Below are 72,089 nucleotides of genomic sequence, written 5' to 3'. Positions count from 1 at the left end.
TGCAATGTGGGAGGCCTGGGTTTGATCCCTGGGTTGGGAAGATCCCCTTGGAGAAGGGAATGGCTACCCACTTCAGTATTCTGGCCTGGGGAATTCCATGGGGTCACAAAGCATCCGACAAGACTGCACAACTTTCACTTTCACTTCCCTTTTCACCATCCCAAGTGAGCTCCTTATACCTAGTGAAGCTTATCACAAAATTAGACAATGTTTCCAAGCCCAAGATATCTTAAAAGTCCTAGGCCCCAGGTTTCTCCTCAACCTGTGCACAATGATACCTGAAATTCCCATCAGCATCATCACTTTCACAGAGCCCCTGGAAACAGGAGCATTTAGACCGAGTATATGCATCATGTTACCTCATTAGCTAATGCCTTACTTTATTTACACCAGTGGCTCCCAACCTTTCCCCCCAGGAACCCTAAATTACACACCAGGGAGATTCTGTGACTCTAAGGTTCCAAAGCAGATCATATGTTTTTGTTTTTTGTTTTTGTTTTCCTAGTGATGAGTCTTGTGTGGCAGGATAATCAGCAGAACTCCTAAAGCTCTTAAATCTTGGACTGCACCTCTTCCGCCCAGTTCTCTTATTCCCAGTGCTTTCCTCTATCCTCTCACCCACTCAGGCAGAAACAAAGATTGACATGAACCACAGTTGCTGCTTTGGACCTCGGCATCATGTTGCCTGCAATCATGAAACTCAACTTGCCCTCTGGTTGTGTCATGCCGATCCCATCCCCAATCCACACCCCTTATTCTACTTTGTTTTTTGGCTATGAGACTAATAACTCCCTCAAATGGTTCTTTATGGTCTCCTGTTTAAATCCTTAGAAATGCCGCTTTCCATGCTGACCTGGGTTGCAAACAGTAAGGTGGCTGACATTGCAGAGTGATTGTTGGATGTGATTTACCCATGTGGCTCCACAGCCCTTTTGCTGAGAGTTTGACCTGTGGGAATAATATATAGGACTCGTACATGAGAATGAAATCAGGAGCTGGAAGGGGTGCCAGGCCCTAGTGGGGGTGCCATACATGGGAGCACAGAGGGGGATGCCATATAGGGACATTTCCTGTATCCCAGGGCTGCAGAGTGTCTCCCCGTGCTCTCTCTCAGCAGCTCTGAAATGTGGCACACAGGTCTGGACAGAATATCCTTTCAGGAGCCTAGAATCCACAAGGTCTTGTTTCCATACAGAGGGAAAAATTCAGTTTTAAGTTAAACTTTTAACTGAAGGATCCACTAATCTGTGCATCTTGAAGAGGACAGCTGGAGCCTTACCTTTGCTGTTGATATTGGTACCCTCCATAGTCACACACGCAAGCCTCACTTGTGAAGATGTCTATTCACTGAAGATAATTATAGAGGTCTAACACTTCTGCTCTTCAGTTAATGCTATAAAATTAATGGTCCTTCATTTTTACATCCTATGCAAATGATGGTGTCATCTCCAACCGTAAGCCTCTCTACTCACACTCTGAATATGATTAGTGTCCCTTCAAGCTGAATTAGAGCATGTGACCTTCTGGGGCATGGCAGGAGCAAATCCTTCCTATGCTGTTTCCGAGGTTTCATTAGGATATGTTCTTAAAACGCAGAATTTCAGAGTTGACACCAAAACACGCGTCAGTGACTGATCTTTTGGGGTTGTGGCCTTAGGAGAGGGCCTCCAGGAACTGAAGGACAGCTCATAAATCTCTGCTTTCAGCCCGAGATTCACCAGGCTCCACAATAAGCACATTTCCAAACAAAGGACAGATAGATTTCTGTAAGATAATGAGGCAGGTGTAATGGAAATGCAGTGGTATACAAATATTGTACCCATTAGAATATTCTTCAGCAAATAGACCCAGGGGAATGCTTGGTGGTGGAGAAATAGAAATGTATTTTCTTGACAAGAGGATCTGAAAACTAACAAAAATGGCTGACGCGATAGCTCAGACAAGGAAAAACTAAGAGGTTATGATTCTTTATTGCAAGGCCTGGAGTATATCAGGAACTCATGACTCCGTGGCTTCTGAGGACAGTGACATCTTGCAGGAATCACCGCGTGCATGCTTCCATTCCACGAGGTGCATTTCTGCACTACAGGCAGCTCGGGTGGGTTGAAAATATTGCAGAGCTCAAGTGCCCTCACATTCAGAGTCCTTATCTTCACTCTTGCATGGAGAGTTTTCATCAAATAATGGGATACCGTCTGGTATTTGAGTCCTAGGGAGAGTGTGCAAATTGGAGAGGAGTGGGGAATAAGGAAAGGGACAGAAGGGACATGAAGGAAAGAATGTGAAGAACCTTGACCATCCCTTCTTAACAGGGAAAAGGGGAATTGGGGATTCAAGAAGACACTGGGGAGGAACTGGGCTCGGGGTTGGTGAAGTCTGCAGTCTCTGGCAGCCAGAATCACTTGGATTGATGGACATACCCCTGAAGTCAAGTTCAAAGAGAGTGTGCCTATTTATCCTTTGTGGTCTGAGTTGGGTAAGACACAAATATTCAGAGAATTTTTTCCCGTGGCAAGTGAAAATTCCTTGGCTGCAGGAATACTGACTATGAGCTGAGAAAACTCAGAAGTCTAGAAGAGGCAGGCTTAAACAGGCTGCCTGCAGCCATAGGATTGCCTGAGATGAAAACTGCAAAGTTATTGCACCGAGGAATATTGCATTTCAGTGAAATAAATGAAGACTTTTAAGTGTGGGTGGCATCACTTTGCACAGCCATGGTCATTGGAAGAAAAGTTATGACCAACCTAGATGCCTTTACCAAAAAGCAAAGGCATTACTTTGCCAACAAAGGTCCGTCTAGTCAAAGCTATGGTTTTTCCACTAGTCATGTATGGGTGTGAGAGTTGGACTGTGAAGAAGGCTGAGCACCGAAGAATTGATGCTTTTGAACTGTGGTGTTGGAGAAGACTCTTGAGAGTCCCTTGGACTGCAAGGAGATCCAACCAGCCCATTCTGAAGGAGATCAGCCCTGAGTGTTCTTTGGAAGGAATGATGCTAAAGCTGAAACTCCAGTACCTTGGCCCCCTGATGCGAAGAACTGCCTCATTAGAAGAGACCCTGATGCTAGGAAAGATTGAAGGTGGGAGGAGAAGAGGACAACAGAGGATGAGATGGTTGGATGGCATCAGTGACTCAATGCACATGAGTTTGAGCAAGCTCCAGGAGTTGGTGATGGACAGGGAGGCCTGGCATGCTGCACTCCATGGGGTCACAAATAATCAGACACAACTGACCGAATGAACTGAACTGAACTGAACTGGTACTGTTTTCTGAAGAGCTGTGTCTGCACCAGGCGAGCAGTATTCTCAGTTTCCTTCTCTCTTAGAGGCAAGAGTTGAAGGAGATGCCCCCAGCATACTGCTGTGGATGTACAGCATGAACATGGGGGTTGGACCAAAAATAAGAGCTGACTTATGTGCTTATAACAAGGTAGAGAAAATTATACTCACCAGAATTCTTCTTAAAGAGAGCCCTGAATATATTTGGATGAAGAAGTATATACTTTTAGCAAGCCACTTGGGTGGAGGGTGAGACCCAAGAGGATATTCAAGCTAGAAAAGTTATTATTAAATACCTGCGTGAGGTAAGGAGAGGAATTTGTCATAATCATAAGTGAGAGAGGAAGAGAAAAGAAAAGAAAGAGATGGGAAGTGGGTGAGTGGGAATGAGAGAGACTGGCAAGAGGTAAGATTGTGCTCTGTGTGAGGAGAGCCCCTCTCCATGACCCTGGCTGCAGCTCCAAATTCTTTTTCTTAACGCATATGTATGTATACACGTATGTACATATTTTGGGGTGTGTCAGGTCTCAGTTGTGGCACGTGGGATCTTTCATTGTAGGGTGTGAGCTTAGTTGCCCCATGGCATGTAAGATCTTAGTTCCCTGACTGGGGATCGAACCTGATCCTGTGCAATCCCCTGCATTGCATGGTGGATTCTTCACTACTGGACCACCAGGGGAAGTTCCAGCCCCTAATTCTTAAATACAATAATGAAGCTCACAAAATTCTGGGTGTGAGTGGAGGTTTGAGAAAACTCCTGAGGGAGATGAGTGTTAGGTTTTGTTGTGATGGGTAAAATAGAGGCAGCACCCATGATTGTTAATTCAGTGGGAGGGGCCCAGAAAACTTAGGGCCTGGATGGTCCCAGGAATCATAGCACACACTTTGAACTTTAATGGATGGTGAAAGTGGTTTTGAATCAAGTTTATCTTATTCTCTCCAAAGGTGGGGGATGTAGGTAGCAAAAATCCAGGTTATATATGGATAACCCATAAAACAATTGGAATATCTAAAGATACTTATTAGTGTATTTTGTATGAAACTTATTATCCAAAATAAAAGGAAATATTGTAGGAGCTTGTGTATCTGGAGATAGGGCCTTTAAAGAGGTGATTAAGATAAAATGAACTTGTACGGTGGTTGTGATTTAGTCACTACATTGTGTCTGACCCTTGCAGCCCCATGGACTATAGCCCACCAGGTTCCTCTGTCCGTGGAATTTTCCAGGCAAAAATACTGGAGTGGAAGCCACTTCCTTTTCCAGGGGTTTGCCCAAGCCCGGGATTGAACCCAGGTCTCCTGCATTGCAGACGATTCTCTACCGACTGAGCTACGAGGGAAACCCCAGTAACCCCTAACACATATGAGTAACTTGGACGTAAGCCTTTCAAAGGGATGATTGAGCTCCCTTATATCTGAGTAGGACCTTCCTTATATGAAGACTAATACATCAGGGGTGGGCGTGGATAGAAGAGAAACCTGTAAAGAGATAACGAGAGGGTGGCTGTCTGCTAGGCAAGGAGAGAGACCTCAGTGGAAACCAACCAACCAAGTGCTGATGCCTTAATTGTGGACATCTAGCCTCCAAAACTGTAAGAAAATGAAGTTCGGTTGCTTAAGCCACCCTGTGTGTGACATGTATTTTGTTATGGCAGCCCTATTGAACTAATACAAATAACAAAGAAGGAAAGGAATTAATACTAGATTGGCCTGCTGGAAATGAATTCCAGACTGTTCCCCCTTCTCCTCAAAAGTATCTCACCCCACTTTTAAGATCCCAGCTTTTTGTCCCCTTCCTTTCACTGCTCCCACTACAGTCTCCTTCACATTGCTAAAATTCTGGTCCTAGTGGTCAGACATTTGCCAAAATATGGAAAGAGATATCCCTAATTCATGGAGTTTGGGAATCCTCTGAGGTCACTCTGGTTTTTCCATTTGTCCATTTCCCAGCCTGTCTTTGTCCTTGTGGACACAGTTGATGAACCCCCAAGGAGGGCAGGAAATTGAAAAAATAACAATGGTAACTAAACTACATGAGGAAATACAATGCAGAAATAGCCTGTAATTCTACTTTTCATCTCTCCCTGAAGAGGAACATTGTCCTGACACTTAAAGCATTTATTATGTCTTAAAGGAAGGCTCTTATTTCTGGTTCAGAGACTCAATGTGGCACTTATAATTATATTCTGGAGACAACATTGCTAAAAATTTGGGTTTTCATGCTAAAAGTGAGTTTAAAAATATAATTACTGAATAATTCTCCTGAAATGGTGTGATTTATCTTTTCCCCCCATAACTCACCTGCAACAACCCATTTTTTTTTTTTAAAGAGAAACTGAAATAATACTCAGGTGCTTTGACCATGGCATAGCTAAACTCTGCAGCATGTGGTGATTTCTGCAGGAACATTAAACTGAAGTCATAACAATGGGTAATATTTTAATATAACAGAAAATGATCATTAACTTCTCTCGACAGGAAGGAAATGAATTTTCCTCACTGTACACATTCTGAGAAAAGTAGGTATAAGACAATTTCAAAGGATGTTCTAGCCAACCAGAATAGGCTTCAAGTACCATCATGACAGTAGCCTTAGAGAGCCTGGTGTCAGTAAACTGAACAAGCAGAGCTTCGGAGGAAATGAATGTGGTTCAGTGTCTCTTAGAAATGTATGTAAATGAATTTGAGATTTTAGAGGGCGATTAATCCCACACAAAGTCAAGTGCCTTTCCCAGGGGTCTTTCTCAGATCTCAGGTAATTCACAATCACGTCTGTCTATCCCACCCATTCAAAGCGAATATCCTATTGAAACTCCATAAACCCATTTCAACTTAAAATGGTATCTTGTGACAATAAAAGTGTACATTTATTAAATATTCTGTGTAAGTCACAAGAACTTCAAAATATTTTCTGTACGATATCTGGGACTGTGGCATAAATAGTTTTTCAGAAGTCATTCATCTCAAAATTTCTCTTTGCTACAGTCTCAGTTTGTCCTGGTCCCTTATGCCACCAGCCCTCAACAATCCTTACCTTGACCCACTTCTTATTACCTCTGTTTTCTTTTCATTTTTCTGTCCCCATAGTCCTCAGCTACCCCAATACAAACAGTTGTCTAGAACAGATACACAACCTAGGATTCTCGTCCCCACATTTAGATCCAAGTCAAACCAACAGGGAATGGAGACCAGACTCATTAATTCAGTGATCCAACATCAGTGAAGAACATAGAAAGAAAGCAGACCGATTTTTTAACCCATCAAGACATAGTAACCCATTGATTTGATTCGTTTTCACTTTAGTGTTTTGGGGGATCGTGACCACGCAGCCACCACACTCTGAGGGTCTCTCCTTGCATCTTACACCGCTCATTTTGTTGGCCTGGGGTCAGTTCATACTTTCATGGCCTTGGCAGTATTATGGAGATGAAAGGGAGGCACTTGTACCCTTTCCCTACCATCTTAAAACAGCCTGATGTTCCTGTGGATTTAGATCAGCTCACCACCCACCTCCATAATAGCTGTAGCACAGGAGCCTTCTGTGACTGAGCCACGTGGGTGCTCTTCCTCACCAGGCCAGCCACAGAGCAGCATTCCCACACATGATGACCCCAGTTTGTAGCTGGCAGGAGTGTCTGCAACCTGTGTCATTAATAAAAACCTTTCCACGCTTCTTCAGGTTGTCATCACAGATCAACATTTTGTTCACCACCTTACCTACTCGCCACCCCATCACCCCATCACCCTGCTGCCCAGTGTACCCCTGGGGAGGGAATTTCTGTTGGATATGTTCCTACTCTAAGTGCTTGTGATACTTTGGCAAATGCCCCAGAGGCCTTGCCCTCCTCTCTGCAGCCCCTCTCCTCCCTAGGGCAGGAGCAGAGAATGCTGAATTCCTGCGCGCTTGATGCAGGAGGCTAGAGCAATGCTGGGCTTTCCTCAGGCTGGGCTGGGGTACCAGCCTGGCCACAGAGCTCTTCTCTGAGCAGGTTGGGTGGGACACATGGCTTTTGTGATCAACAGAAGAAATCAATAACATTCCAAAAAATTACAATCTTGCAAATGATTAATGGAAAAAATAACCACACCCAAGCAAATGACAAAGCAAAACAAAAACCTGGATTTGTTTTTAAAAATGGAAGTCTGACTTTTGATGATCAGTATTTTGATGGATTCTGTGCCAAATTACAGCTCAGGAAATATCCTTAATTTACTCTGTTCTTTCCTCACCCTCTCCATATCCCCACACTCTCCCTCTACCCTGCCCCCACAAACCCCCTTCTCCATCAGGGTCCTGAGCCTTTATGATAAAAGGTAAAATTAGGATGGAGTTGGGGGGACTGAGAAAGAACAGAGAAATTGATTAATGTCAAAATCAAATATCTTGCCATCCTTTCTTCCTCATGTCACTTGACACTTCTGCACATCGGAAATAGGTCTTCACTCAACCCTCCGTTCATGAGCCAACATGAAACATCTTATATTTTTTAATTTAAAGTCTAGTTTTTTAAAAAAATATTTAATTAATATGCCAAACATGAGAGATATTGAAAAATAGAAAATGCCAAAAAGGAGACTAGGGCACAACAGAGTTGCTAATGGGACCATAAAGGAGAGAATTTGAAATAATTAACTCTACCAAGACAGAGACCACATCCTTGAAATAACTGGTAAAAAGGACCATCTCCCATACCCACTGTAGATGCTCAGTAGTAAGGACAACAAGGACCAACTCGACATGTTGACTGCTGATGTTCATTCACTCCTCACTTCCATTCACAGTGCTCCTGGCATGCATCATGGCGCCATATGCTTTGGGGAAGTGGGAATGCAGAATGTGTGGTTATGGGGAATGGAGTTTTTTGCTTCATAAGATTCTGAGTGGCAGAATTGTCCTGAAAAGGAACAGATCCCAGTAGGTATGTGATGGGAGTCTTAGAACAGGGTGGGGCTTCAGAGAGCCCCTTCTCTAAGCTCTTGCTTATACAGGTAAGGAAATGGAGGTCCAGAGGTGGTTAGTGAGACTTAATGCACTTAGCTAGGACTTTGGAGTTAGAGTCTGGAATTCCTGATTCTAACATTCTTTATGCCAGTTCACCATTCATGAGCCTCGGGCTACAGGCTTCATCCTGTGGCTTTAAGGGTAACCTGAAGGGTGCTGATAATAATGTTTTCCATGTTTTTCTCCATTAAGATATCAAGAATCTTTTTGTTCTCTCAGATCAAGCAGTTAATATCAAAATACAAAGGAGAAGTGAATATAAAGAAACAATTGGAACTTTAGAGACAAAATAAATTGCAGCTCTGCATAAACAATGGCCTGTGTGGATCACAATAAACTGTGGAAAATTCTGGAAGAGATGAGAATACCAGACCACCTGACCTGCCTCTTGAGAAACCTATATGCAGATCAGGAAGCAACAGTTAGAACTGGACATGGAACAACAGACTGGTTCCAAATAGGAAAAGGAGTACATTAAGGCTATATATTGTCACCCTGCTTATTTAACTTATATGCAGAGTACATCATGAGAAACACTGGACTGGAAGAAACACAAGCTGGAATCAAGACTGCCAGGAGAAATATCAATGACCTCAGATATGCAGATGACACCACCCTTCTGGCAGAAAGTGAAGACAAACTTTAAAAGCCTCTTGATGAAAGTGAAAGAGGAGAGTGAAAAAGTTGGCTTAAAGCTCAACATTCAGAAAACTAAAATCATGGCATCTGGTCTCATCACTTCATGGGAAATAGATGGAGAAACAGTGGAAACAGTCTCAGAGTTTATTTTGGGGGTCTCCAAAATCACTGCAGATGGTGACTGCAGCCATGAAATTAAAAGACGCTTACTTCTTGGAAGGAAAGTTATGACCAACCTAGATAGCATATTCAAGAGCAGAGACATTACTTCGCCAACAAAGGTCCGTCTAGTCAAGGCTATGGTTTTTCCAGTGGTCATGTATGGATATGAAAGTTGGACTGTGAAGAAAGCTGAATGCTGAAGAATTGATGCTTTTGAACTGTGGTGTTGGAGAAGACTCTTGAGGGTCCTTTGGACTGCAAGGAGATCCAACCAGTCCATTCTGAAGGAGATCAGCCCTGAGTGTTCTGTGGAAGGAATGATGCTAAAGCTGAAACTCCAGTACTTTGGCCACCTCATGTGAAGAGTTGACTCATTAGAAAAGACTGATGCTGGGAGGGATTGGGGGCAGGAGGAGAAGGGGACGACAGAGGATGAGATGGCTGGATGGCATCACTGACCTGATGGACATGAGTTTGGGTGAACTCCGGGAGTTGGTGATGGACAGGGAGGCCTGGCGTGCTGCAATTCATGGGGTCACAAAGAATCGGACACGACTGAGCAACTGAACTGAACTGAAACTCCTTAAGCTTCCCTGTGGCTCAGCTGGTAAAGAATCTGCCTGCAATGTGGGAGACCTGGCTTCCACCCCTGAGTTGAGGAACATCCCTTGGAGAAAGGAAACGCTACCAACTCGAGTATCTTCGCCTGGAGAATTCCATGAACCGTATAGTCCATGGGGTTGCAAAGAGTCGAACACAACTGAGCGACTTTCACACTCCTTGAACCTCCGTTTCCTAACCTGTGAACTCGGGGTGATCATCATTATTACCATCCGTATCTTACAGGGATCTTTGAAGATAAAAGATAATCTGCGCAGAGCATCAAGCAGAGAGACAAGTGCTTAGTAATGCCTAGTGATAACTGTAAATGTCCTCTAACTTCCCAGAGGAGTCGCTGAGCCCGAGAAGCTGGGTCAGTGGGACAGAAGCCTGGGGCATTCACAGCACAGAACAGAGGCGTGTCTTGGTGAGGTCCCTTCAGCTGCTGTTACAGCCCCCGCAACTCCAGTACTTGGACCAAGGACGCTTGTGTATGGACATGTGTACTGCAGCCAGTTTGTAATGAGTTGATTTCCCTAAAACCATCCAAGAAAATCCGTCTGTTGAGTGGTATCTAAAGGAGGAAAAGGTGGTTTTATAATGTTAGAGTAATATATTGATTAATATTAATATTAATTATAATTATTAATATTAATATTAATAATATTAATATTAGTAAAGTAATATATTGATTCCTGATGAAATAAAGAGAAATAGGCTAGGGAGAACAAAGGAATTACGAGGAAAAATGTGTTGGAAAGAACTGATCTTGAAGTCAGATGAGGGAGATTCCCGTTCTGGCTTTGCCCTAACTGCTGTGCGTCTTCAGAGTAGGCACTTCACTCCTCTGAGTCTCAGTTTCCTCAGCTATTAAGTGAAAATAAAACTATATGCCTTATAACATGACAGACAAAATGTATAAAAAATCATTAAAAAAATTAAACTATGTATGTTTGTTCATTTTAATTATGTAACAAAGATATAAAGAATTTGTTTAGAATTAGCTTTTTAAAAAAATTTCTCACCAAATGAAGTAGGAATTATAAAGAAAGGGGTCTGGTTCTGAGGGCTGATATAAGCTTCATCTGCTCTTATCTGATGCTGCCTTTAGTGGGCAGCAAGGGGAGGGAAAGTCAGTTCAAGCAGCAACACTTGGAGCTTCGATGGGGGTCACAGCCTGGATTCCCCACACTGGTTCCTACCCTAAGTCGTAGTAAAGATGCAGCATCCTGGCAGCACGCAGGGAACAGACAAGGAAGGTTAGAGGACAGAGAAGGACATTGTCTGACACAGCAGCTCCTTTTGAACACAGACAGCAGATGATCGTTGTGGTCGGTGTTTTAATTTTATTTTGTGGTGGTCTTTTTTGAGGCACTCAAGCTATCTCCAGTTGCTGCACCAAAGGCCTCTCTTGTTGCAGAGAATGGGCACTAGAGCACATGGACTCAGTAACTGCAGTGCTCAGCTCTCTAGTTGTGGCGCGTGTGCTTAGTTGCCCCATGGCATGTGGGATCTTAGTTCCCAGACCAGGGATAGAACCCGTGTCCTCTGCTTTGGAAGGTGGATTCTTAACCACTGGGCAACCAGGGAAAGTTCCATCTGATCTGTGTTTTGAATTATGTTTCCCATCCTGGAGTGTGTTCTATTGTCCAAGTAGCTCTGTGGTTTGTGTCTTTCGGAAAGGTGTGCCTCTATTGTGCACACAGGCAGGTGCATGCATGCGTGCACACACACAGCTCCACACACCACAGCCCATAGGTTTGCAGCCTTCCTTCCTTTGCTTGATGCATGTGTCCCAGAGCAATTCCCACTCAGTTCTGAAGCCCAGCAAAGTGAAGAACTCTGCCTCCACAAGCAGCATCTTTTCAGATGCATTTTCACTTTGGAGCTGCTCTATATAAAAAATAATTAAGAGGGTCAACATCATAGCAGATGTATTTCTTTATTAGAATAATTTGAAGTTACACCCTTGGTGATCCAATCACCCAGAGACTCAAAGACAGAGAAAAAAAAAAGTAATTAAAATACATAAAGCAGAAGACGCAATTACTGGCATATATCATGATCAATAAAATGACAATGTAAGAAGGCAAGCTTCCCAACGCACCCTGAGGCTAGCACGCCAAGTCTCTATCACGCTGGGGAGAGGCAAGAAAAACTCGTTAGGCAAGTGACGTGTAGACCTGTTCAGGGTTCCACCTCCTCACAGAGGGGATGTGGACGCTGAGTCAGGCACTGTGGTCGTTCTCTGTGGTGGTGGGGGTACCTTGAGAATAAGGTCATCTTCAAGCATAGTTCCCAATTTTTTCCTTCCCAAATGCATATAAACCCAATGCTCACAGCTCAGGTTCCCAAGAAAATATGTAGACATGTTTTTAAAAAATAAAGAATTTGGGGAAAGTTAATCTGTACGATGATTCATCACACTGATGGCCCCTCTCCTGTTGGCTCAGCCCTCACGGGACAGGCTGAAGGCTGCCCACCACACTCAGAACTGCTGACACTACACGATTCAAGGAGTATTCCAGTGCAAGCAAGAAAGAGGGCTGTTACCCACGGACAATCTTGAATCTCTCCAACTTGTTCAAAATAAAACTTAACCTTTAAGAAAGCAGACTTAAGCTACTAGAAACAAATTCTGACCACGGGCTTAAAATTGGCAGAACCCTCCCCATGTGACATGTCATGGGAGTTAAGGACACTCTTGGGCTTCCCAGGTGGCGCTAGTGGTAAAGAATCTCATGCCAATGCAGGAGACGTAAGAGACAAGGTTTCCATCCCTGGGTCGGGGAGATCTCCTGGAGGAGGGCACGGCAACTCACTCCAGTATTCTTGCCTGGAGAATCCCATGGACAGAGGAGCCTGGTCTGTCACGACTAAAGCGACAGCACAGCACGCAGCCAGGATGCTCTTTGCAGATAGCTCCTTAGGCACTTCCTAGCCCAGCCCAGCACTTGGGGGTCCTCTCAGAGGTAGAGGGAGTCTCTGGCCTCAGGGTGCAGCCTGGGACCGTCAGCCTTTGGGTCGGTAACACTGAGTGTCCGCTGTGATCAGAGCCTTGTGCTGGCTGGGGTGGAGAGAGAGAGACAGATAGAAAGAGGAAGTCTGGCTTTTGCTGGTTAATCTGCGGGGATGGGCAAAACGAACCCACAGAAAAGGCTGTGCCCAATTTGGGTACAGACTGTCCCCAGCGCTGCCTCTTCTTGCATGGTGGTGTTCACTTTGGATCCCAGACTCTTCAGCAGATTCCTAACCTAGGCTTGTTGCAAGAAAGGCAAAATTGGAAGACAACCAGCCATCAGCAATATAGAGGACCTGGGATCTAACTGTGAGCCATGATGAAGGTTAGGGGCTGCCTGTAGCTGGAGCAAGGTTAAGGTGCCTGTGGACTGGGGAGTAAGGGTGATGAGGGTAGCCTTCTTTAGCAAAAAAAAAAAAAAAAAAGGCAAAAGGGCAGAAATGGATGCATTTGGGAGGGAGGAAAGCATGAAGAAGGCCTGAACAAATGGTACCTTGGCTAAGAGCACAGGTATCTCCAATTTTAGGTATGCCACATTTCTAGAAAGCGTGGGGGAAGGCTGATCGGCCTCCAGCCAGTTCCTGTGTGCTCACTGCTCCTCCCTTGGCCTGAGCAGACGCTGGCCAAAGGGAGGGAAGCAAAGAAGGTAGAGATCTTCATGGGCCGGAACCGAATGTCCGGGATGTTGTGACCTTTAATAGGCAAGGAAAGATGTCTCCTGAAATGAGAACTGGTAGTCATTAGGAGAAGGCTCGGGGATAGGAGGTAGACCCACAGAGCTTCAGGGGAGTTTGCCCTGGGAGAGGGACTGCTGTCTGCAGGAGCATTCCTGAATGGCTGAACATCTGGCCTAACCCTAACATAAGCCATTTGAACCATTAAGGAGAAATAAGCAGGAAAATGTTAAGAAATCTGTGTATTCAGAAAACACAAAAGCAGGGACTTTATGCAGGAAAGTGTCTAAAATCTGTGCAATGTCAGTATTTCTGCTGCTACCCCAGAAGTTTACATGATCTGAAACCCTTACCTTTATTTTGAGTTTACCCTCTTTCCTGGGGAAGATTCTGGATTTGGAGTGGCGTGCCAGAGATGCTGTTACACTGCAAGCTCCCAGAAGCTGACCAGAGGATCTGGTGGAAATCCCCCAGGGCTGGGAAGGAGTGCCTGCTAGCAGTGTAAAGATGCATTTTCTACAATTTAAATAGGACCTGTTTCTCAGCCATTCTTCACACTCAGGAATCCTACATGTTTATTCTTTCTGATTAACCTGTGACTAAAAGAAAATGGGTCATACCCCATCCTACCCAATGTCAGGGGATGTTCTCATTCTTTGGGAGTCCTTCACATTGTTTACTTTGGGTATTTGCCTAAAGGAAGTAGGGCTTGGAAAACATCTGGCTCTACAGATTTGGGGAGGCAATTCAGGGTAATTTGTTGGTAATAGGATTTGATCTGTGCTAAATCTGAATGTCTGTGTTATTTCAATGGATTTAATGAAGTTTTGTTTGTTGTTGAGATATGTGCAATGTTGTCCCTCATCCTGTCTTCTGGGGACCCCAGGTGGGAGTGATCAGGCAGGCTGATAATAATAATATGCTTTATAAGGAGGCATTACTTTGTCAGGGAGTTCAAATATGATCTCATTAATATCTTACCTTGGGGAAAGCTGAAGGGAGAGGAGATGAGTTATTCTAAAAGGAAAAAATCCACATGTGAAAAGAGTTATGAAGTAAGGACCAACCTCTCCAATGCTACCTGTGGTGGTAAGTTTCCAAAGATGGCTCCCTCAATGATTCATGCCTTGCATTATTCATGCTTTGTGTACTCCTGATTTCTTGCATCTGGCAGGTTCTGTGACTTGCATTTGACTGATGAAATATGGCAGAAGAGACACTGTGTGACTTCTAAAGCTGATGAGTAAGACATTTCGCATCTTCTTCCTGGGGCTCTTGAAATGCTCACTCTTTGGACACTTAGAACCCAGCTGCCACATGGTGAGAGGCCCCAGCCACAGGGAGAGGACACACACAGGTGCTTCAGTGAACAGCCCCAGCTGAGCTCCCAGCCAGGATCAACTGCCAGCCTTGCGAATGGGTCATCCTGGACTTTCAGCCCAGTGGAACCTGTGGACAACTCTGAGTCCAGCTACCCTCTGACTGCAGAAGGATGAGACAGTGTAAGTGATTACTACCCACTGAGCTTTGTTAACCTACAGAACTGCTGGACAAATTAATAGATTATTTTAAGCCACTAAGCTTTGCGGTATCTGATTACATAGCCATAGCTGATCAGAGCACCACGCTCAATGTTTGAGTAGCTGCTGCTCAGTGGAAACTAAACCTAGTCCTGTTGGAGTGGCTGTTCAAGACTGAGGATCCCTGAACAAGCTTTTGCTGGCACTTTACGAAGACATCCTCCACACTCTTCCTCTCAGCAATAGATTTCCCTCCTTGCTTCAGAAAAGGCAAGTCTCCTCTGGATGGGAAGGAAGCATGGTGGTTGTAGGGGCAGGGAAAATAAAGTGGGAAATAAGAGGCAACTTTCTCCAATAAACCCATAGTAGGACAGAGGCTGTAAGTTCAGATGCCCATAAGTGCTAGTTAGGCAAGGGGATGGAACAGCAAGGGTGTAAGACACTAGGGGTGGTGGAGACTGTGTTGAAACAGTGAGCACACGACTGTGTGAAGGGGCAGACGCTATAGCCCAAGATGGCCACTGTGGCCATCGTTACCTGGTTGTCTCACTTTTAAAGTGAAGTTAGAAATCCATTCCTATTTTTAAAAACTTATTTTTGATGACTTTTATTGATTTGATTTTTCTCTCTTTGTTTCTTGATGAGTCTGGCTAATGGTTTGTCAATTTTATTTATCCTTTCAAAGAACCAGCTTTTGGCTTTGTTGATTTTTGCTATGGTCTCTTTTGTTTCTTTTACATTTATTTCTGCCCTAATTTTTAAGATTTCTTTCCTTCTACTAACTCTGGGGTTCTCCATTTCTTCCTTTTCTAGTTGCTTTAGGTGTAGAGTTAGGTTATTTATTTGACTTTTTTATTGTTTCTTGAGGTATGCCTGTATTGCTATGAACTTTCCTCTTAGCACTGCTTTTATAGTGTCCCACAGATTTTGGGTTGTTGTGTTTTCATTTTCATTTGTTTCTATGCATATTTTGATTTCTTTTTTGATTTCTTCTGTGATTTGTTGGTTATTCAGAAGTGTGTTGTTCAGCCTCCATATGTTGGAATTTTTAATAGTTTTTCTCCTGTAATTGAGATCTAATCTTAATGCATTATGGTCAGAAAAGATGCTTGGAATGATTTCAATTTTTTTGAATTTATCAAGGTTAGATTATGGCCCAGAATGTGATCTATCCTGGAGAAGGTTCCGTGAGCCCACTGCTGGGCATACACACTGAGGAAACCAAAATAGAAAGAGACACATGTACCCCAATGTTCATCGCAGCACTGTTTATAATAGTCAGGACATGGAAACAACCTAGATGTCCATCAGCAGATGAATGGATAAGAAAGCTGTGGTACATATACACAATGGAGCATTACTCAGCCATTAAAAAGAATACATTTGAATCAGTTCTAATGAGATGGAAGAAACTGGAGCAGATTATACCGAGTGAAGTAAGCCAGAAAGAAAAACACCAGTACAGTATACTAACACATACATATGGAATTTAGAAAGATGGCAATGATGACCCTGTATTCGAGACAGCAAAAGAGACACAGATGTGTAGAGGGGACTTTTGGACTCTGAGGGAGAGGGTGGGATGATTTGGGAGAATGGCATTGAAATGTGTATACTATCATGTAAGAAACAAATCACCAGTCTATGTTTGATGCAGGATACAGGATGCTTGGGGCTGGTGCATGGGGATGATCCAGAGGGGTGGTGTGGGGTGGGAGGTGGGAGGGGGGGTTCATGTTTGGGAGCTCATGTGCACCCATGGTGGATTCATGTTGATGTATGGCAAAGCCAATACAGTATTGTAAAGTAAAATAAAGTAAAAATAAAAATTGAAAAAAAAATAAAAATTTATTTTTTTAATTGGTGGAAAGTGCCTTTATAATTTTGTCTTTGTGTTAGTTTATGCCATACAAGGCAAATCAGTCAATTATATATATATATACATATGTATATATGTATCTCCCTTCCTTCCTTAGCCTCCCCCCTCTCCCTCAATCCACTCTCTAGATCATCACAGAGAGCCAGGCTGGGCTCCCCATGTTACTTAGCAGCTTCCCACCAACAATCTAGTTTACACCCGATAGTGTATATATGCCAGTGCTACTTTCTCAGTTCGTTCTGCCCTCACAGTCCTCCTCTGGGTCCACAAGTCCATTCTGCCCTAGGTTCATCAGCACCATTATATGCATTAATATATGACACTTGTTTTTCTCTTTCTGATTCACTACATAAGAAGTTTCAGGTTCATCCACCTCACTACAACTGACTCAAATTCATTCCTTTTTATGGCTGAATAATATTATATAAATGTACCACAACTTCTTTATCCGCTCATCTGTTGATGGATATCTAGGTTGCTTCCATGTCCTGGCTATTGTAAGTATTACTGCAATGAACATTGGGGTACATGTGTCTTATAGAATTATGGTTTCCTCAGGGTATATGCCTAGTAGTGGGATTGTTGGGCCATATAGTAGCTTTATTCCTAGCTTTTTAAGGAATCTCTATACTGTTTTCCATTATGGCTGTATCCGTTAATATTCCCACCAACAGTGCATTCTCCATTTCTTTAATGTAAAAATTTCCTGTTTTTTTTAAAACATTGGCAATGAATTTTAAATATTTTTAAGCACTGTATAAATACAACATACCTGGGACTCCAAGCTCTGCTAGTTTGATGTCTCTACCATAGATAGGAGGATGAAATCCAGGCCAGCCTCATTGCAGCGCCCCTGCCCTCCCAAAGAGAACAATCATACTCTTCAGTGTACTACGGTTTATAAAATGCTTTTGCATCCACATTCAGCTTGAATTTCTCAACCAGGGACTTTTTTTTTTAAAGGTAAATAGGCCCAGGGAGGTTTGGGGCTTTGCCTGAGTTAATAATGCTGCTCTGGGGGAGTCTCCAGATGAAGAGGCAGAGGAAAAAAGGAGCTTAGGATGATATAGTCAATTCCAGGCAGCTGAGAGGCAGAGAGGAGGCAAGATGAGCAAGGTGAGGAGCTGCTCTGGGGCCCCTCTGAAGTTCCCCGAGTCTTACACCATAGTCAGGACTGACATCTCCTACTTTCTCTAGAAAAACGAGATGAATGCTGGTTTTGCCAGCTGAGGGCTAGGCCCTAGAAGATTTCTCTCCGTTTCCTGTAATCATTGACTGTGAATAGCTTTGACCTGAGGTTCAAGGTTCCCCCTGGAACTTGGAGAAGAAGAGGAAAGCACACCCTCCACATCCAGTCCCTGCTTCAGACAAAGGAGGCAATGGTATGGATTGCTTATGCTCCCGTCCCCTCCCCAGCACCCACAGGCTGGAGGAAGCCTTTGAATCCACGCCTCTCCTGGCCGCGGTGTCTGCATGCACAGACGGGAAAAATCTTCACTCAACCAAAATGCTCAATTTAACCCAGAAGGTTCTAGTTTCCTAATGAATCAAGGAGGCTGCCCAGGGGCCAGACTGTGAGCTCCCAGTTTCTAAAGGACTTGGTGAGGGCTTGTCACTTGGTTGCTAATGAACACACACACACACACACACACACACACACACACACACACACACCCCTCCCCCTCCCCCTCCTTCAAGGGCAGCCCTTCCCTCAGTGCTCATAGGCCCTGTTGGATATAATGCCACACACAAAAAGGAAAGCAGCACAGAAAAAAATGAAAAATAAAAAGATTTCAGATTCCCTTCCTCTATTCTCCCTCCTTCCGTCAGTATTTTTCTCCCTGGGGATGGAAGGCACACAGGTGCCCTCACCACCCACGCCCCTCCCGCCCCACCTGCTGTCAATCTTCTTCCCCCACTAGGGTAGTGAGCTGGCTTTAATGCAAACAGAAAAAACCACAGGGAAGCTTTTCTGCGAGGCTCAGGTGGAGGGGAAGCGCCTGAAGCTTAGCACATCCGGGTACCGCGCTCGGGCAGACCGTGTGAAAGCCTCGTAGCCACAGCGCCAGTGTCTGTTATTTTTCTCACTATCCCCTCAGCTGCTGGGATCAAAGCAGATGAACGACAGACAAATGGTGACCTGTCCAGTCTGGACGCACCTGGCTCCCGGCAGCACTCACGGGAAGGGAGCCTTACATTTATGATGGACAACACGCCAGGTACTTCCACCCCATTCTCCTGATTCCTCTTCTCTGTAGTCTGCGAGTCAAACATGGCTGTGTGTGGTTCACTGGGGAGAGGCTGTGCAGGCTTGGAAAGTGGCGAAAGCACGCATGTGAACCCAGGTCAGTCTGCATGCCAGGCTGTGGGCGTTTACCAAATTCAGGCCACCGAGATACAAATCTGTCAGCCCCACTCTTCCCAGGGCCAGCACTGCAGGGCACGGCTGTGCACGTCGTGAACCGCTAGCCCTGTGGGGCCGCGTCCTCACCCGTCTCTGCGGATGGCAGATCCACAGTTGGGTGGTGGTGCATTCTGTACCCCTGAGGTGGCAGCCCCGCCTCCCACCACGGCAAAAGGAAAATTTTGTTAAAATAGCAGATTCTCCATTGGAGGTTGGTTGGGATAAAGTTTAATCAGCTACCCCAAATTTGGACTTCTAAGAATTCTAAGAAATACCGCAATATTTTTATTTGGTTTAGCAAAAATTCCCGTTTTCAAGTTGTTGTTGACTGCTCCACGCCCCAGTGTTTATGGCAGTTAATTTAGAACACCTGCCTCGGAACCAGACTGCATCAAGTCTTACCTTCTGGGAGTTGGACTTGTGGTGTGAGAGACTTGCTCAGCTGAACTGGGGAATAAGGAGTCATTCCCTCCAGTAGGAAAAACGAAAAACCACGTCTTAGGTAGGGCTCCTCAGCTCCTTTCAGTGGCTCCTCTCTGAAGCTGGTGGAGGAGCCAGCGTCTCTGGGAGGGAGGGATCCAGCTCTGCCAGGAGTCTGACACACCCTGCAGGCTAGCCTAGGGAAGGAGAGCTGTTAGCTGCCTGCATGAAATCCTGGAGGGAACTTCCTAATCAGAAGAGAAGGGCCCTGGTGTCGGCCCGGGGAAGGGGGCAGTGGGAATGTGTGAGGAAGGTATCGTGTCTGAAAAGAGTGTGATGAGCCAGGCAGGGTTTCTAATATTCACGTCAAAAAGGGTTTCAGATGCAACTTGGCATCATGGACAATAATCTGCTTTAATTCATTCAATTTGCCATAAAAGATGCCACTTTTTATATGACATGTGAGAAAATACCACACTTAACCTTGCTAAGTTAGTACCGTGGCTTTCTGTGGCCAGAACCCACGACACACAGAACCCCTGGGGTCAGGTCACTGTAGCTGGTGGGTCTGCTGTGACACTGCTTAAACAATGGCTCAGGTCACTAGACTAGGTCTGTCTCTCTGGGAAGATGCTCCTGAAGGTCCACTGCCTCATGTGGGAAAAAATTGATATCCAAACCCATGACTATAAATTATCCCTTGTTTCATTTCACTTTCTCCTGATGGCTGTCAAGCTGCCAGGATAGAGAGCTTCCTCAGCCCAGCAAGACTGTTACCCTGAACCCAGCCAGACAGTCCACAGTTCCTTAACCATCCCATACCTCCTGTTTCCCACTGCAAAACATTAATCTGTACAAAGCACATGTCGCCCCCAAATAAGTGGCAAATGTCTTTTCTCAGCATAGTCAGTGGGATCAGATAAACAACTGGAAATTTAGCCAGTCCACTTTCTATCCCTTGGAGATTAAGAAAAAATTACACATCTAGGAACAATATGTGCAAAGGTGGTCTCCTGGCAATTTGCAGCCAATTACAAGTGTACATTGCTTTGCACAATGGATGTGCTACTGAAAAGGTTATATGCAAATCAAATTTTTGTAAATTGAATTATATTTAACATGCACCAAGGGAACTGGCTATTTTAGGGACACCAAAGTTGAATTCATTTTGTGGAGCAGGGAACCCTTTGTAAAGCAAATTATCATCCTTCAATTCATATATTCTTTGATAAGGTCAGGTTTTATTATTTTGGACCTTTTTGAACTAGAGCATACCTACAGTGTTAAAATGGTAATAATAGGATATTCAGATCCTTCCCCAAATTCTAGAAGTAAAAGGAGGAGAGAATGAAAACTTACTTTGATTCTCCTCCTAAAGGAAAAGATGAACTGGAAAACAGGGAGACTTTTCAGCCTTTACTCTCCAGGCCCCTAGATTGTTAAGTTAAAGTAAGATCCAGCCTAACCAAGGCCTTCTTAACACTTAGGCCCTCTTATCACAGGGCCTGGGGCCTATCATCGTTTTAAGGACCCAGCAAATGTCTGAAAACTGAAAGGACACAGAGGGAAATTGCAAATCAAAATTAATAAATGTTTAATTAAAGATCTACGAAATGTAACACCATGTCCACTTCATTAATTGTTAAGTTTGGTATTCATGAAAGTTTAATTACCTAAGAATTAGAAAGGAAGAAATCAAACTTATTATTCACAGCTACTATAATTGTTCACATAAAAAATCCAAGGGAATCTATATACAAACTATCAGTCAGTGGAGGCTGGATTATGCTGTGTTAACAATCCTGAAACATCAGTGACTTAACACAACAGCAATTCATTTCCTTATGCAGTCTGTTGAAGTTCTGAGTGACTCTCTACTAGGTAGTGATTCATCAACCCAGGCTCTGCTATCTCAAAGCCAGGTGTCCGCACTTACTTCAGCTGGAGAAGAGAGAGAGGAGAAAAATCATGCAGGAGCTTTACACTGCTTCAGTCTGATAATGACCCACATCACTTCCACTCCCATTTCATTGGCTACATCTGGTCACATATCCCCTTACTGTAGGGTACTTGGGAAGTGTTGGCTTTTTTTTTTTTTGGTATGCTCAGGGAGACCTGGTAATATCCATCATGTAAACTATTAAATTAATAAGAGCTCAACAAGGGAATTCAGGAAAAACATCTGCTTCATTGACTATTCTAAAGCCTTTGACTGTGTGGATCACAACAAACTATGTAATATTCTTAGAGATGGGAATACCAGACCACCTTACCTGCCTCCTAAGAAATCTGTATGCAGGTCAAGAAGCAACAGTTAGAACTGGACATGGAACAAAAGACTGGTTCCAAATCGGGAAAGGAGTATGTCAAGGCTGTATGTTGTCACCCTGGTTATTTAACTTATATGCAGAGTACATCATGAGAAATGCCAGGCTAGATGAAGCAAAAGCTGGAATCAAGATTGCCGGGAGAAATAGCAATAACCTCAGATACTCAGATGACACCACCTTTATGGCAGAAAGTGAAGAGAAACTAAGGAGCCTCTTGATGAAAGTGAAAGAGGAAAGTGAAAAAGTTGGCTTAAAACTCAACATTCAGAAAACTAAGACCATGGCATCTGGTTCTATCACTTCATGGCAAATAGATGGAGAAAATGTGGAAATGAGGTCAGATTTCATTTTCTTGGGCTCCAAAATCATTGCGGACAGTGACTGCAGCCATGAAATTAAAAGACGTTTGCTCCTTGTAAGAATAGCTATGTCAAACCTAGACAGAGTTTTAAAAAGCAGACATCACTTTGCTGACAAAGCTCTGTATAGTCAAAGCTATGGTTTTTCCAGTAGTCATGTATGGATGTGAGAGCTGGACCATAAAGAAGGCTGAGCACCAAAGAACTGACACTTTCTAAATGTGGTGCTGGAGAAGACTCTTCAGAGTTCCTTGGACATCAAGGAGATCAAACCAGTCAATCCTAAAGAAAATCAACCCTGAATATTCATTGGAAGGACTGATGCTGAAGCTGAAACTCTAGTACTTTGGCCACCTGATGCAAAGAACTGACTCATTGGAAAAGACCCTGATGCTGGAAAAGATTGAAGGCAGGAAGAGAAGAGGACAAGAGAGGGTGAGATGGTTGGATGACATCATGGACTCAATGGACATGAGTCTGAGTAAGCTCTGGGAGTTGGTGATGGACAGAGCCTGGTGTGCTGCAGTCTATGGGGTTGCAAAGAGTCAGACATGACTGAGCGCCTGAACAATAATAACAGCAAGATCAATATACCCAAATCAATAGCTTTCTTATACATCTGTAACAATTAGAAAATGTACATTCAAATAGATGTCAACTTAAAATGCAACCAAAGCCATTAGAACAAATCTAACAAAAGTTACGCAAGTTCTTTATAGAGATAATTATTAAGCTTTATTGAAGAATAGAAAAGATGTCAGTCCTCTCCAAATTAATCTATAGACCAAATGAAAATCTGATTTAAACACAGTATTTTCAGTGGTGATCAGTAAGCTGATTAAGTTTGGGTATTTCTGCATGATAGGAAGTGAAGTGAAGTCGCTCAGTCGTGTCCGACTCTTTGCAACCCCGCGGACTGTAGCCCGCCAGGCTCCTCTGTCCATGGGATTCTCCAGGCAAGAATACTGGAGTGGGTTACCATTTCCTTCTCCAGGGGATCTTCCTGACCCAGGGATCGAACCTGGGTCTCCCACACTGGAGGCAGACGCTTTAACCTCTGAGCCACCAGGGAAGCCAGGGCATAATTCAAAGCTACTGCAAGAATCAAAAGCAGGTAGCACAACGGAACAAGGGCAGACAGAGATGTCTGTCAAGTCAGTAACACAGTGGTCCAAAAGGTATTGTGACTCAGCATGAAGTCCACCAGGAGGTAAATGAAAACTGCCTCCCAACTGTGGTTGACTATATGTTCCTTTCAGTTCAAGTAGCCTAAGACCCAGGAGACAGTATAAGACATGGACGGTGGGGAGAGGAAGCAGATTATGGGGAAAAGAATCATAAAGAGAAATCTCTACTTTTGACCTTGAGCCATAACCACCTCCACGTAATTTATGCACAAAGGATCTACTCTTATATATAATTTTTGAAATGGAAAAATCCATACACATCATGTTTCCTCAGGGGTCTGAACACTTGCAAATCACTAGCTACCTAATTCCTTTCACCTATATTTAATTAGTCAAAGAAGCGGGTCATGAAATGGAGACTTCTCCACCTTCAATAAAGAAAACGCAATTTTCTTAACAATTATAGATTTATATCCACTTTTCTTTTTGATCCCCATGACATCAGTGACAACGAACAAAGTAGCTCCTTAGTGTTTGCTCTGAAGTCAGTTGCTTTGAATGCATGTCAGGTAATCCTAAAAACAAATTCCACAAACCTTTGTGGGGACTCTCAGACGAATTCTGAGCATGAATACAAAGAGTGTTTCCACGAGGAGCCGTGTGCCCTACACCCCCGCTGTAGGCTACCGTTAGAGCAAGACAGCGCTGACATGTCTGTGTGCTGTCTATCCACCTTTCACACAAGTCTGTGTCAACAGCAGTAACCTGATCAGAGACGCCTTAGAGGCCTCTGAGAGTCACCCCTTTGTTCATTCATTCATTCATGTCAAATCAGTATCAGACACTTAATATGCACAAGACACTATGTTAGGCTCTGGACACCATTTATTCACAGGTCTGCCAAGTTTTACAGTCTGTTTTCTTTGTTAGAAGCACCAGCAAGGACATACCACCTCTCAGGGAGGGACTGTTCTACTTAGCATTGGAAATTGTGCTGTGGCTCAGCAGGCAAAATAGATCACTAAAGATTAATAAAGATCGCTACAGGCTAAGGAGGTTCTAAGTTCTCATTTATCCCAGAATGACCCTGGGACTTCAGTCTGAATAGTATAAGGATAATGGGGGTAATGCCTTCTCTCTGGGTATAATAATGGCACATTTCTAGCAAAACCGATGGTCACAGATATGGGACAGGGGAGGTCCTCTTTGTAGCAGAGGGAGGCTAGAAAGTTCTGGGTTTACCTGTGAGCAGGATTCATGCAGAAACCATTCAGCCCTTCTGTGCCTCGGTTTGCTCATCTGTAAATCAGGGACAGCAATGCCCTCTTCAAAGATGATTGTGACAAATAAGATAGCTTGAGAGACATGCAATCAACACACTGTCTGCCACGAGGCAAGGACCCAGATAAGAACTGAAGGAACATACAAACGAAGGGATGGAAAAGTGGCTCAACTATTAATAGAAGTTGGAGAATAGGACACACCACCAGGAACTCCACAAAGGAAAGAATCAAGGTCTTTTTCTTCTTACTCTGGCTCTCTTTCTTTCTGCCTTGGACCAAGATGGGCCAGGAGGGTCACCAGAAAGACCCAAAGCTGCAAAGCTAACTTTTCTGAGTGACTGGGGACCCATGAGAGGAAGGGGTTACAGTGCTTTTTGAAATTGCTCAAATAGGATAGTCCTAGGTCTATAGAAATTCCAGAATTTCAACTATTCTTCATTAAAGATACTTATATTGAAACAGTATATTATCTTCCTGCCTGCAGTAATAGCTTAAGAGGTTGAGGTGATTAGGGGGAGGACCACAAAGTCTTGTACTCTGGACTCAGCACTCAACAAAGAGCTTTGAGAAGTAACTGCAGCTGTCTTTGAGGAACTTGATCTCTGGTCTCTTCTCTCCCTCACCATGATTTTACATGCTCTGCTCTCCAAATAGCTTGGAGGGTTGCCATGGAAGATGATTTGTATATCTGTAAAAACTTCAAATATCACAGCCATCTTTCAAACAACTTCAGACTAATTTCTGCATGTCTTAGCCCCAGTTTACTGATCTGTAAAATGGAACACAATTCCTTTGACACTGGATAAAGAAACAAGATAATGTAGAAAAAGCACCAGCCATAAATTAGGGGCTAAGGAAATGTTAATGTTGATCCTCAGTATCTCATATGACCTTCTGATCCTCAGTTCATTCTGTAGGAGGAATTAATGGCCACTGTTTTTCATCAGCATAGGATAAGCTGGAAAGAGATGATGTCAAGGGTATGTGAGACACCAGTGCGTCTATGCCTTGGGCATGGCATGTGGTGGAGCTGTAGACCCCGGCCTGGGCCTAGCTGTTCTTTGTGGGGTTGCCACTGCGGTAGCGTCCTAAAGGGGGCACTGTTTTCCCTCTCCATAGAGACGCTCTGGCTTGAGACAGTGGAGCGGGCCCTTTGCTGCCACCCTCTCATTCCTCACTGTCTCTATCCCTTGGGGGAAGGTGCTTCTAGTAAACTCCTTGCAACAGGGGTGGGTGGGGACTGTCAACCATGGTCATTTGCTTCCCAGGTCTCAGCATGTCCACAGCCTCAAGGACAGGATGCATAGTGTCAAGATTTACAGTGTACATCTATTAAGAGTCTAGACTTCTCGCAACAGCACATGGGCGAGTTTGGCCCAGTACGGGAAACCCAAGCCAGCAGATCTGCAGTGCGGGAGACCAAGGTGTAAGACGCCAGGGTCAGGGTCCTGAGCCAGCAGGGCGCCTGTCAGGATGCGCCCATCGCATTCCCCAGTCTGCTGAAAATCCTGAGCTGCATTTTCCCCGTCATATGAACAGGCCCTGTTCTCCCATGCAGATGAGGACTTGGTAGTTATTAAGAAAAGCTCAATTGTCCCCCTTGGCTTATCATTACTAACCAGGCAAAGGAAAGCTGCAGCCCACCATTGATTTAGATTAGCACCTTCGTTTCAATATTATTAATTACCCAAGTTAGCATATGGCATGTCAACATCAAAGCCCTACTTTTCAAAATTAACTGTTTCTTTTGCAACTGCATGGCTGTACCTGCTTTCTTTCTTGCTTCCAAGGACCAAAGCAGAAATATCTCAAAGATGTGGTTTTAACTGTCATAAAACAAGGTTTTTGGACTGGGGACTGAAGAGTTTCTCCTTTCATGGGAGGCCACCAGCTTAACTTTTTGAGGTGACAGTTTCACAATAACTTAACATTTGCCAAAGTTCTCCATTGCATTCTGTGCAAAGTAAACAGAAGGGTTAATTTAGTTCTCTAATCTCTTGTTATAAGCCTAATTATTTTACATGTCTTCATTTCATTAATGAATTGCTTCTTTTTACATGCAGCTCCTTCCCCATTGCTTTTGTTTAAACCTCCTGGTGGGAAGGGATAGATTAATTTTGTTGTGCCTTAATGAAACTGTATGCTACATTAGATTTAACCATTTGGCATGCACTGCCAACATCGCCATTATGCATAATGAATTATTTTTTGTGAGTCCCAAACTACTATAGGCCTTTAGTGTTCTCCTTCAGATACTGTGCCTAGGCGACGGGTAGGACAGGACAGCAAGCTCATTGTCCCTCGCATCTAAGGAAACCACCCAGTAGCTTTTTACTTTCTGTCACCTGCATAGAGGAGTCTAGACTTCCCCTTGCCATGGGAAACCAAGATATCCAGTTGATTTCTAATGAGCATCTCAAGCGAAACTAACAAGTTGATTTTGAGGTTTGGGGGCTAAGCACTGTGCTAGGCACCTTAAGGCAGAGCAAAATTTACCTAAAACAAGGACTCACTGTTGCTCCTATGTCTGCAGGATGTCTGGGGTCTGCCTGGTCTTGACTGAGCTTGACTAGTAGTTCCGCTTCAGGCTACAGTGTTGGGGGCAGCTCCGTTCCTCCTGTCTCCAGTTTTTCCTTCTGGGATCAGCAGACTAGCCAACATCTGCTCTGCTTTTGTTGATGGCAGAAGCTCAAGAAAACAGGTAGAAATGAAAGGCCTTTTAAGGCTTAGGCTTGGAACTGACACACAAGTACCTTTTCCCTTTTATTGCTGGACAAAGCACGTCACAAGGCTAAGTCCAAAGTCAAGAGGTAAGGAAGTATTCTCTTCTGTGTGTTGGCCAAGACAAAAAAATATACTCACGGGGACTGGCAAATAATTGGAGCCAATAATTAAATTGTTTATAAGCTTCTATGGGTTGGCTAAATTCTAGGGTTCAGTTCATTTCAGTCGCTCAGTCATGTACAACTCTTTGCGACCCTGTGGATTGCAGCACGTCAGGCCTCCCTGTCCATCACCAACTCCTGGAGCTTGCTCAAACTCATGTCCATTGAGTCGGTGATGCCATCCAACCATCTCATCCTCTGTCATCCCCTTCTCCTCCCGCCTTCAATCTTGCCCATCATCAGGGTCTTTTCTAGTGAGTCTGTTCTTCGCATCAGGTGGCCAAAGTATTGGAGCTTCAGCTTCAACATCAGTGTTTCCAATGAACACCCAGGACTGATCTCCTTTAGGATGGACTGGTTGGATCTCCTTGCAGTCCAAGGGACTCTCAAGAGTCTTCTCCAACACCACAGTTCAAAAGCATCAATTCTTCAGCACTCAGCTTTATAATACAACTCTCACATCCATACAGTTGAGTTCAGTTCAGTCGCTCAGTTGCATCCGGCTCTTTGCGACCCGTGAATAGCAGCACGCCAGGCCTCCCTGTCCATCACCAACTCCCGCAGTTCACTCAGACTTGCGTCCATCGAGTCAGTGATGCCATCCAGCCATCTCATCCTCCGTCGTCCCCGTCTTCTCCTGCCCCCAATCCCTCCCAGCGTCAAAGTCTTTTCCAATGAGTCAACTCTTTGCATGAGGTGGCCAAAGTACTGGAGTTTCAGCTTTAGCATCATTCCTTCCAAAGAACACTCAGGGCTGATCTCCTTCAGAATGGACTGGTTGGATCTCCTTGCAGTCCAAGGGATTCTCAAGAGTCTTCTCCAACACCACAGTTCAAAAGCATCAATTCTTCAGCACTCAGCCTTCTTCACAGTCCAACTCTCACATCCACACCTGACCACAGGAAAAACCATAGCCTTGACTAGACGGACCTTAGTCGGCAAAGTAATGTCTCTGCTTTTCAATATGCTATCTAGGTTGATCATAACTTTCCTTCCAAGGAGTAAGCGTCTTTTAATTTCATGTCCGCAGTCACCATCTGCAGTGATTTTGGAGCCCAAAAAATAAAGTCTGACACTGTTTCCACTGTTTCTCCATCTATTTCCCATGGAGTGATGGGACCGATGCCATGATCTTCGTTTTCTGAATGTTGAGCTTTAAGCCAACTTTTTCACTCTCCTCTTTCACTTTCATCAACAGGTGATGAAAGTCCATTTAGTCCTCTTTGCTTTCTGCCATAAAGGTGGTGTCATCCATACATGACTATTGGAAAAACCATAGCTTTGACTAGATAGTATTTGTTGGCAAAGTAATGCATCTGCTTTATAATATGCTATCTAAGTTGGTCATAGCTTTTCTTCCAAGGAGCAAGCATCTTTTAATTTCATGGCTGTAGTCAACATCTGCAGTGATTTTGGAGCCCCAGATATGAAGTATCTCACTGTTTCTATTATTTCCCCATCTATTTGCCATGAAGTGATGGGACCGGATGCCATGATCTTAGTTTTCTGAATGTTGAGTTTTAAGCCAACTTTTTCATTCTCCTCTTTCACTTTCATCAACAGGTGATGAAAGTCCATTTAGTCCCTTTGCTTTCTGCCATAAAGGTGGTGTCATCTGGTTATCTCAGGTTATTGATATTTTTCTCGGCAATTGTGATTCCAGCTTGTGCTTCATCCAGCCTGGCATTTCGCATGATGTACTCTATGTATACATCACCAGGGCTTCCCTGGTGGCTCAGAGGTTAAAGCGTCTGCCTCCAATGTGAGTAGAGCCGGGTTCGATCCCTGGGTCGGGAAGATCCCCTGGAGAAGGAAATGGTAACCCACTCCAGTATTCTTGCCTGGAGAATCTCATGGATGGAGAAGCCTGGTAGGCTACAGTCCACGGGGTCACAAAGAGTCGGACATGACTGAGCGACTTCACCTTCACCTTCACTCTACATATAAGTTAAATAAGTAGGGTGACAATATTCCACCTTGATGTATGCCTTCCTAATTTGGAACCAGTCTGTCGTTCCATGTCCGGTTCTAACTGTTGCTTCTTGAGTTGTATATAGATTTCTCAGGAGGCAGGTAAGGTGGTCTGGTATTCCCATCTCTTGAAGAATTTTCCGGTTTGTTGTGATCCACATAGTCAAAGGCTTTGGCGTAGTCAATAAAGCAGAAGTAGATGTTTTTCTGGAACTCTCTTGTTTTTTCGATGAACCAATGGTTGTTGGCAATTTGATCTCTGGGAGATCATGTTCACATACTGTTGAAGCCTGGCTTGGAGAATCTTGAGCCTTACTTTGCTAGTGTGAGATGAGTGTAATTGTGCAGTGGTTTGAAGAGTTTTTGGCATTGCCTTTCTTTGGGATTGGAAAGAAGATTGACCTTTTTCTAGTCCTGTGGCCACTACTGAGTTTTCCAAATTTGCTGGCATATTGAGTGCGGCACTTTAACAGCATCATCGTTTAGGATTTGAAATAGCTCAACTGGAATTCCATCACCTCCACTAGCTTTGTTCGTTGTGATGCTTCCCTAAGGCCAACTTGGGTAGCAACCCCCATATTTCAAAGCTGGAACCATTTAATCTCACAGTTAAGTCAAGTCCAACCCCAGCCAAGACCTAAGATCCTACAATTTCCTACCTCAGGCCAAGACTAGTTCGAGAATCTGGGTATCTTCTTTTCTCTTCCAAAGATTTCTTGACTTCACCTGCTTTTCTCAGTCCTCATCATCTCAACTGGCAATAGTATCCTAACCAGCTCCCTTCTCCAAGTCCTCTTCAACCCCATCCACCAGAGGTGTTTCCCATCACCTCTGGGACAAAATCATGGCTCCCATGATATAGATTCCATGTTCTGACAGCTTCCTCTCCAGCCCTATCTCTCTTGTTTGCTGTTATAGTGATTATCCCCTGGGCCTTTGCATAGACAGTCCCCCTGGCAGAATCACGCTATGACTAGTGCTCATCCTTTAAGATTCAGCTCAAATGTCATTATGATTTTTCACATATTGTACAGCACATGTTCTGTAAGATATATATATATATATATATTTCTTTACCAGCTGAGCCACAAGGGAAGCCTGTATATGTGTGTTGTGTAATGTTAGTCTCTCAGTCATGTCTGACTGCTTGCTACCCCATGGACTATAGCCCATGAGGCTCCTCTGTCCATGGGATTCTCCAGGCAAGAATCCTGGAGTGGGTTGCCATTCCCTTTTCCAGAGTATATGTGTGTATGTGTGTGTATATGTGAGAATGTTCAAGGAATAATGGACTTGATTCTTTCTGATACATCATAAATGCATAGTTATTAAAATTTAAACTGTCCTTCCACATACCCCTAAAGATTATCTTGTGTTCCCCTATAAGTTTGCCTACATCTTCAAAACAGTGAGGAAAGCCATCTGGCTGCTTAAAACCATAGGGCTGGAGAGGGCTCTGAGAAGTCAATCATTCTGTCTTTGGCAAGTTCATTGCTTAAATGGCATAATATTTAAGTTGTTAACATTTCTTGAGTGTTTCCTACATGCTGAACACTGTTATACATGATTGACATGTATTCACTCATTTAATCCTCATGATAACCCTATGAGATGACAATGAAATCATCTCTACCCACTCCAGTGTTCTTGCCTGGAGAATCCCAGGGATGGCAGAGCCTGGTGGGCTGCCGTCTGTGGGGTTGCACAGAGTCGGACACGACTGAAGTGACTTAGCAGCAGCAGCAGCTACCTTACAGAAAACAAGATAGTGCCTTGGAGTGGTTAAGTAACTAGCCCAAGATCACCAGCTGATGAGAGTGGACTGGTCTGTTCAAACTCAGCCATATGGCTAGAATCCATGCTCTTAGCCTATCCATATGCTATCCCCTCTAGTAGAGTTTACTGCCTCTGGTATTCTATAGGCAAGACTGTCCTCAGCGCCTAGACTTTGCTGCAGTGCAGCCTTTTTTCCCTGGGGAAGGGAGGACTATCTGATCAGAAAGCAGGCAGGAGACCTAGAAAAGGTACTCTTTTGGAAATGGGCCGCCCACTAGTCTGTGATCCTCTGGTCTTGCTTTAAGAAGTTCTTTGTGGCAGAAGCCAAACTGGTATCACTGTGACAGAATCCCCAGCTGCTGGCCATTTCTGCTATCCTGTGCATGTTTTGGTCTCCAGAGGTAGCCTGAATTTTCCAGCTCTAAGCAAGAAAGCTTTGAAACCAAATCATCCAATTTCTGCCTGACACTGATAAGTGCCACCCCTGTTGAACACAGCAGAGCCTCAGCTTTTCTACAGAAGAAACTTTAGGCCAGGTGCTAGGGCTCCTGCTTCATGCTATCTATGCTTTACCTGCCCTAGCTTAAAAAAAGAAAAATCCTCGCTTGAGTCATTTCTGCATCTGATTGGGAGTTTTGTGGAACATGTGCATGTCAATTAAGCAGCTCGTTCTTGTCACACGCCTGTCACATTCACTGGGAATCGGCATGTCTCCACTTTTGAAATGACGCAGCCCAGATGCTATTGATCAGCTCGGCGTCTCTCGGAGAAACCCATGCTCAGCTATGTCCCTGTGGGTGATAAACAGGATAGATGGCCCTATCCCCCGATAAAGTACTTGTTATCTACAGATGTATAACTCAGAAGGAATTACCACCAATATTCTTTTAATTGGAAATATCTTTCTTCTTCCTAAGCAGATTCGTGCAAGCTCCCTTTCCTCCATAAGCCATCCATAGAAACGGAGCATGTGTGTGAGAGACAGGCTGTTTAATCTTTCCCTGTAATCAGCTCCCGCGAGCCCAAATGCTGAGTCTGTAAAAGTAGCAAGCCCAGGCTGCTCTCCTGCTAGAGACTGGCATGGCCTGCCCCACCCTGTCTTCCTGACTTTGGCAGTGGGACTCCTTGGAAAGCAAGCATTTCCCATCTTGAATGAGATTCTCCATCAGAATCAGACACCCTAGAAAAACAGAGCTTAGGCAACTGTGGCTTTTCTGATCCCATTATTGATAAGCTCTTAGAGCTCATCAATGAAATTAGAACTTGTTAATCCTGTACATTCCTCCCCCTGCCTTGAGTTTTAATTACAGAAGAAAGAAGCAATGGATAACTTCTGGGGCTGCAGAGACACCAAGGCTGTCAAGAGAAAATTAAATTTACAGTCAGAGAGTTTTGTTTTCTCAAGTGTCCTTGTAAAATGCAAAAAAGGCTCCTGGCATCACCAAGGCAATTCAGCCGGTTTCCTAAACTGGCAGGGTTTTCCTCGAAGAAGCCCTCCTTCGTTTGCCAAGAGAGTGTATTAATGACAAGGACTGGACCTAAAGGGAACTCATTCAGAAGAAAACTGCATTAAAAGAACATTAAGGGCGATGTTTTAAAGTCTGATTTAAACTCATGAAAGCAGGGAGATTTATTGTTGAAGCCAAATCGTCGAGCTGACGCGCCCTGCCTGGTAATGCATTCTGATTGGAGCACCGGGGATTGAATCCGCTCAGAAACATCACTCATCGGGGCCAGGCGATCCAGCTGGGCGAAAGGAGGACAGCCATGGGGGAAACAGGCTGGGGTGGCACGTTTCTGAAGGCAGATGGACTAACATCCCACAGGGGCCAGCCCACCAGGGCAGCAGGAAGAAGAGGAGGGTGCTGCCAGCTGAGATCAGCCTTGACAGGAGCAGACAGCTGAGCAGTGTTTGAGCTTCCCATGGCTGCTGGGGGCAGCCAGGGTGGAGGCACCCCCTGAAGAAGCTGGAACCTTGGCAGGATGTCCCAACCCCTGTCCTGTGAATCCTCAACTCCTGTGAATTCTCTTTGGCAACCCCTCCTGCAAGCAAATAGATCCACAGCAGAATGGTCACCCCTCTTACTCTATTGCTCTGTTTCCCTGGACTGTACTAGGCTTTGGAGGAATGCAGTGCCGGTCTTACCTGTGCTGCAGACCTGGACTCTAGCCAAAAGGCCGGCTGCTTGCCATCTTGCCAGTCAGGGTCTGATTTCTAGATTAGAAGTGTTAGTACCTGTGCTGGAAAGGCACAGTGGAGTCTCCTGGAAAAAAAATCAAAGAAATAAAAGAAAACAGCCTCCAGCCTGTGTTCTTCCCTCGCCTCCTGGTGCAGGGGTGTTGCCAGGGCACTTGTTACCTCTCCTGATGCCAGCTTCTAGAGTTCAGCCTGCCATGGCATCACAGTCTAGTCCATGTAGCAGCCACACTGCAGGACAGCTTGGTGCTTTTTCAACAAGGGCCTAGAACTGATTCTGTTTCAAGCTTTTCCAGTGTCCCTGGGCCTGGACAGACAGCCATTGCCCAGTGTCTAAATCATGAGTCCTTACTGTGTATGGATATAGCCTTGTCTTTTCAAGTGATGGGATCTGAACAGCCAAGGGACTATAGGGGTGGATACGAAATCATCTACCACAATCAGAGGACCAAAGAGTGTCACCCGGGAAGAGACATGAAAGCCTTTGGTGAAGGTGAAACTGGGGTCTGAGATGAGGAAAGCCCATTGGAGTCCGGGTGCAAATGTGTCTCAGTGACAGCATGAGTGGACAGTCAGTTATCCAGGTGATTAGCAAGGGCTGTGTGATCCTTTCAAGTGTCCATTCTTCTGTATGTTGAATGCTTCACAGTATCAGTGAGGATGAAGCTGTGTAAACAAACACAGTGAATGTGACAAATATAATAGAGGAAGGTACAATTTCTAATCACAAGCAACTGGGAAGAGGGTCGGGGAGGGCTTCCCAGAGGTGATGGCTACTGAGTTGGATCTTGAAAGGGAAATAGATATTTGCTAAGACAGGAAAGGGTAGTGACTGGGGGTGGGGTGAGGTGAAGCCCAGAGCAGGGCCTGGGTGGCCAGTTTCCTCTGGAGAGGAGGGAGCTGCAAAAGAAGAGACTAGAAATGTCCTCAGAAGCATGATTGCAAAGGTTCTCTGTGTCTTGCTAAGAAATATTAACTATCTCATGCCATCAGTGGGCTTCCCTGGTGGCTCAGTGGTAAAAAAAAAAAAAATCTGCCTGCAATGCAGGAGACCCGGTTCAATCCCTCGGTTGGGAAGATCCCCTGGAGAAGGGCATGGCAAACCACTCCAGTATTCTTGCCTGGAGAATCCCATGGACAGAGGAGCCTGGTGTGCTATAGTCCATGGGGTTGCAAAGAGTTGGACATGACTGAGTACACAGCAGCAGCAGCATGCAGCCAATAGGAAGCAACTGAATCTATTTTAGATAGCTTGGGAAATTTTCTTGTTTGAGGTAGAGGTAGGAGGGGGGTTCAGGATTGGGAGCACATGTACACCCGTGGCGGATTCATGTTGATGTATGGCAAAACCAATACAATATTGTAAAGTAATTAGCCTCCAATTAAAATAAACAAATTTAAATTAAAAAAACCCACAACTGACCATGTTGCTACCCTATCTGCAATATTAAGAGAGAGTGGAGGGGGACCCACATTATTTTCAAGCTGAGCTGAAAGCTGTGAACTTCCTCCCCAGAAAACTGCTTCTGTGTTCACAATTTTGCATATAATTTCATGGTTTTCATGGCCCCCCTAAAGCCCACCCATAAACCATAACTTATAAGCCCTCACTCTAAAGGTATCTGTGGGAAATAATTTGTTCCCTAGGGAGGATTTCATAGTTCTAAGGGGATTTGTGCTGCAGTATTTAACAAAGATTTGCCATAGCGCCTATAACTTTCAGATGGTTTGACAACACATTTTCAAAAGTGTGTGTGTGTGTTTTGTGGGGAGAGAGAATGAGGGAGAAGCAACTGAGGCAAAAAGTTAACAATTGATGAATCTAGGGGAAGAGTATATTGATGTTCATCCCAATTCCTTCAACTTTTCTATACATTGGAAATTTTTAAAAATAAAAGCAAAGAGAAATAAAATCCTTGCTCAAGGCAGAAGTAGAAGGCATGAATATAAAGTGATGGATTTTATTCATTTATATTCTTTCACTATATACTATCTGAATACGCACTGTAGCTGTTCAATATTTAGTTGGAACAATCAATAGGAATTGGTGCCTGATGGGAGGTGAATGGGGGGGGTTGGTGAGATGATGGCAGAGACACAGTGATGGAGCTTGAGTGGCCAGTGTAAATGACTGGAGCTCAATTAACCAAGAGACCGCAAGGCAGAGGGCAGCGGGCCGAGGAGGAGAGATGAGTCCAGTTCTGTGGGCGGCTTTTTGAAAGGCATGTTAATGAACTTGAATGAGTCTGAGGGAGAGCCACCAGAAGTAAGGGGAACGAAGACCGTGGTACATGAGAAACAGTATGAGGCAAGGACGGGAAGATATGTGAGAAGAAATTGAAGTGAGTGAGAAGTCTGCAAATTATCTGCAGATATGAAAAAAATCCAGGAAAAGTAGGCTTGATTTATGTGACCTAAGAGGGCTACCCTTGGAAGATGGCTGAGAGTTGCAGGCATAGACGAGGTCTAGGGCGTGGAGGGAGCTTCGTCTTCACTGCGCTGTTGGACCGCTCCCCACCAGGCTCTGTGTCCGGCACAAGGGCTGTCTGGGGTCAAAGCTGCAAGGCAGGGCCTCTACTTGGAGTGGCACAGGCAGTATGGGATGAAAGAAGAGGTTCACTGCTTGACACAGACCTTCACAGTCTTATAAAACTGTTCAACATCTCCATCCAGGCACTCAGGATGACTAAAATCACAGCACACACACAATTCCCAAGAATTATGGTGGTGGAAAATAGAAATTCCAGCTGTCCTAGGTAAGTAGCTGTTTCCACAATTTCATGGTCCCTCCCCAACCAGTTCCTTGCCCCACCACGACACACACACAGAGCTAAAATGAGCGTGGGCCTTCTGGAGTGACATTTGCACATACAAGAAAAGTGGGAGTCTTCTGAGAGGGAAGAGGGGGAAGAAGTTCCAGGTGAATGAAGTAGCAGAACGGAAGCTGAACCATCTGTCATCCTCCCCCGTCTTCTTTCAGGGAAATGGGTGAGAGAATTGAAGGAAAACCCGGAATATGGAACCCTAGTTTATCCTGGGTCTTGTCTGCTGTGTCCTGTCCTATCCTATTCCAGGACTAATTTATTTATCTCCCTGGTCTTAAGGCTTCACTGCTGGTCAGGGGCTTAAGGTAAAGCCCAGGGGTTCCCTTCTAGAGGTGTCTGAACTCAACTACCTGCAGGATTTGGCAGAAGCCCCCACAACTTATTTTGCTTTCAATATGTTTCCTCTCTGTCCCCCAACTAAGCACAGAAAGGATTGTGTAAACTGTCCCTATGTCCGTTCCCCCAAACTGCTCCGGCTGGTTCCCTCCCTTCCCAGAGGGAGATGTGGATGTGGCCTTTGAAAGTCCTCAGCAGACAGCCACCAGGCCATCAACACCCACCCTTCCCCCACATCTCCAGGGCTAGCGTGCGTGGAGCATTTTCTCTGTGCCAAGCATCTTGTAGGTTCTTTACATGTATTTCATCCTCAGAGCAGCTCTATGAGGAGAATGCAATTAACCCCTTTCTACAGATGGAAAACAGAAGCTTAGAGCATGTAAATAACTTGTCCAAGGTCACTGGACCATGATGTGAGAGGGCAAATAGTGGGATCCACCAAAGGGTTGACTCCAGAACCCAAGCTCTTAAAAATCCACAGGCCAGCTATGCTGTCTCCTTCTAGAGGCTTCGGTGGATTCTGAAAATGATAATCAACACTGATACAGTGGTACTGTTTTCAGGCTTTGTTCTAAGGACTTTACATATATCAATTCCATTAACTTCAAAACAACCTTATGAGGTCAACACTATTGTCATCTGAGATAAACAGACTGAGGCACAAAGAGGCTAAGTAAGTCGCCCAAGGTCAGAACTCAGCTCTCACACCTGTGTCGCTGTGGCACTATATCTAAAAAGAAAAGCGTGCAGAGGATGCATGTGTGACTTGCAGAAAAGCATCTTTTCAGGAATGACACGCCCAGCCTGCACTCGGGGTGCCTCGCTGTCCCAACACCTCGCTCACCAGCCAGAGACTATCGGAATGACAGTCGTGCACACATCCCTTCTCAGTCATCCTTGTCCCTGGAATCCCACACACTGTGAGAGAAGAATCAGGAATGTTTCTTGAGCTAGAGGGAGGGCTTAATTTTCAAGTGTTAATAATGTGAAACTCAGGAGAAACATGCTCATACTGTGAAAATCCTACAAGATATTAAGTTTTTTTTAATTAGCATATTTACGCTGAAAGTTAGAAAGGAAAAAGATCCTTGCTGCTGGCATTTATTCATAGTTTGCTTATCTCAGCCTCCATGCAAAGCATTTAGGTACCTTTTTTTCCCCTGCCATCAATAAAAAAGAAAATCACTAATTTGTCTATGAAGAAAGGGAAAAAAAGAAAAGAAGGATAGGTAGGAGGGGAGGGATGGATAAAGAAAATCTTTTTTCTTACACTGATCTAGCGGAGCATGGGGGTAGGAATATAATCTGAGCATCTAAATCCGCCTGGTCTTACTGACTCCCATTTGTGAAGTGGTTATTTTCGCCTTCATAGGAAATATTTTGATTTACCATTTTCATTATGTGTAACCTTCCTTACCTCTAAGAGTGGTTTGTCCCAGGGTGACATTCGGAATTTATTTATGATCAGCTTGGCCAGGGCCCCAACCAGTCAGAGCAGGTGCTCCCTGCTGCGTGGTGCCTATGAAAGCAAACCCAACCTCGGCCCTCACACGTCATTGATCCCGAGCTTTAAAATAAGACCTGTGGGAAAATGATAGAGCAACGTATCACTCTTCCCAGATCATTTCCCCTAGGGTTTAAATAATCTAAAATCCAGCCAATAATCAGAACAGCTCAGCAAAAAAGACAACTGCGCAACTTGATGGATCTAAAAGGCCTAGGTATCACAGCTCACACACTGTTTGCAGGAGCCTTCTTACCAGGGATTCTGTGCCAGTGGCTTTGATTTTGAAACCACTTTTAATGTTCACTTTGTTTTCATCAATCAGTAGGCTGGAAGCTGCAAAGGGAAGCTACAGGGGAAAGGATTATTGCTGGAGACAGTATACACCGATGACAGCAAAAAGATAAGAAGACAAAAGAGCCGGGGGGAGATCCCCAAGAAACAGATGTAGTAACTCTAAAGACGCTAGTCTGGGGTAATTTAGTGCAGGGCGAATGGCCCTGTACAGCCCAAGCAATATCCCCAGAGAGCAGAGAACCATTACAGCCACACATGGTGATGACTCTGGCCATCAGGAAAAGATGAATTTATGTTCCAATGAAAAAAGAAAGATGAATGCAATGACAGAAAAGATTTATAATATATACACATATTAAAATTCTTAAAAAATCGAATCCTTAAAAGAATAGCTTGCTGTGTCAAAATGTGTCTTAGGGTATGAAACTTTGTTTAATGTTGCTTTGTTTATGTGTGCTCTTATATATACTTAAGAATAGATTATTCCATAAATAAAGGAAATGGCATTATCTTGAGAATGTTGATGACTAGGTTTTACAAAGAATTTAATAATCATAAGATAATAGGAGAGGAGAAATTGTATTTTCCATAATCCCATGAAGACTAGAACAGTCCTTTGGTTGGGCTGAGCTGTTTTCCATCCAAAAAGTGGTGGGAGAATATGGCTGAAGGAATGGGCTACACTTCCCAGGGCCAGGCCTTCCGGGGGTGTGAATCCCTTGCTGCAAGAAGCCTCCCTTGTTTGAAGGTAATGAACGGGCAGCAGGAAGAACCTAGAGAATGATGTAAAGCTGAGAGGGTCAGAATCCAACCTCTTCCCAAATATGAATCTAATCAACTTGCCAGATTCTCAGTGTCTGTGAGAGAGGATGGGTTGTTTTCTTTTTTTTTAATGTGTGAAAAACAGCTAAAGGAGCTATTTTTTCTGTGTTCTAGCTGGCCGCGCATTAAATTAACCCTAGGCTCTTGGATTTAGAAGCAGTAGAAGAAAGCAAGCGGAAGTAGGGTCGTGAACTTGTAGGAACTGTAAGGAGGACTGCTGGATTCAGAATCTGAGGATTGGGACCAGTTTACCCATCTCTCTGAGGATCAGGGGAGCCCACGGGAAACCTAGATCTCTGTCTTTGTCTCTCCCTGTCTCACATATGTGTGTCGCATGTACCTATGTATATTGTTTAACAGTAATAGTTACCTACTACTGAGGTATAATAGTTACCTCGAATACCTAATGAGGATAGGTGCTATGCTAAATGCTTTTTACATTTGTGATTTCGTTCAACTTTCATGAGGTAAGAATTATTACTGTGAAGAGATTGATGCTCAGAGAGGTTAATTAGCTTGCCCAAAGTCAAAGTCACACAGTCAAAGAATAGTTATTATAAAACGCATTCTTCCTGCTAAGCCCCAAGCAGATTTTAATGCACCAGGAAAAGCTGCTCCTCTTTATTTCCAAACCCACATTCCCTCAAATACTCAGGGTGTCTGTCTTCTGGTTGTCAAGTTACTAAACCTTGACAACAATGAAGGAGAATTTTAATGTTCCAAGATTTCAATAGATGTGGAGTTTATGTGGGAAATTGAAGACACGGATTTAATGTGGGACAAGGAGGACAGCCATATCTTGTAGATTTAAGGCGTTTGCTGTGTATACGTGTTAGGAGTGGTTTTCTTCTGCTACCCACCACTGCCAGAGATAAAGCATGAATGATATCGAGTTCATGGGACTGATATCCATCAGTGGCAGAATATATTCCAGCCTCATAGGAATAAATACAAGGATGTACTGATAATTACGCCTTGATACATGGAAGAGGATATAAAAAACTCTTTCTCAATTTGTCTAGTGCACTGTGAATAATAATGCTGTCCATGTGTTCATAAGGCAAAGTATTTAAAGCTCTATTGTTATTTTCACAAAAAACAACTTTGGGCAAAGCATGTTTTCAGTATTAAGCTGGAATGTGGAGTTTATCTCACAGTGCTATGCTGCCTTTTCTAGCTGGCATAAATTCCTGGTATTTAAATGCATCAGAGACACTCTACCTTCGCTTTGAAATGAGAGAGTCTTACGGAATGTCAAACAGAGCCCTTGTTTCCTGACTTCTGACCTAGCTCAGGTTTGGGTTTTTGTTTTTTTTTTTTTCACCCATTTACATGACTCAGACAGGCTCTTGGAGGCCTAGAGATAAAAGGCCCTATTAGAAGTGCAAAATATGACTATTATTACCTCCTTTAATAAGGCTTCTTGCCAATTTTTCAAATGACTAGAATCTGTTTGCTAATTATTACTCCACAGTTTCTGCATTCATTTTCTTCCCCTGAAGGAGCCTGATCCCAATGAAGATGAAGCAGAGTGCTAAAAAGTGTGTTTACTGCCATCTATGGGGTGTAGCAGGACTGCCATGGTGTGGATCCCTTCCCAGGGAGCTCTCAGTTACTGTTTCAAAGCCATGGGGAAATGTTCAGCAACTGTAAGCACAGGCATTGCACTGAGCCCCCACATGCAAATACCACTGAAAAATTATGTGTGTACAGTTTCCCAGCAATATAAGTTCATATTGCTGCTTTAGAGAGTGAGACAGTATGTTTTCCTCTATTTGAGGCAATGATGTTTATGTGTACAGTAATATATGGGCATGTGGGTTCTACTCATGACTAAGAGTTCTAACCTGTGATTACCCTCAAATGTTCTAGCAGAGAATGTTAGAACTAGGAATTCATTTGCTGGATGATTCTGAATATTCTGAAGAAGACCAGGAACCAGGAAATAATAAAGACTCCTGAATGACCAAAACAGATGTAAACTGTGTGTGCTATGGCCTATGGACTCAACTCAAGAATCAGGCCTCCAAGGTTATTATAACAAATTCTATTTGAGTTTCAGAAAGTCTCACTATCAGAGGTAGTAAATTACAAGATAGTGCAAGGGTTTTGAAAGACGGACATTTGAGGAAAGCAAACGTGATAGCTCATATCCTAAAACCTAGGGAGGGAAGAGAAAACTAAAACCAAAAACAAATATAAGAGTTCAAGAGAACAAAGCAGTCTGCAAAACCACAGCATCGTATAGCGATCAGTGTTCATGTTAATGATTCAGTTCTCAAATAGGGGTTAAATTTCCTGAGGTCTATTAAGTCATTAACATGACAGACTCAAAGGACATGTCTACACAATTCATAGAGAAAATAGGAAAAGATACAACTTCATTCAGAACAAGAAGGCCTTCAAATTAAGAGTAAATGATTTAAAGACAAGCCACTGACTCAGAGAAAATATTTGCAAAACTAATATCAGATAAAGGACTTGTACCCACAGTATACCAAAAATTCTTAAAATCCACCAAATAAGAAAAGGAACAACCTAATTAAAAAGTAGGCATAACTACTGTAGAATTTTATGTAAATAGAACCCTGCTGTGTATGTACCCCTTTGTGTCTGCATTATCTCGCTCGTTTGTGGTATTTATCTATGTAGTTGAATGTATCAGTAGTTTGTTCCTTTGTGAATTTTTCCATTTTCATATCACAACTCATCAATTTAGGGACACTTTGGTTTTCTTCAGTTGGGGGATAAGAATGCTATAGACATCAAAACAATTAAAAAATAAAAGGTAGGCATAAGATCTGAACAGACATTCAAGCCAAACCATATTAGAAGAGACAAAGAAGAATACTTTATAGGAGCCATAGTCTACAATATACATTTTTTTAAAAGTAACTGAGTTTGTATTCTTTATTCGCCAACTGACCAAACTTCAGAAGAAAAGTTTGGTCACATATGGTGCTAATGAAGGTGTGGAGAAACAAATCCGCTCATACAGTGATGGCAAGAGAAAAAACATGATGTGTGCTCTGTGAAGGGCAGTGCAACAATAGTCATCAAAATTACAAATGCACGTATCCTTTCTTAGACCCGGTGATTGTTTTCTGGGAATTTCAACTACAGATATCCTCAGACATCTACAGTAATGGAGTAAATAAGGAGATTATAATTGCAGCAATTTTTTTATAATAGCAAAAGATTGGAGCAACTAGATGCCTATCAGCAGGGAACAGCTGAAGTAAATAATGCCGCACCCCACACTGAAATAGGATGCTGCCATTGCATAGAATGAGGAACTCATGTAGTGATGAAGACTGATGATCAAGATAGGAGATTTTAAAAAGCAAGGTGCACTACTGTGTCCTAGCATGTCACCTTTTGTGGGGAAAAAATGCATGTGTACATATAGAATATCTGCAGAAGGAGATACCCCATAAGCTGGTAGCATCCATCAGGGATGCGGAAGTGGGAGGCTGGGGCACTGGGGCCGGAGGAAGACTTAATTATCAGTCTCTACTCTTTTGTTTCTGTTCTGGAAAAAAAGGTGATATAAAATAATTTAAAAATAAAGAAGGCAAAAGGGTATATAATACATTTGGGGATGCTTCCATTTACCCTTTTTTTGAACGTTGATCCTTAAAGTGTTGGTTAGCTCTAGTTATCTGGACAATTTAATTATGTAGAACACCTCATTTCCTGACGATGCTCGATGAATAAGGCAGTACTCTGGTTTGCTGACTTTGCACAATTACAAAGTTAACATTATCATCATAGCACAAAAGAGATTGGAATTTAGAACAAAGGCTGTGATACTTTTTAACAAGGCATGAAGGCAGAAGGAGAATGGATGAAGTGGAGAGAGTCGGTAACCCTCCCACTGATTGAGGGATGAAGGCCTAATGAACAAAATCTATGAGCCTCTGTGAAGTGCGGTACTTCTGCATGTAACAGGCCAGGCTTCTGTTCCCAAAACAGCAAAGGCAGTTGCTGCCTTTGTAAGAGATGTTTTGTTAGTCGCCAGCGTTGACAGGGAGAGTAGCGTTTTAGCGTTTGGTGCTTACAGGTGCTTTGGAGGGACTGCAGAGAAGGCAAGGGCATAATTTCTGGCCCCGGGAGAAGCCTGGCCCCGTCTACTAGACACGGCTCAGGACTCGGGAATGCAAGCAAAGCATACTCATCACAGATAAACACAAGCAACATCTTTGAAAGAATAGAGAGCAGAAACTGACCATCAGGCTGATACAGATTGCAGAAATATCCTTCACCATGTTAAGGATGTTTCATATGGAAACTCAGGTTTCTTTTTTCAGCTATCTTGAAAAGTTGGAAAATCTAGTGATACAGGGCCTGATTTTCTTGCATGTTAACACCCACTGGAGGTGAGCAGGGACTGTCCCCTTTATATGGGACATAAGCTTTATGTGGGGCAGTTAACCATGGTCCCCAGGGCTCCCTGGTACCCTACACCTGGTCTGTCCCTCTCAGCTACTTGCCTGGTCTCTGCAGGCATTGCAATTTGCAAGCCCTGGTCCAGAATCAGGAAAAGTTAGTTTGGGAAAGTATCTCAGACATAGGAGATTCTTGAGCAGACTTTGAAAAACAAGAGAGAGTGGCCTGGGGGATTGGGTGTGCAAGACATTTTAGAAGGAAGCTTCCTAGAAGACCAGACTGTTTCCTCTTGACCAAAAATTGGGCCAATCACAAGCTGTCTGTGCTTTAGAAAAATCCAGATGGTGTTGGCTGAGCAACGTCTTCCCTCCTACTCTGTGCTAGCAACACTTTAGTGGACAAGACAGTTTTCTGTCACAAGCAGCTTATAGTCTACTCATGGAGGTGACCAGCCCACCAGAAAACACACTGCTACGTGTAGATTATAGTGAAAGGAACGGACAGAGTATTGTTGTCATAGAGAATTACAATGAAAGTGTCAGAGGGGAACGTGGAAGCTGAGGAAGGAATATGATCAAGAAGATGTGAGGTGGTGGGAACAGCACGTGCAAAGACCCTGTGGTGGGAGCACCTGGAGTATTCCCGAGACTGGGGGAGCACCCAGCATGTCCGGAGCACAGTGAGGAAAGAGGAAATTGGCATGAGATGGTGCTGGAGGAGGAGGACCCTCTGAGTGAAGGCTAGAGGGGTTTTAAGGATAGGAATGACTTGAATCTACACTTCAAAGTTACTTAAGAGATCAGCCTGGGAAAAGCAATGCAGGGCCACACAGAAGGAAGTCAGGAGGCGGTGTACCACAATGAGCCGAAGTACCTGGTGTTGGCTTGTTTGCCCTTTCAGCTGCCCACAGTTGGCACCAGGGCCCTGTCAGCAGCCCCTCCTGGTAGGACAGAGGTCCACCCCACTACTTTCTTTTGGGTATTTTCTTTTTTTCCATCTCTACCCCTGGTGCTCGTGTTTTAAAATTTCCCTAGAACAGAATATGAAGGGAGTGGTGATTTCCTTTCTCTCTTCTTCCCTCCCCTGCAAGCTCCCCCACCCTGTGCCCCACCACGCATATGCACACACCTGCAAATGTGTGCACACATGGTCGTCTTCGGGCACCTCAGGATGGCAGCGCAGGTGGAAGGGCTTTGCTTGGCTGGAGCGAGGCGGGCCAACCTGAGCTGGGCAGGAATGGACGGCAGTTAGGTAAAGCAGGGCTAATTGGTAGTGGGCCTTGAATTCCGAGAATGGAAGGGTTTTATTATGATTTGAGAGGCAGCTGGGAGCCTTTACGGGCATATGAGGAGGAGAGCAATGTGATCTAAGTGACACTGGAGGAAGATGATTCTCGATGATCTGTGTCCGATAGATGAGAGGGAACCTGTACAGCCTGGAGGAGGGGGAGCTAACTGGGTCCAGGTGTGCAGTGATTACAGTTTGGACCAAAGGTGTGAGAAGGAGAAGGGAGACAGAAGCAGAAATGCCAGGATTTAATGCTGGATGGGAGTGTCTCTGGGTGTGCGTTGGTGATAGGAGATGTGGGTGCAAAAATGAAGAAGAAACTGGGAACTTATTTGACAGTGACATGGAAACTAGGCATGGGTTTGAGGGGACAGCCAAGAGACATGCTTAACAGATCACTCAAAAGTCCCTTCTGTAGAAAGTCATCCCTTCCTCCCCCTGCCTTGGGTGCTTAGTCACTTTCAGGTGTGTGTCCACGCCTATTCTTGTACCATGATGCTGAGTTGTAATATGTCTTTGTCTACACCTGCTGCTAGAACGCCAGCCTGGAAGACAGAGGCCCCAGTTCACTCTCTCTCTATTCCCAGTGCATAGTTAGCAGGGGCCTGGCCCATAGTAAGTGTACTCAACATGTTTTACCGAGTGAGTAAGTGAATGAATAGAAACTTTTCAGAGGCATGCCGTTGACCCCAGCCACTGTGCAATGCTGTAAAACGTACACATTTTGTGGCAGCTGCAGCACCCCTTGAACAGTTGTGGAAATCAGGTTACAGCTGGGAGCCGCACAAAGCCCCAGCCATTACAGCAACTGACAGGTGGTCATAGAAGCAGGGCTTGGCTCAGCAGACAGGAGGCTGGAGGAGTTAAGATACTGCTGGGGGAATTTGAGATCAAGTTGCAGGGTTGTTTAAACACCTTAGGGTTACAAATGGGCTTTCACCCTTAAAATCCCATCTGTAAATATGCAACCTTCAACTGTCTAAATAGCCCTCTTAGTGTTGTTAATTCCCAGGGTTGGTAGTGGCTGAAGGAACACTTATCCTGTACACTCTTACCCTGTTGCTCTCACTGGAATTACATTTGTGCTATAATGAAATCTGGAACTTGAAAAATACATAAAAATGAACTTTCCCCTACAACATTATGCCACCAACGAACATCAAATTTTTAGACTTTCTAGATAACTACCTTTTATTCAGCTTTTACTGTGTGCTGAGCATTAATTTTATACACAAAAGGTAGTGGCCATAGGAAAGACTGTACACTCTCATCCTGTTGCTTTCACTGAAATTACATTTGTGTTACAATGAAATCTGAAACCTGAAAGATACATAAAAATGAGCTTTCCCCTTTCACATTATGCCACCAACCAACATCAACCAAATTATTAGACTTTCTCAATAACTACATTGTAGTCAGCTTTTATTCTGTGCAGAGCATGGATTTTATACACATTACAGTGTTTAAAGTTTACAACAAGCATGAGATAGACACTTGTTCCCATCTTGTAGATAAGCAACCTTTGGCCCAGGGAAGTTACATTACTTGCCCACTGGGTGTGTGCTATTTTGAGCTCGTCATTTGGCCATGTAGTCTTCCACCTGACAACGAGAAAGACAAGCCTGGGGAAGACAAGGAGAGGTGGGGCTTCAAGGAGAACAGAGAGTGGTCTTTCTGTAAATAGCACTAACAAAAGCCATTTGAGCAGCCCGGTCCCCTTAGAGAATGCACATAGAGGGAGACAGCGGAGTGTTCGAGATGGCTCTTTACAGTCGGTCCTCGGGAGATTCTTAGGGAAGAGGACGAGGGCACAGCCAAAGGGCCTTCCCAAGAAACAACTGGGAGTCTCTCGAGTCCCTCTATAGCCTTAACACACTGTTAGCAGGGCCTCCACATTCTGCCTCTATTTCTTTTAGCTATTCCTTCCCTAACCACCCACCACCCCCTATAGATAAACAGATTGAATGACAGCAATGTTTTCAATTCAGATGTTCACTTAGTTGGAACTTGGAGAAGTCTGAATATCAGTCTATCTAGACTGCAGTCTAGATGAGAGCATCACAGCTACTTCAGAAAAGGATAAGACATCGAAGGAGTATAACAGTGACAGTGGCAGAAGGGGCATTTAATCTGCCTTCTGAGAAGCCAAGGAAACCCAGTGAATGGCACAAGGCTGCACTTGCGGGTGGTTTTTTTTGCCCAAGGATCTTGGAAAATTGCCATTGCCCAAGGCCACTCACGACAGCAACAGCAAAACAATGGAGGGCAAGAAGGTGAATCTGGGGGGCAAGAAGGTGTTACTCTCCAAATGGTGGCTGCAGAAATTCACTTGGTAGTTTTTAAACCGAACTTTTCCAAAACTCAAAAGAGATTCAGGTTATATATTTGGTGAGAGCTATTTTGCTGATAATAGTAGAAGTGAAAAGATTCTGGGAGACAATTTAGTTCAAACTCTTCATTTTAAAGCCCAGAAAACTGATGTTCAGAAAGGAGAAGCAACTTGCTCTTGGTTATACAACCAGACAATTGACATTCTGGGGCTCGAACCCAAGTTTCCTATATGTTCTGCTGGAATTTTCCCCCCAGGGGACATAGGAGAGTTAAGCATCCAAATAAAAACATTGTCTCAGCATGACCTTCAAGGCAGTAATTTTTTGGTTCCTTGTTTTTCCTTGAAGTCAAGGCAGCTCAGAGCAAAGTGGAACATTCTGGAAGCCTCTTCCTAGTTGGAAACACTTGGTCAATTAGGACTAAGTGTTGCTTCAGACCCTGCCCGTGTGCTGAGGTAGTTGGGTCTTTTATTTCTGTTAGTTTGGATGGTTAATGATGTGAATATATATCTAGTCAGTTCACTCAGCATTTATATCAGACCTGATGGACAGGGATGCCTGGCATGCTGCAATTCATGGGGTTGCAAAGAGTCGGACACGACTGAGCGACTGAACTGAACTGAGTGGGTAATATTACTTACTTATTTCCTTACAGCCCATTGAAGGGTCAACAATTGCCAATAACTTTTGCATGAGGAGAATTGCAAATTGTTCATGCAAGCATGGCATCTGCTTTATTTTTTTATTTTTCAAAAATATTTGTTTATTTGTTTTGGGCTGTTCTAGGTCTTCACTGCTGTGCTCAGGCTTTCTCTAGTTGCGGCAAGCAGGGGCTACTCTCTGGTTGCGTGGCAAGGGTGGCTTCTCATTGTGGTGGCTTCTCTTGATGTGGAGCACAGGCTCTAGGGCACACAGGCTTTTTAGTCATTGTGGAACATGGGTTCAGTAGCTGTGGTGCACTGGCTCAGTTGCCCCGTGCCGTGTGGGGTCTTCCCTGACCTGGGGTTAAACTGGTGTCCCCTCACTGCAAGATGGATTCTTAACCACTGGACCACCAGGGAAGCCCTTTTATTTTTTAAATATCTATTTTTATTTATTTGGCCACACGGGGTCTTAGCTGCAGCACACAAGAGCTTTGATTGTCGATCTTCATTGCAGCATGCGGGATCTTTAGTTGCTATGTGTGAACTCTTTGGCTGCAGCTTGTGGGGTCCTGACCAGGGATCACACCGGGGCCCCTCCACTGGGAGCTTGGAGTCTTACCCACTGGACCACCAGAGAAGTCCAAGCCTCGTTATTTTGAATGCTTTATATTTGCTTTCCTTAGATTTGAAATAGTATACATGCCCCTGGCACACACACCTCTCTTGTATTTTTCATCCTGGCATGTGGATTGAGTGTACCATATAGAGTAAAAAATCACTTGATACGTCCCATGCTTCCAGGTCTCTTTTCCCTGCCTGATTCTGGGAGGTCCCAAGCCAACCCTTCAATAGGGGACTGAACCCAGGCAGCCCAGAGACCTGTGACCAGGGGTTTCGAGTTACACGGAGCCCTGTCAGTTACCCTCATCAGTGGCCCACACTGTTCCCAGAGCTTTGTCCAAAGCAAAACGCCCCACCCTACCTTTGATGACTCTCCAGCCAACTGGACAATGGCTTCATTTTGCTAATAGTGACCTGGGTTGGGATTTCTCATTATTTTTATTTCCTGAGGGCCAACACATTCTGTGGGAATCAAACAAGAAAAGAGGGCAAGTTGATATGCAATTTTTCCAGCTTCTATTTTCCTTCCAGGTGCAAATTCCCTGGCTGGGGTCTACCTGGACAGCCCATAGGAATTTGGACCTGAGTGAAAGAGAAAACAGCTAGAGGGACCACCTGAAGACTCCAGGAGAAGGTGCTGCCCAGGAATCACAAAGCTCTGCGTGGAAGGGGCTTATGAAAGCTTCGCCTTCTTTCAGGTGACTCTGAAACTGTTCTTCCCAGCCCTCCTCTCAAATCCTCTCCCTTTACCCCCTGGCAAGGACTTCTTGGCATGGAATGTTCTCTGTTATCCTAGAAACAGGTCAGAGCTTCTTTTCATCCTGGATACAAATCTGCATGGTTTAAAAAATAAATCAAAAAACGGCTCATTGGAACAGACTTTCCAAAAGGCACTCTGGCAATATGTATCAAAAGTCAAAGGCAATTATATTTTGCGGGATTTATCTTAAAGGAACAATCAGATCTCTACATAGTGCTCTAAGTACTAGATGTTCATCAGAGTGGTGTTTACATGAAAGCAATGGGATTCCAGAATTTCTAGAGTAGGGTCAGGCAGCATCTCTCCCACCAGAGGGGCATTTGCACCCACTTGTTTCAGAGGCTGAACACAAGGCTAAATACAGCACTGAAGAGCTTCTTGAGGATAAACTATTTGAAACATTGTCCTTTTGTTGAGGTTCAGACATAGCAGGTATGTGGTGAGTGTGGCCCCAGTGGAAATGAGACTGGGGGGCTCCTAGGATGAATTTTATCATAGAGAATAAAGCAAGCCAGACTGAGCCCAAGGGCCTAGTCTTGGAAGGAAGCAGTGTGGTAAACACAGCATGTTGGCTGATGCCAGTACTTGAACCAATTCCTTTACTAGTGACTGACCATTCTGGCTTGTAGGGGACTGGGAGCTTCCTGGAACACGGGAATTGTGTTACTAAAATCAGGAATGTCCCTGCAAACTGGAATGGTGGGTCATCCTCCTTCTACTAGGAAAGTGGGGTGGGCACTCAGAGAGAGAAGCTACGCAAAAGCCAGAGTGTGTGTCACTCACACTAGACAGTCGGGCTTTGAGCAGTCTTGCTATGGGACCCTAGCTGATCATAGTGTATATACACGTTCCCTCTTACTTTCAGGAGTGGTAGAGCAACAAAGTCAATTTTCAAGTGCATTGATGGTATTTTGGTTATGTCGACATTTGAAATAACAGATCTTCAGGACGTGGTGATGACTTTTTAAGACAACAGAAGCAAAGTTCAACTTGAAGCGTATCCCTGTGGAACTTTCAGGCATAGAGTGAATCTGTTGGCCATGGAGGCAAGCAGTAGCCAGGAATGACCCGCTGACACAATGAGCACTCCTGTAGACTCTGAAAGCGAAAGTGTTAGTCACTCAGTCATGCCCAACTCTTTGTGACCCCAGGGACTATAGACCGCCGGGCTCCTCTGTCCTGGAATTCTCCAGGCAAGAATACTGGAGTGGGTTGCCATTCCTTTCTCCAGGGGATCTTCCTGACCCAGGGATCGAATCCAGGTCTCCTGCATTGCAGGCAGATTCTTTTACTGTCTGAGCCACCAGGGAAGCCCCCTATAGACTCTGGCAAGTATTTAAAGAGGAAGACCTTGAAAACCATGAGAGTTGAGACCCTAGGGCTACTAAATTTTGGAAATCAATGTTAATGAGACTGTATTTGTACTCACTGGCTAGTAGAGCCTGAGATATTCATATCACATTTATGAGTAAAAAATGAAAACAGTCTGATAATAGAAAATTGATTAAATAAATTATGGTATTTATTAGTCATTTGGAATGGAGATATGAATATATTTATAGACATGCAAAGAGGGTCACAGTATTATTGAGCAGAATAAAATCAGTATGTAAAATATAGCCTATTTTATTACAGGATGTCTACATTTTTAATTTAGATGCACATACATGAACAACCGAAAGAGTCTAGAAGATTAACAATGAAATAGACTCTGGATAGTAGGATTTTAGGTCAGTTACAGCATTTCTCAATTTTATAATTTTTTCTAAAAGAGAATACATAACCTATGCTACACACACATACACACACACTTAAACCTCCTGCACATGCCAGACAGAGGCAGTTTCCTAAAACCTTTTTATAGAACAGGCATCATGTCTACAACTTTAAGATGTGTTCAGATTGAGCACTGACACCTTGGCTATTATACTCATACAGAGCATGTCAGGAGAAGGCAATGGCACCCCGCTCCAGTATTCTCGCCTGGAAAGTCCCATGGATGGAGGAGCCTGGTAGGCTGCAGCCCATGGGGTCACTAAGAGTTGGACACGACTGAGCAACTTCCCTTTCACTTTTCACTTCCACGCATTGGAGAAGGAAATGGCAACCCACTCCAGTGTTCTTGCCTGGAGAATCCCAGGGACGGGGGAGCCTGGTGGGCTGCCATCTATGGGGTCGCACAGAGTTGGACACGACTGAAGCGACTTAGCAGCAGCAGCAGAGCATGTTACCTTTAGGCCTGAACTAAGAAGTATATGGATTTTGAGGTGCTAAGGGAAACAAAAGCATATATTAAGTTCTCATGACCATCTAGGTTCAGAAATTGGGGAATAAAGAAGTTAAAACTCTTCTTGCATTTCACTGGCCAAGGTTTCTTCCCCGCCCCAATATTTCTTGAGCCCCAGGCCTGGTGAGCTGGGAGAGGAGGCAGCACATGACAGAGGCCTAACCAGACTGAGGGGTGGTGGGGGGCTCTGGGCATGTTTGCCTGAGAAGAGTATGGGCTGGGGAGGGGCCGCTGCAGGCTCTGCTTGGACAGGAGCCCTCCGTCTGTCATCTCAGAGCCTGGCAAGGAATGGGCAGGAAGCAGGCCCTCACTATGGGCTTGTTGCATTCATTACACAATACCAACAGCCACCAGATGCCAGGGGAGCTTTATTGTGCTTTCTAGCTCAGCATTTTGCCAGACACTTTATATAAACATATATACCCCCCATTTTAAAGATAGAAAAAGTGGGGCTCCACGTGGCTTAGTAACTTCACTGCCATTCTGCATCCCTGATGATATTATGCCAGTGGTGTTTGTTATCCTAGATTTGCCATCCCTTTGTGTTCCCAGCCTGGAGAAGTAACCCAAGTGGGGTAGCGGAGTAGCTGCTCTGGGAAAGGACGCCATGCTGGCATCATGTGCTCGGATACTGTGCAATGCTTGCTAATGGCCCAGACAGTGGCAACTGGAGGACTCAGAAGCTCCTCCTCTTGTCATCTGTAACATGCCTTTACTCTTGATGAGCAGAATGCCGAGAGCTTGGAATTGCATACTTAACTGAAGCTCATCCAAACCTCTTTGGTCTGGATCATGGCCTGGAAATCAAACTCTTGCTGAGAGTTTGTAGTTCAATCAAGTCAAAAAATTACATGAATCTCAGTTTTTTAAATAAATCTTTTTTCAGTATGATTGAAGAATTACTTCAGTCTTCAGTTTCTGCTAGTTAGCCCACATTTCTCCATTCCTCACCTATCATCCAGAAGTGCACAGAAATCTGTCTTAAAAGACTTCACTGTATTGAAGCTGCTAAGGAAGGGACACTTGCTTAAAACACTCGATCCATCGGAGTTTTAAAAGAGTTAGACTGACTTCACTCCATGGAAGTATAGAGAATTTTTAATTAAAGTTCTGCCCACTGAATTCTTTAAAATATGATACCATTTGTAAAAGCTACAAATTAGAACACAGTAACTTCTTAAAGTAAAACAGTGCTCCATAAAAAAGGTGGGACGGGAGGAAAGGAGGGAAGAAGTGTAGTCAATCAAATAAGTAGTGGCACCTGTTACAACTTTAGATCACTCAATTTAGGTAGTAAATCATGTGAAAAGTCATCTTCTGTGTATAAAGGAAGAGGGGGAAAGGGATATAAAACAGAAGAGTACTCAAATAATTTACATTCTCAAAGTGATGGGGGTTTCTGGAAATAGCAGTAAACACAGGCATGCTCTTCAGAAGGATGGACCTCAGTGCAAACAGCTGTCTTTTTGATGACCTGATGCCGTAAAGAAACTTAAGAGTTGGAAGCAGCAGTCCAGAAATCATACACTTTTAAATCCAGGTATTTCTCATCTTTTTTTTTTTTTTTTTTTTTGCGGTATCTAAGGCAACTTTGAAGGGAATTCAGTTCCTCAGGCATCCCCAAACTGCAAATTTGCCTCTAGTTGTTAAGCTCTCTGAATATGCATGAACCTCACCCATATTTACTTAGGCCAATTCCTCCCTCCTCTTACTGCCCTCTCTGTATATTTTTTCTGTCTTTTAAAATTAACATGTCCCTGTAGAAAAGCATCAGGTCTTCTCTTGCCCCGAATTCAAATTCTTCAGGGTTCTCAAGAGTATTGGAACAAGCACATATCCCAGTACTGAGCTATGCCCACCTCTTCTTTCACAGGTGAGGAAATGGATAAGAGTAGTTAAGAGACGTATCTACAGTCATGGAATGATTTTCTGCAAATTAAAGAATAGTATGATCTACATAGAATGACTGGTCTTTGAAATAACACAGACTGCATACAAGTCCCAGACCTATCCTTTGCCCTGTAGCCTTAGGCAGATCCATATAATCACGGTCTCTACAATGCCATCTGTAAAATGGGGATAATAAAATATATATTAAGGGTTGTTATGTGGACTAAATGAGAGCTAGAGAATGTCTGGCCTATGATAGGCTTTCCATAAATGTCAACTTCCTTTCTTTAAAAAGACAAGGCATCAAAAGAAGTAAAATATTTAAGAGATTAAAATGGCCAAAATTCCTAATTTATTTTTAGCCACACGTAAATGAGGCAAAATTTCTATTCTGGACTGATTTCTGTAATTCTTATCATTTTCTAAAACTGTATATCTCCACAGGAATGTCCTAAAAATATTTCCACCAATGTCAGAACCTAGGATTCTTGTGCTTCCTTTTAGAGCCTGGAAAGTGCTTTTCCCTGGCACTGGGAGGAGGCAGGGACCTCCTTGACACTGGCCTGTGTGACACAGGACATAGCTCAAGATTCAGAGAATGGTCTCCTGATAAGATTCACATAGTAATCATAGAAAATCAGGCTAAACACTGGTAGAATCAGGAAAATTATAAGACTGATGTACGGATGTGAATATGAAACATAGCCTGTTCTTCAAGTGAGAAAGACAAAAAGAAAGATACTGGCAACTGTCACCCTGTAAACATCTTATCCAGCCATAATAATTGTGTGTGTGTATGTGTGTGTGTGTCCGTCTGTGTGTTTAAGTATCAGGAAAGTCATGATATCAGGAACAATAAGTAGCTTAGGCTTCAAAGAAACAAATCATGCCAGCACAATAGCTTTTTTTTTTTTTTTTGACAGAGTTATGAATAGATGAAGGGGAAATGTAAGAGATGTAATATATCTTATGTTGGTAAAGATTTGATATGTCTCAGGAAATTTTATTTGCAAAATTAGCTACAAGATCATAAAGAAAGGTTATTGATAAATTGCAAAATATCTAGTTGTAGGAAGGTGCAGAGATGGATGTCGGGGATGGTCTAATTTAACGCCTTCATCATTAATTTGGATGAGGGAGTGAATGTCTCTTCGTGTTCATGAAAATTGCAGGTTATACTAAATCAGGACGTGGTGTGAACACTGATCAGCCAGAGACTGACACAAAGAGGTCCCCAAAGAAGGACAAATTGGACAGAAGCAGGAGCCCAGGGAGAAAAACAGCATTTTTAGGTCTGTTTTGATTTACCTTTTCTTATAGTGAACAGAAATGAGAACTTTATAGCAAAGTAGAGCCACACAGACGTAGAGAAGATGGACAACAGAAAGGCATCTGTTAGATGCTGTCGTGGGTCCTCACATTTGCTGGGCGCCTGCTGTGTGCCAAGTTCTGAATTTGGACTTCACTGTGTTAGCAGGTGCCCAGAGGAAGCTCAGAGATATTGATATTGAGGATCCCTTCACAGAGGAGAAACTGGTTCTGTGTAATCTAGTCATTACTCGCTAAATATAATTAGACATAAACTGAACATCCTTGACTTCTTGGAGCTTGAATTCTATAGATTTGCATTTTATCTGTAAGTCTACGGTCCACTTTGAGTCATTTTGTAAAAGGTATGGATCACGATGAAATTTATTTTGTGTAGGGACATCCAGTATCGTCTGTTAAAAAGACTATCATTTCTTCCTGAATTGCCTTTGCACCTTTGTCAAAAAACAGTTGTCACGTATGTGTGAGTCTGCTTCTGGAATCTTCATCTGTTCCATTGATCTGTGTGTTTATTCTTTTGCCGGTAACTCACTCTCTTGATTACTGTAGCTTATCGTAATCCTTGGGATCAGCCAGTGTGAGTCCTGCAGCTTTTTTCCTTTCCAAAATTGTTTCGGCCAGTTTAATTCCTTTCTTCTTTCATATAAATATTACAAACAACTTACCAATATTAGCAAAACTTCTTCCTGGGATTTTCACTACGATTTCTTTGGATTTGTAAATCAGTTTGGGGATAATTGACCTGTTAACAATATTGACACAATCTGTGAATACAGTGTCTCTCTTCATTTCTTTAAGTTTCTTTGATTTCTCTCATGTTTTGTAGTTTTCAAGATATGGATCCTGTACTTAGTGCTCTTGCAAATCATGTTGCTATTTTTAACTTCAAATTCTAAATTTTACTGCTTACATACAAAAATATAATTTTTGCATATTGGCCATGTACCTTGCAGCCTTGCTGAACTGAGTTATCAGTTTTAGGACCTCTGTTATATTGTCCACAAAGGCAATTATGTCATCTGTGAGAGAATTTTATCTCTTCTTTTCCAGTCTGTATGCCTTTTATTTCTTTTTATTGCCTTATTGTCCTGGATAGGACTTCTAGTATAATGTTGAAGAGAAATGATTAGAAAACAATTTTTTGCCTTGTTCCCCACACTGGGGGAAAGTATTCGATCTTCATATATAATGTTCGCTTTCAACTCCGAGAAGAATGCCCTTTATCTTAAGACAGTTTTCCTCTATTCCTAGTTTGCTGAGAAGTTTTAATCATGGATGGATGTTGAATTTGGTCAAGAAAGTTTTGCATTCATTTTGAAATCAGTGTAGTAGACCTTTGGATATTTTCCCACAGCTCTTCTACACTCTATTCCATTTGCTTATTTACCATTGTTGTTATTCAGTTGCTCAGTCGCATCCGACTCTTTGTGACCCCATGGACTGCAGCACACCAGGCTTCCCTGTCCTTCACCATCTCCCGGAGTTGGCCCAAACTCATGTCCATTGAGTCAGTGATGCCATCCTTATTTACTGTGGCTTCTTCATTTTAAGCATTCCCATGTGACCTTTGCTTATGGTTTTAATTTCTTTGCTGAAATTACCCACCTTATTCTTGTATATTGTACTCCTTCCCAGTTTTAGAGTCTTTAACATATTAATAACAGTTGTTTCGAATCTCTTGTCTGAAAGTTCCAACATCTGCGTATCTGAGTCTGTTTCCGTTGTTTGCTTTGCCTCTTTGCAGTGCGTTGTTTTTACTTGCTTCTTCATCTGCCTCATTTCGTTGTTGTTGTTGAAAGCTGGACATCTTGTGTAGCACAGTTGAGACTGAGATAAATACTCTTTCTGTCTGTAAATGGGCATATCTCTCCTACTGATGCCTTTAGTGTGTGGTTCTGAATCAGTCTACTGATGAGTTGAGATGTATTTAGGGTTGCTATGGCTACCCATAGTGCACCAAAGGCTTCAATTTACTCTTGTAATGACGTGTTTAAGATGGGGACTGGTTCAGTATGGGGTATTTTTCAGGGCCTGCTTCACTCTGAGCATCAGGTCTTGGCTTTCTGCTGCATCTCAGAGAGTCTCTTTCCATGCTGCCATAGTTCTCCCAGCAGAGTTCCACTGGGGCTTGTTACTTGTTACTGGTGATGGTGACAGGGGTATTCTCTATTGTTCAGACTTAGCCAGTCACTGTGTCCCTGAGTCTCATGGGTTTTCACTGCCTTCTCAATGCTACGACCCCCTCCTGATGTTTAGAGGTTTGTTTTTTTCTATTTTCTTCCCCAGCTGCAGTGGGTTTTCACCAGTACCTAAGAGTGACAGTATTTGTTGCCTTTCTTCCCATAGTATAAGGCTTATTCTATAAGATCGAGGAGAAGAGATTCTTTTCCCCCAGTCCTACCGTTCACCTCCCACAAACATGCACTTCCAAGGATGCTTTCTCAAGACCCTCATCATCATTTTTTTTTAGCATCTGCTAAAGTTAGTGGGAAAGAGAATACAAGTGGGTGGAAATCTAAAGTCATTGGCAGTTCTATATTCTCTGTGTTACTTGCCTACACTCAGCCTTTGCTAGCCTCACTAATTTGTTAACAATTTCACCTAATTTCTTCTACCAGTGTCCAGCTGCATCTGTCCCAGGTGAGAAAGTGTCCTCACATCAGCTCTTTGTGGGCATCTGTCATTCGTTAGCTCTTTTAGAGGGTAAAGTGATGCTGTTGTGGATTTGCTGTTTGTCTAGTTTTCGTGTGCATATTGATGCTGTTGCTATTGCTGTTTGTATAGGGATGAGTACGATGCTATTTCTAGCTTTCTGCATTCCCCAGATGGACTAGAAAGTATCTGTTTGCTTTTGATAAGACAATCAGAGATCTTCCCAGTGCTGGGGACCAGATGTTATTCTCTTCACTCTGATGGAGAACAGAAAAAATGTACTCCCCGTGAAGGTAAAATGATACCGACCTTCTGTGTTTATTTGAATCTTTTGATATTTGCTACAGAGTTAATTTTGGATATTTTCCCATTATTCTCCTCATCAAGTCAATAAAACCCTTAGAAGTTCTCTTGTGTTGAGAGGATATGTGAATTACTTCATTACAAATTTATTTACCCTTGGTAACACTTCACAGAATCTTTTCTAAACCACCTTTCCCATTTCCCATTTCAAAAGTATAAAGCCAACAGGCTATTCTATTATTTCAAAAAAGAAAAGAAATCATTCAATTAGTAGCATGTCAGATGAAAGGGACATTGAATAGTGGCATCATTCTGCACATATGAAAAGCCAAGTCTGCACCTGTCATGACTATGGGATGAGGCATGAATAGTCTATACATTTCTGATTAATCAAAATCCATGCAAAAGTATCACTTAGATCAGAAGAGTCAGAACTGATTAAACCATGTTTAGCTTATCTGTATTGTCCAGGTATCACGCAGATTAGAATAGAAACCAGTGTGATAGTGTGGGAACAAAGGCCTTGTCAACCTGACACTGTTTTAAACACAGAAACAAATGGGATCTTGCAAACCAATTCTGATTAACTCAACCTGACTCCACCTCGAAAAACATAATGGTTTTATATTTTTATGATTTTAATACGGTTATCAGCGCATCTCTTCTCTTCTAAGATATCTAGACATATAATCTTCAGGTATTGGGAAATAACATCTTCAATCTGAGAATAACAAGGCCTGCAGTATGCCAGCCACATACAAGAAACTACAGGGCAAGCCTGTTTCTGGTGTGATTAAAAGCACACTTGAAAGGATCTCTTTGCATGTGGAACTTTCCTGGGTAAAGGATAGGGAGCTTCTTTGTCTTCAAAGAGCTTCAAAGGATATATGGGAAAAAAGCGTGTGGAGACTGGAGAAGCAGATGTACGAGGTAAGGAAAGGATTAACGTTTTATGCTCAGATAACATGTAGTATCTATAGCCCTTACTCCTTGGCTCCATCCTCCAAAAGAAGCCATTCAGGTAGAATGGGGTAGAACAAAGCCCACCTTGACCTCTCCCATTGCTGCTGTGCTGGGCAGGCTGAAGATTTTGGATAACTGAGTGGTCATGGCTGGGGACTGAGGATGCAAAGGTGGGCCTTAAGTGAGGGTGACTGCAGGGGCCAGTCTTCCCAGCTTGGCCTCAGGGGCATTGCAGTGGGCAGAAGTGGCATGTGGCCTCTGCATGATGGAGCGCACAGTGTAAACCACTTCTCTGTCATGCCTCTTACTGTCCCATTCCCCACCTAGGATTAAACCTCGTATATTCTGAGAGGCAGGAAGGAAAGTCGCATAGCCATAAACACAATCCCGCTCTTCCTCTCTGTTTTCTCTCTCCTGAAATCCAGGCCCACCCATTTGGTTCCTGCAGCCCACTCCTCTGGGACCTCAGCAGCCTCTATTCCTTCTCCCTCCATGATGCACGTCAGCATCGGGAACATAGAAGCAGCTGCCTATCCTCCACCCTGGTGGGCAGAGGGTGAGGTGGTGAGCTGTTTCAGTAGGACTGTGTACCTTTTTGTAAGAGACCACCTATGGCAAAAGTTAAAAATGCTTTCAATAAAGACACTCTAATTTTTAAAGAAGAGAATAGCTCTGGGGGCAACACAAATTTTAAAATCCACAACTTGTTCCATTCCAAGCCAATTACCAATCAGGGCAACAATGAATTTCTAGGTTTCCACAACCTCCATATCACAACAGCTTTCCCCAAACTAGTCAAGATGGAATATTCTTACCTGACATCCCTTCTCTCTTTTTAATTAACTCAACCACTCCCCTTTCGAATTCACCTTTCTTAACAAGCTTTATTACAAAGTCAGTGTCCAGGCTTCTCATTCAAAACTTATTTACCATTCTCAGGAATACTCATCTATTTGAATTATACTGAAATTCCACTTTGATAAATCCACCAGGGAAAATAAGACATTTTCTTACCTCAAATTCTCTAGGTAAGAGATCCTATTCTTATTCTAGAGTTCGCTTACACTGTATCCTATTTTCATCCTAAGTAGATGAAAACATGCTTTAATAATGTTTCTGTAACATCAACTAAATCTCTGGTCCATTTTCCAGAAGGTGAGGGGAGGTAAAAAGTGAGCTTATGAATGGGTAGTGATGAAATTGGTACACATGAAAAGATCAATAATTTCTAATGTTAAAAAATTCTTGCTTAAATATTGCTTTAAAAAATTATCTCACCAAAATTAATTAGGGATCTTTAGAGTAAGAAATTTAGGGAATTCCCCTGGCAGTCCAGTGATAAGGACTTCACAGTCTCACTGCCAAGGGCCCAGGTTCAGTCCCTGGTTGGGGAACTAAAATCCCATAAGCCATGGGGTATGGCCAAAAAAAAAAAAGAAATTTAAGTAGTTGACAGAAAACCAGGAGGCAGGGGTAGGGGAGGTGGAGGGGATAGGGGAAAAGATGAGCATGAAGGTTGTGACACAAGAAATTAGTTTGAAGTTTTGTATCTTATGTGTACCAGCAGTAACAAAGCAAACGGACGAACATAAAATATATGTGTCAGGATTGAGAATGCGTGGGTCTTGCATGAAATCATGAACATAAAGTAGAATTCAAGTATTATGTCTTAGGGTGAAAAAGTTGCCATGCTATAGCAAGAAATGTCATTTGCTTAGTGAGTAGAGAGGTCCCCTTTGGAGACCATCATTTCAGTTTCATACAGAAGTTAAACACGAGTCTGTTTTCTATTCGATATAGTGGACGTTGGTGGTGCCTGCCCAGCCTCCAGCTCTGCTTGCTCTGAGATTGCTCAGGCATCCTCCAGCCCTCCGTGTACCCAATCTGACTTCAAGGAACCTGACCCCATGCATCCAGGAGTGAGCCTGATTGGAGAGGTTCATCCTGTTCCTGCAGGCCATGGTCAGCAAAGCTTTCCTCTAAAGGGCCAGGTAGTAAACACACAAGGCTTTGTGATCAGACAGGCTCTGCTGCAACTACTAATGCCACTGTAGCATGAAAGCAGAGCAGACAATGCAAAGATGAGTGGACACCACTGAGTTCCAAGAAAACTTTGTGGCCACTAAAATCTTCATTTCATATAATTTTCACATGATGAAATATTCTCTTTTGATTTTTTGCAGCCATTTAAAAATGTAAAAACCAGGTTTAACTAGCAGTCTATACCAAGACAGATACTGGATGAAATTTGGCTTTTGAGCTAAAGTCTGCTGACCTTTGCTCTAGCAACCAGTGTTGTCCAACAGTACTTTCTGAGATCGTAAGTTGATCACATGTGGCTATGAAGCACTTGAAATGTGTCCAGTATGACTGAGGAATTGAATTTTTAATTTTATTTAACTTTAATTATTTAAATGTAGACAATCGCCTTTAGAGAGTATACTGCTGCTGCTGCTGCTGCTGCTGCTAAGTCACTTCAGTCGTGTCCGACTCTGCAATCCCATAGATGGCAGCCCACTAGGCTCCCCCGTCCCTGGGGATTCTCCAGGCAAGAACACTGAAATGGGTTGCCATTTCCTTCTCCAATGCATGAGAGTGAAAAGTGAAAGTGAAGTCGCTCAGTCGTGTCCGACTCTTAGCGACCCGGTGGACTGTAGCCCACCAGGCTCCTCCATCCATGGGATTTTCCAGGCAAGAGTACTGGAGTGGGGTGCCATTGCCAACTCTCTATTTTTTTGATATTTGACTTCTGATACCCGTTAAGCCTCATCATTTACCCCAGATCTACGCCTGCTCCGAAGAAAGCCTTCGTGCTCCCTCTTTGGGCACTGATGGATGATTCAAATCACATAGACTCCTGCTCACACCATGTAATGCTCCTACTGGCCCCACCCCTGACTGTAATAAGCAATCAGGCCAGCCTCTTATCCCTGCACTCTCAAGCTGTCTCAACTCCGTTACAGAGGGCTGCCCTGCTCTCTCTAGAGACCTCAGTCATGTAAGTTATGAAACTTCATATCCTTGGTGTATGTATATGGCATCATTCTTAATACAACCAAATTTTAAGCGAGGCTCCATCTGCCTCTGTAGGCAACCATAAGAGTGAGTCTTCATTATACTGGACAATACAGCTCAGAGAGTCGTTTATTCAGGGAAGTGACTCAGTTTGGATTTGGGCTGCTGAGAACACAGGGAGTTGGTTAGGGACGTCTAGGAAATTTCTTTTCACTTATTTGGAAATAATCCTCTGCCTTTGACTCAATGTACATGTGGAATTCTGTACTCCATTTGCTGCTGGCATCTATGTTTTTACCTAGAAAGCAAACGAGCCTTAGAGAATGAAGTTGATCCTGTGATAGGATAGTGGATCTTTAATGACAATATTGAACTTCTGGATCAGCCCCTTCCTGAAGCTGTCCTTTCAGCTTCCAGAATGTGAGCCAACATATTTCTCAATCAGGTTTCTGCTAATTACAGAAAGCATTCTAACATATATCATTGATTCTAAAAAGTACAATTTCCCCCTCAATTTTAAAATCTCTAAAACTAGAATGAGTCTTATAATCTACAGCATGACATAATATACCTGGTAGAATCTTTTTATTTCTTTGCAGTACACAAAGTAGTGGTGTGTTTTATAATGGTGGGATCTTAGATCTGATGAAATACTTTAGATTTGATGATTAAGTTAGGCTTTGAGATTTTCTGCCTTTCTCTCTTTTTTTTGTAATTATGCTTATTTAACTTTTTGAGTAAGATTTTCTTCTAAGATAATCTTTTCTTCAAATTTATATATCCCCCAGCATTATGAAACAGCATTTTCATGTTAGCATATCTTCAGAGCATGCCTAACTGAATTTTAGTACCAGGATAAGATTTTATTACTGGAAGAATACATTCTGCTTTGTGAACTAAAGGCAACGTACAAAACATCATTCAAAATTGGAAAGATCATTTGGGAACGTCAGCTAAATTAAAAAATATTATTAAGGGGCTGACATATTCTAGCAATACTCAGGCGCTACGTGAACTGGCCTTGGATAAAATGAAAAAGAGGGTATCTGCTTAATTGTATGCTTGATGCACTCCATTGTCCCTGGCTACTGAAGAGCAGCTTAACTCTGAATTACATTTTTGTTATTAGATTTTTAACATTCTTTTTGTTTTATTGTGAAAATCCAGCATAATGCAAGCATATTATTATGAGTTTTTAGTCAAGAGCCACCAAGCACTGCCATTAATTCAAACATATTGAAATCCAAGATAAACACCCACATTCATGAGCCAAAACCCCCAATTCACATTGAATTCTCTTACTGCAAATATCCCCCCCTACTCCACCCCCAAATCTCTCTCAAAATGGAAATAAGAAACTGTAATGAAAAATAAAGTTCCACTTCATAATTTCAACAAAAAAGATAAAATGCCTAGGAAAGTATGTGACTGTTTGCAGAACACTACGAAAATTTGAGATATGTAAAAGAAGTCTTAAATCAATTGATATAGTGTTTTTGCACTGGAAAGGTGATGCCAGTATTTCAGAAAATTCTTAGTAGTTGTATGAAGTCCTCTTGGAAATACTAGATAGGGAGAGGAGAGTCTGACAAAATAATTTTAAAAATAAAAGGCATAGATAGCCAAGAATATATTTAAAGTAAAAACTAACAAAAGAGAACTTGCCCTACCAGATAATGCAACTTCAATAATTAAAGCAGTGTACTACTGACAGAAGAATTGGCAGGCAGATCCATGTAATGGATTTGATGGCCCAGAAATCGACCCCAGTATAGATGCAGACTTAGGATATATTAACGATGGTATCACAAATCAGTGAGAAAAAGATTCATTATTGAAAAAGTGGTTCTGGGACAGACGGTTAACTATTGGGAGAAACAAAGTTAAATTATCAGTCTAAAATAAATTGCCATGAGTGACCTTTAACCTGTTAAATGCTAGAGGTAAGTATAGGGTGAAATGTCCTCTTTAAGCATAAGTTATTGAGAGGAAATCACAAAGGAAATCATTAAAAGGTGAAGCACATGTCTCTACTTCCTCTCTGGTCCCCTGGAAGTGATAAAAATAGTAGTTTGAAAGAATCAAATCTTCCAATTTGTTGGCTTTTCAGTTTGATCAACTTTTTATCTGTTAGGATGAAGTGGCACCTTCCAGGCTTCTTACATGCAGAACTAGAGAATGGAGGTCTAAAGCCAAAATTTTAAAGTACAGGTTTTTAACCTGACTTCAGTTAATGGGCTTGTTAATCCCCTGATTTCCTTTCCAAGACACACTGGCAATAGAGATGGAGTGGCTTCCATTGGAAAATAGCTGAACAATGAAATTAAGAAAACCAGGGAGCAGGAAGTAGACAAGGAACTTCAGAGCTTATTGGAAAGATATTATAAAAGCCACAGAAGATGCGGCCGTTTTGGTCAAGAAGGTGTCTAGCTAAATGGTTCTCATGGAAACCAATTGTACCGGTTGCATGAGAAATAGCTAAAGGGATCAGGAAGAGAGCGGCTTGATCCTGACAGGTAGCTGCTAATTAGCAATCAAAACTTAATTGAGATTAACAGCTGTTTTTCTAGTACGGTTACTAACAGGGAGGCAGAAATGGTATGAAGATCATCCAAGCTCTGTAAGCTGCGTTTTAGTATCAGAAAGCGACGAGAATAGAGCAATGTGCCAAGCAAGCAGGGAGATGAAAGCAGGCCATGAACACAGAGCTGAGCTGACAGGCCAAAGAGGGCTGGATCCAGAGGACCAATTAGGCTGTCTACAGGGGTGCTGGAGGCAGATTAAAGGGGCAGGATGCAAACAGCAATAGAGAGTCTGTTCACTGGCTGGTGTGGCCGAGTGACTGCCTGCTTCTCCTGGAGGGAAGGGCACCGGGTGCAGCAATCTTAGCTAGCAGCTGTGCCCTCGGGTTAGGCTGGAAATTCTCTCACGCACACTCTCTGAGCACCATCCCAGCAATAGTCCAGCCTGTAGAAATATCTATTGTGTGGAGACCTGGCCGCCCCATGGGGCTGAACCTGGTGACATATCCACCAGGTAAAACACATTGAATGGTCAGTCTCTCTCTCTTTGAAATCCTTTCAGTGGATTTTCCTTTTCTGGGACAGTCTCAGCCTAGTGACTCTGAATGGGCTTCTTAATTAGCACCACTAGTAGAACCAGTGGCTGCCACCAGAAGTATGTCACAGGACCCAGGAGGAACTAAAACACCGGGCAGGACCCAATCAGCGTGGGTTAAAGCTGTTAGACACCTTGCTGCCCGGGCCAGTGGCACCTGTTAAACACTAAAGGAATATGGTATGGTACCTCCTATGTGCCTGGTGTTGGTCTCAGTGCTGATGTATAGTAACGCATGTAATCCTCAAAATGCCTCTGTGAGGTATTGTGCACTGCAGTCATCTCCATTTTACAGATGCGAAAGTTGAGGGAGAGGGACTAAGAAATGTGACCTGGTTTCACAGCTCTAAGTGACAGAGGTAGGATTTGAACCTGTGCCGTCTGGCTCCAAAGTCTACACTCATAACCACTAGGCTGCAGTCTGCAGCCTCACAGTGTTGTCCCCACACAGAACCTCATTAGAAATGCAGAAGTTCAGGCCCTGCCCTGGACCTGCTGAATTACGTGCTACATTTAATAAGATGCCCAGGTGATTCCCAAGCATATTAAGGCTTCAGAGACACTGTGTTATGCTATATGCCCTCGTGCAGATGAGTCTTATATGTATATTTATACTTAATTAATAGTAAAAACATAAAAGAAAGAAAGTGAAGTCACTCCGTCGTGTCCGACTCTTTGCGACCCCGTGGACTGTAGCCTGGCAGGCTCCTCTGTCCATGGGATTCTCCAGGCAAGAGTACTGGAGTGGGTCACCATTTTCTTCTCCAGGGGATCTTCCTGACCCAGGGATTGAACCCAGGTCTCCCACACTGCAGGCAGAGGCTTTAACCTCTGAGCCACCAGGGAAGCCCAAACTGCTCCTCAATAACAAGGGCACACTGCAGGTAGGCCAACAGGATAAACAAGGGGAGGAAATGTCCTCTGTTGAACACTTTTCTCTGTCTTCACCAGGCCTGTTTTTCCTAACTGTGGCCTCATTCACTGAATAAGAGTTATTTTTCTTCTGACTCTCTCTGCCACAGGCCATTTTCACAACCTGTAATTCCTTTTGTTTCAGCAAATATTCACTACATTTTAAGTGATAATTGCCTCTTTCCCATCATTTTTTCCCTTCTTACTTTTGCCTCAAGTATCTACACTCTGACGTTTTCTCAGTTAAAGTAGCTTAGTTAGTTTCTAGAGCATCCAGTTTCTCTCCTTCTGTTCCTCCTTACACTTTCCTCATGGTTGCTCCTGAAGTACTGTTAACTAGGATATACTTAGCAACTAGAACTCTCGTGCACTGCAGGTGGGAACGCACCGTGATAAAGCCACTCTGAAAAACGTTTTGGCAGCTTAAATACATACTATCCATACGACCCAGCAGTCCCGCTCCTGGGTACGTAGAGAAGTGAAAACTTACATACAAAGACCTATATACAAATGTTCATAGCAGGTCTGTTAGTAATTACCAACAACTAGAAACAATCCATTGTCCTTCAGTGAACGAATGGGACAAACAAATTGTGGTGTATCCATACAATGGATCACTCACTACACAGCAATCAAAACAGCTGAACTACTGATATGCTTAACAATATGAATAAATCATTATGCATTATGCTAAGTGAAAAGGCCAGACCTAAAAGACTACATCCTATGTGATTCCACTGTTATGTAACTCTAGAAAAGGCAAAGTTATAGTATTGAAAGCAGGTCAATGGTTGTCAGAGGCAGGGTTTGGGAGCAAGGGATTAAGTGCAAGGGGCACAAGGAGGCATACTGAGCTGACGAAAATGTTTTGTATCATCGTTGTGGTAGTTGCTATACTACTTATATATTTGTCAAAGTCCATTGAATTGCTCATTTAAAATTCATGAATCTTACTGTATGTAATAAAGCAGTAGTGGTTCATTATATATGTCAATTTGACTAGACCACAGGGTGCCCAGATATAAGGTCAAACATTATTTTGGGTGTTTCTTTTGAGGGTGTTCCTGGATAAAAAATTATGGAGTCCCTGGTGGCTCAGAGGTTTAAGCATCTGCCTGGAATGCGGGAGACTCAGGTTTGATCCCTGGGTCGGGAAGATCCTCTGGAGAAGGAAAATGGCAACCCACTCCAGTACTCTTGCCTGGAGAATCTCATGGAGGGAGGAGCCTGGTGGGCTACAGTCCATGGGGTCGTAAAGAGTCAGACACGACTGAGAGACTTCACTTTCACTGGCTAAAATTAACATGTAACTTGATAGAGTAAAGCAGATTGCCCTCCTCAAGATGGGGGGCCCTCAACCAATCAGGATGAAGGCCTGAACAAAAGGGCTGATCTTCCTACAAATAAGAAGGGATATCTTTTTTTAAAATTTATTATTTATTTATTTGGCTGCAAAGGGTCTTAGTTGTGGTACAAGGGATCTTTAGTTGTGGCATGTGGGATCTAGTTCCCTGGGCCCCCTGCATTAGGGAGTGTGGTGTCTTAGCCACTGGACTACCAGGGAAGTCTTAGCTATCGGACTACCAGGAACTTCTTGAGTCTCAAGAAGAGCCAATATTTCAGGATAGAACTACACATCTGGCTCTCCTGGATCTCAGTCCTCTGGACTAGAACTATAACTTAAACCATCCACTCTACTGGGGACTGCAGGTTCCTGACTGCAGATCTTGTGACTTCTTAGCCTCCATTATCACATGAGCCAATACCTTGTAATAAACAGACACACAAACACGTGCCTTTTTGGTTCTTTTTCTCTGGAGAACACTGACCAATTCAAAAGATAACCAAAATAGAGGAATTTGGTATTCATCATGGGTTGGTATAAGGAAGAAGAGGAAGGGTGGTCAGATCCTCTGAAGCCCCTGGTGGTCCAGAATGTTATCAGCATTATCATCAGATAATAAAAGAAACAGCCTACAAATACCCAACACACAGATTAGAGTGGTAGTTTGTTCTCTGGAATAGTCTGATTGAATTCAGTACTCAAAGAAAACACATTCTAAACATGTTTGCAGTATCCTGAGGCTGTAGAATCTGAAATTAGTTCTATGGAGATGCCATAAACTTCTTGTAATTAAAGACATGCTAAATGTTAGTTGCATTAATGCTGGGAAAATACAAATGCATAATCTAAAGCTGTTGAGAGTCAGTACCTCATTGAGACTGAGAATCATTAAGTCTCATTGAGAGTAAAACTCCAGTCTTCATGGACCCAAGCCCCTGTCTTTTTACATACAGGAAGATGTGTGGTACTCTAGTACATATTTAGTGAAAAAAAAAAAAACACACATATAAGTGGACCAGCAGAGTTCAAATCTGTGTTGTTCATGGATCAACTGCACAGGACAAAGACCTTCTTTTTTTCTGGACCGGCTGAGAGTACGATGCTAGCTTTACTCTCATCTTGCCATCTTCCCCTTAACTTTTATGTGTGTTCCTACAAACAAGGACATTGTCCTAGATAAACAGGATGCAACTATCAAAATCAGGAAATTCACATTGGTTCATTACACCATCTAATCTTCAGACCTCATTCAGGGTTAGCCAGTTGTCTCAACAATGTCCTTTACAGCATACAGATCCAGTTTAGATACACACATTATATTCCGTTGTGTCTCTTTAGTCTCATTCAGTCTGGAATAGTTCTGTAGTCTTTCCAACTTTCATGACATGTTTGAAGATTTTGCTGTGTTTGAAAATTGCAGGGAGGTTATTTTGAAGAATGTGCCTTGATTTGAGTTTGCTAATGTTTCCTGATGATTAGATTGAATTTAAGCATCTTTAAAACATGGTCCACTGGAGAAGGGAATGGCAAACAACTTTAGTATTCTTGCCTTGAGAACCCCAAGAACAGTATGAAAAGGCAAAAAGATAGGACACTGAAAGATGAACTCCCCAGGTCGGTAGATGTCAGTATGCTACTGGAGATTGGTGGAGAAATACTCCAGAAAGAATGAAGAGATGGAACCAAAGCAAAAACAACACCTGGTTATGGATGTGACTGGTGATGGAAGTAAAGTCTGATGCTGTAAAGAGCAATATTGCATAGGAATCTGGAATGTTAGGTTCATGAATCAAGGCAAATTGGAAGTGGTCAAAGAGGAGATGGCAAGAGTGAACATTGACATTTTAGGAATCAGTGAATTAAAATGGACTAGAATGGGTGAATTTAACTCAGATGACCATTATATATACTACTGTGGGCAAGAATCCCTTAGAAGAAATGGAGTAACCATCATAGTCAACAAAATAATCTGAAATCTAGTACTTGGATGCAATCTCAAAAACAACAGAATGATCTCTGTTCATTTCCAAGGCAAACCATTCAGTATCACGGTAATTCAAGTCTATCCCCCAACCAGTAATGCCAAAGAAGCTGAAGTTGAACAGTTCTATGAAGACCTACAAGACCTTCTAGAACTAACACCCAAAGAAGATGTCCTTTTCATTATAGGGGACTAGAATGCAAAAGTAGGAAGTCAAGAAACACCTGGAGTAGCAGGTAAATTTGGCCTTGGAGTACAGAATGAAGCAGGGCAAAGGCTAAAGAGTCCTGCTAAGAGAACACACTGGTCATAGCAAACACCCTCTCCAACAACACAAGAGAAGACTCTACACATGGACATCACCAGATGGTCGACACTGAAATCAGATTGATTATATTCTTTGCAGCCAAAGACGGAGAAGCTCTACACAGTCAACAAAAATAAGACCGGGAGCTGACTGTGGCTCAGATCATGAACTCATTGCCAAATTCAGACTGAAATTGAAGAAAGTGGAGAAAACCACTAGGCCATTCAGGTATGACCTAAATCAAGTCCCTTATGATTATACAGTGGAAGTGACAAAGATTCAAGGAATTAGATCTGATAGACAGAGTGTGTGAAGAACTATGGATGGAGGTTTGTAACATGGTACAGGAGGCAGTGATCAAGACCATCCCCAAGAAAAAGAAATGAAAAGAGTCAAATGGTTGCCTGAGGAGGCCTTACAAATGGCTGAGAAAAGAGAAGTGAAAGGCAAAGAAGAAAAGGAAAGATATACCCACTTGAATGCAGAATTCAAATTTGCACTGGATCATTGACAAAGCAAGAGGGTTCCAGAAAAAACATCTACTTCTGTTTTATTGACTATGCCAAAGCCGTTGACTGTGTGGATCACAAAAAACTGGGAAATTCTTCAAGAGATGAGAATACCAGACCACCTGACCTGCCTCCTCAGAAATCTGTATATAGCTCAAGAAGCAACAGTTAGAACTGAACATAGAACCACAGACTGGTTCCAAATCAGGAAAGGAGTATGTCAAAGCTGCATATTGTCACCCTGTTTATTTAACTTATATGCAGAGTACATCATGTGGAATGCTGGACTGAATGAAGCACAAGCTGGAATCAAGATTGCCAGGAGAAATATCAATAACCTGAGATATGCAGATGACAGCACCCTTATGGCAGAAAGTGAAGAGGAACTAAAGAGCCTCTTGATGAAAGTGAAAGAGGAAAGTGAAAAAGTTAGCTTAAAACTCGACATTCAGAAAACTAAGATCATGGCATCCAGTCCAATCACTTCATGGCAAATCAATGGGGAAACAATGGAAACAGTGAGAGACTTTATTTTGGGGGGCTCCAAAATCACTGCAGATGGTGATTGCAGCCATGAAATTAAAAGATACTTGCTCCTTGGAAGAAAAGCCATGACCAACCTAGACTGCGTATTAAAAAGCAGAGACATTACTTTGCCAAGAAGGCCATCTAGTCAACGCTATGGTTTTTCCAGTGGTCATATATGGATATGAGAGTTGGACTATAAAGAAAACTGAGCCCTGAAGAACTGATGCTTTTGAACTGTGGTGTTGGAGAAGACTCTTGAGAGTCCCTTGGACTGTGAGGAGATCCAACCAGTCTATCATGAAGGAAATAAGTCCTGAATACTGATTGGAAGGACTGATGCCAAAGCTGAAATTCCAATACTTTGGCCACTTGATGCGAAGAACTGATTCACAGAAAAAGACCCTGAAGCTGGGAAAGATTGAAGGTGGGAGGAGAAGGAGATGACAGAGGATAAGGTGGTTGGATGGCATCACTGACTCGATGGACATGAGTTTGAGCTCCGTAAGTTGGTGCTGGACAGGGAAGCCTGGCGTGCTGCGGTCCATGGGATTGCATAGAATCAGACACGAATGAGCAACTGAACTCACTCACTCTCAAGCATCTTTAGCAGAAATTCTCACCACTGTCTATCAGGCGGCACGAGATTTCAATCTGTTACTGATGATGTGCAGTTGGGTTGCTTGATTATAGGGGTGTTATCCAGGCTTCTCTTTGTAAAGTTATTCTTTGTTCCTCTGTAGTTAGTGAGAAAATTGTGGGAAATACCATCAAACTCTATAAATACCCTGTGCCTCATCGAACTTTCTATCAATTAATTTATCTATTTGAACAGACTCATGGCTTCCTGTTTTATTCAGGGGGCATAATCTTTTATTATTATATTGATTTCAACTTGTCATCATGTCAGCCAATGGAAGCAACTTCAGACTGGCTTCTGTCTCCCCTCGCTGGGCCTCCCATGAGCACTTCCTTACTTTCTGGCACAAGAAGAGATGCTGGTCTCATCTTGTATTTCCCTGCCACAAGCCCTGGAATTAGCCATTTTTACTGCTTTCTTTTGTTAAAGAGTGCTGTTGAAAAGCAAGTTTATGTTAAATGTTCATTGTTAATGGAATGTTGCTGTCCCCAAGGCCTCTTCAACTCCCTCAGTAGGCCTTGGGAAACGTGTGTGTGTTATTATGTAATACACACACTCCCTTGTAGCTGTGTTTGTTTTGATATATACTTATATATATAGAAATCCATGAGCTCACTCTGATATCTTAAATTTCAATCCCAAACCTCAGAGTTTGTTCTAAATTCATCCAGTTACATTCTTGTAACTTCCTTCCCCACCAGCGAGTGATCCAGCCCCCATAGTCTTCATATATTTAGTCATTTGGTTGATCTCCTGCATTATGTAAGAAATTTCCCATGCCGTCACTGTCTCACCTCTCCACACGTGCCGTCCTCAGCCCGCTGGCCTGACACCCATGCGGTCCCCACCAGCCTGCGAAACCGTCCTCTGACCACACCTAGACCGCCTACTCGCTGGGCTGCCTCCCCTGCCTGCACACGCAGCCTCCTTGCCCCACTTTCGCTCCATGGGGACACCTTCCTTACCCCTTCCAG

The sequence above is a fragment of the Budorcas taxicolor genome, chromosome 20 (genome assembly GCF_023091745.1).
Source record: "Budorcas taxicolor isolate Tak-1 chromosome 20, Takin1.1, whole genome shotgun sequence".
Classification (NCBI taxonomy): Eukaryota; Metazoa; Chordata; class Mammalia; order Artiodactyla; family Bovidae; genus Budorcas; species Budorcas taxicolor.
The sequence above is the reverse complement of the archived record's forward strand: the minus strand, read 5'-3'. Positions refer to the sequence as shown.